Here is a 61,985-nt window from a genome sequence, read left to right on the forward strand (position 1 = left end):
ACATTCAGGTTAGAAACAGCAAACATTGTAACGGTGATGTGACTGTGTGTGGTTCTCTTACCCTGATCACAACAGGCCCACAGTACAGGGGGCTGAACCTAATCGGTATCAGCTGCCAATTACCAGTGGCCTCCTAAAGCAGACAACAAAGATTTTCAGAATGAATATGTGGGATATTTTTCAAACATAAAACCAAAAGCTTTCTGAAAAGTGTACCTCAAGGATAGTTGGCACATCCTCAAGGATGATAGCAGCATCCTGGACATGAAGGATAACTGGCAGCAGTGGCACATCCAACTGGACCTCATCCAGTACAGTTGATTCTAAAAGTAGGAAAAGGAAAACAAACAAACAATTATTAGGACGTAAAACGTAGCGCGCTAGCTAGTACTACTAGCAAAAGTGCATTGCTTAGCAACAATTACTCAAGTTAACGTTACCTTGAAAGTTTGGATTACAGAAATACACAACATTTAACAAATTACATTGTCAATGTTGAATGTGGTAAAATAAGAAGTTTAAAACTCCACGTACCCTCTTCGAAGTCGCTGTCGCTGTCCACCTCCCGACGATCGCGAACCCTGCAAAACGGAAAAAGACAACAAAAACAACCCATAAATGAATTTGAACAACCTGTCGACGCAGAAGGCTGCCGACGTCCTCGCACTCTCTCCGTCAATCTTGAAAAGCACCCAGGCATTTTCCAGTCGATGTTTCAATCTCAGGTCTCAAAAATCCGTCAAGTTTGTTGTTGTTGAACAGCAAATTGAAGTTGTTCTTGTTTTCGAACAGAAAACGTTCAATAGAACGCCGATATGTTCTAACGGTTAGATGTCTCATGGCAACACATATATTTGAAATTGTTGTTTACAAAATTGACAGCTGTGTTGCCATAGAAATGAGTTTGGAACGCTATGGTTACCATTAGAATCCTATACAATTCCTGGTCATCATTCTAATTCCATTGACCCTATTTTGTCACCAGAGGCTTTCCTATGTTGTGTGTGTATAATATAAAACTTAAAGACCAAATCTTTTTTTTAAAGTCACTAGCTAGGTCAATGGCCCATTGAAATGTTTTAGCTTGTTTCATGGAAGTTGTTGTTGAACTTCTGAAAGTCTAGGCTTTGGCTCAGTGGGCTATAAAGTCTTGTGGAGCACAGACAACCCGGGATAAAACATATATAAAACACATACACATTCAGACAAGGGGGGCGAAACCACATCCCACTGAGGTAGGAGAGCACTGAAGCATCTGCATAATAATAATCCATACCTCTTTTATAAACAGGATATTATCATTGATTATATCAAAGTGTATGTATGAATAAATCTGATTGACCTTTTTTCATGGCAGGTTCACCTTTTGAAGCCAGATGAGGTTCCCAAAGCGTTCTGCGCACCCACCAAGCTCAGTCCCATCTCTGTACTCTTCTACGAGGACAACAACAATGTGATCCTAAAGAAGCATCGCAACATGGTGGTCAAGACCTGTGGATGCCTGTAACATCTGTGGTGGCCCATCTATTCTACATCATTTTAATAAACCTCACTACCATTGTTCCAAAAGATACAAACAGGGTTGATAGCAATAGTATGTATCTACACTGAACATAAATATAAACTCAACATGCAACAATTTCAATGATTTTACTGAGTTATAGTTCATATAAGGACATCAGTCAATTAAAATATGTTCTTTAGGCCCTAATCTATGGATTTCACATGACTGGGAATACAGATGTGCATCTGTTGGTAACAGATACCTTTTTAAATGAAGATAGGAGCGTGGATCAGAAAACCAGTCAGTATCTGGTGTGACCACCATTTGCCTCATGCAGCGGGACACATTTAATGTAATATATATATATATATATTTTAATATAACATTTTTTAACTAGGCAAGTCAGTTAAGAACAGATTCTTATTTACAATGACGACCTACCCCGGATGACGCTGGGCCAATTGTGCCCCGCCCTATGGGACTCCCAATCACGGCCGGGTGTGATGCAATTAATCAATCAAATGTATTTATAAAAACCATTCTTACATCAGCTGATGTCACAAAGTGCTGTACAGAAACCAGCCTAAAACCTCAAACAGCAAGCAATGCAGGTGTAGAAGCACAGTGGCTAGGAAAAACTCCCTAGAAAGGCCAGAACCTAGGAAGAAACCTATAGAGGGTATGGGGGGTGGCCAGTCCTCTTCTGGCTGTGCCCGGTGGAGATTATAACAGAACATGGCCAAGATGTTCTAATGTTCATAGATTACCAGCAGGGTCAAATAACAATAATAATGCAGCTTGGATTTGAACCAGTGACACCTCTTGCACGACTGACACAGTACCTTAGACCGCTACGCTACTCGGGAGCCCACATCACCTTAGCATAGAGTTGATCAGGCTGTTGATTGACGCCTGTGGAATGTTGTCCTACTCCTTTTCAATATTTTTTTAAAGTTGCTGGATTTTGTCAGGAACTGGAACATGCTGTCCTGCACGTTGATCCAGAGCATGCCAAACATGCTTGTGAGTATGCAGGACATGGAAGAATGTTGATATTTTCAGCTTCCGGGAATTGTGTACAGATCCTTGCAACATGGGACCGCGCATTACCATCCTGAAATATGAGTTGTTGGCGGCGGATGAATGAAACAATGGGCCTCAGGATCTCGTCACGGTTTCTCTGTGCTTTCAATTCAAATTGCCATCGATAAAATGCAATTGTGTTCGTTGTCCATAGTTTATTTCCCCATACCATAACCCCACCGCCACCATGGGGCACTCTGTTCACAATGTTGACATCAGCAAACCGCTTGCCCACGCGATGCAGGATTCATCCATGAAGAGCACACTTCTTCAGTGTGCCAGTGGCCATCAAAGGTGAGCATTTGTCCACTGAAGTCAGGTCAAGACCCTGGTGAGTACGACGAGCACGCAGATGGGCTTCCCTGTGACGGTTTCTTCTGACAAATTCTTCAGTTTCATCAGCTATCGGGGTGTCTGATCTCAGATGATACTGCATGTTAAGGAGCTGGATGTGGAGGTCCTGAGCTGTCATGGTTAAAATTGGTCTGCACTTGGACATACTTCCAAATTCTCTACAACGACATTGGTAGAGAAATTACTACTCCAGCAACAGCTCTGGTGGACATTCCACCAGTCAGCATGCTCCATCAAAATTTGAGAAAAAACTGTGAGTATGTTGTGTGGAAAAACTGCACATTATAAGGTGGCCTGTTATTGTCCCCAGCACAAGGTGCACTTGTCTAATGAGCATGCTGTTTAATCAGTTTATTGAAATGCCCCACCTGTCAGGTGGATGGATTATTTTGGCAAAGAAGAAATGCTCACTAACATGGATGTAAACTTATGTAAAATTCATGAAAATTTGAGAAATAAACTTTTGTGTGGTGTTTACATTTTTGTTCAGTATAATATATTGATATTGAGTGTGAGAATGGTATATGAATAACACCCATTACCTCTTTCATAACGACGGATCTTCGCATTCGACTTATAACCATACTTCACTCTTAAACTATTCACATCTACAGTAATTCAGATAATTACATCACCCTTTGTCATATATTATATGTATCCAATCAAAGCTGTAAAGTACTGTGACATGTGCAACGCTACATTTCTACCCTTTTGATGACTGTTGTCTTGTTGAACCAAGAATTTCTCATTGTCTCTTTTAGATGTACTACACATGGTTCAATTAAAACTCAAAAAATATGGACCATAAGTGCGTGACAAATTACATTTTTTTTTTTACATTTCTTTAATTATACTTTGAACAAGTACAAGTTAGAAGCAATGGCAAATGTCATTCCTATTTGTTTGCAGATTTTCTATGTACAGAGGATCCAATACACAGGAATGTGTCATTGTCAATATATTTATGGAGGACTGTGTACTGCTATATTTGTAAGAAAATAAGTAAAATATATATTGTAGAGGTTGATTTGATGCAGAAGTGAGAGGAATTGCCAGTGAACACAGACCTCCAGAAACTCCAACCCCTCTTCAGCTACATAGCATTCCAGTATATTGGAAATACATTTGAAAATACTTGTAAGTATGCATTTGTCTGGTATCAGTATAGACGGAATGGCGTTTAACTTGCATTTGGAAGCAACACATTTTCTGCTAGATTTACAAGGCATACATATTCACTCTCACACACAAAACATATTCACTGCTTTCCTTCAGAATGGATCAAATAGGCAGAGGAATGATTTCATATATATTACTACATTTCTTGGAAATGGTCAAATGCAAAATACAACTGTTACAACGTGGACCAGGTGACTATCCACAGTGATTTTGGCACTATTTCAACCAGGCAAATAACAAATCCTTTCCACTATGACACCATTCTCAAAGAAAGCAGAAATGATTTGCACAAGAGTGTATGGGAGGAGGTATAGAAAAGAGTTGGTGGTTAAAGTAAGACAGTGTTACACAACTGAGAAAAAGTTGCAAAAACAGTAACACCCTGATACTTTTAGACGTGTAACAGTCTAGATGTTACTGAATGAGGTATTAATGAAGGAAGCACCATGGGGAAAAGGGATGTAGGTAGAGTGGGCTCATATAATTAAGATGGGCGCTTCAAAAGAGTCTGAAGTTCAGGGACGGTTGGACATATAATATGGGGTGCTGGTGTGCTTCTGCCCCCCTTTTTATGTCATTGTCACAAATATCCCCCACCCATGTCCAGGGGTCTCAGTATTTTGTCTCTTGACGCCATTAAGTTCCAGTTGCAGCGCTCTAATCGTGGTCATCGTGTGTCTGTGAATCACAACATGAAAGGCGATGAGTGACAAAATATCCACATATTGAGTCATACAAAATACAACTTTAGCATGGCGAAAGAGTTTGCTTCTAACATGTAAACTGGGAGTCTGAATGATGAGAGCATCTTAACCCAGCTGTAGGTCCATTGTGTGTGTTGGTCTTTTAAGCCTCAACATCATCCAGCTCTGGGGGCATTGGGGATTTGGGATGCTTGCTCTCAAAGTGCTGCTTGAACGTCTTCGGGTCCGGCATCTGCGTCTGTAAGGGTCAGGTAAGGGACAGAGGATATCAACAATTGTTGGCTGAGACTGAATTTTCAGGTGATAAACGATAAACAAAGCTATAAAATGCATCAAAGTCCTACACATCACACAGGCCAGTACAATGGACTAGACACAAAGAGAAACCTAAAAGGTAGGGATGTCAAACGTTCAGGCTGCTGTACAGACGATGGAGGCTCTAGTCTAGAGCACCTGGTTAAAATGTGGTTGAGAGCATTATTTTACTCTCTAAATGGTTAAATGAGTGAGAAAGAGATGTCATTGTTGCAATAGTTTGCGAGTGGGCAACAAACTACATTACCAAAAGTATGTGGACAGCTGCTCGTCGAACATCTCATTCCAGAATTATGGGCATATGGCATTGGCTCCCCCTTTGCTGCTATAATAGCCTCCACTCTTTTGGGAAGGCTTGCTGCGGGGACTCCCGTTCTGTGAGCTTGTGTGGCCTACCACTTAAAGGCTGAGCCGTTGTTGCTCCTAGACGTTTCCAATTCACAATAACAGCACTTATAGTTGATCGGGGCAGCTATAGCAGGGCAGAAATTTGACTAACTGACTTGTTGAAAAGGTGGTGCCATGTTGAAATTCACTGAGCTCTTCAGTAAGGCCAATGTCTGTCTATGGAGATTACATGGCTCTGTGCTCGATTTTATACACCTGTCAGCAACAGGTGTGGCTGAAATAGCCAAATCCACTCATTTGACGGGGTGTCCACATACTTTTGTATATATAGTGTATACTATCATCTTAAATAGACATGTTGAAATATTTTGCCATTGTAAATTGCATATTCTGCTAATTTCCATAATGTGGACAGTTACTGTTGATAACCTACACAAACCTTAATTTTCACCCCAGAAAATGTAGTGGAATTACACATCCATTTTACCTCAGATTGGTGATATTAGTATAAAAGTGTATAGTTTTCAAGATGACATATGATTGATTGCTTAAAACAGATCAATATCTTTGGTTTTGTAGCAATGGTTTTGTTATGGCCTTTACCATTACATTTATGAGTAAATTATGGATTTCATGATTCAACAAGAAGAGAGAAGTGGTAGTCATGTGACTAGCTTTTGGATTCATTCTTAGTTTTAAAAAAATTGGCTAAATCAAGAATTGATTGAGCAGAGAATTCCACCCACTTGCCCCACAACCACAGCTGAGTAGATTCTACTATGCAGAAATGTCCCAAATGGTGGCACACTATTCAGTAATACCTACAAGTATTACCTAAAAGATTTCAACATTAAATAGGCATGTGTTTTACATTTCTAGAATTTACTAAATTGGAATTAATATATCAAATGTACATTTCCAGGATACAAAATGGAACAAGAAATACACAGAAATCAATGGTTTTATAGGGTGAAATGTTAGGTTTAAGCTTTAGTCACTCCTTATTCCTATTTAGGCAGGTGAAATATATATGGATAGTAAATCAACATGTTTATATTCATAATGGCAGTCGTGAAAATGTCTCAGGTCAATATATGAATCTATGCTGTCAGTAACATGAAAGAGAGTAACATATGCTGTCAGTAACATGAAAGACAGTAACATTTTCCCTGTTCATATACTATGGTATATAATTACATAAATACTCTGTTTTTGGAATGGGACTGTAGACATATGATTGATGTGGGACACTGAATGGCATTAGGGTTATTTTTGTTCCTTTCCTCCACAGGGAATACCAGTCTATGTGCCAAAGGCTGGGAGCAACATGGGGGGGGGGGGGGGGGAAATGTGCTATTACTTCTCCACTGATTAACTGACCTGGAATCAGTCGGGATATGTGTATTTCCATGGGGGGACTCCTGGTCGTCATAGACAGCCAACAGTATTACTATTCAATGACGTTATGATAAAGTACATCTACAATCACCTTTTACTAAGGCCTTAGATGACTGTGTTAACCCAGAGCAGTACTCTAATATTAATTTTCTGTTCAACTTTCTGGTAAAGACCTTTTGAGATGAGAAAGTTCTTTAAAAAAATATCCTTAACAATGACATTGAGTTCTGGATCGGGCTAACGGATGCACAACAAGAGAAAACATGGTTGTGGGTGGACAACCCACCTCTAGACGAAAAGGTCAGATATTTTGTTATTCAAATAGTAATGCATTTGCTTCAAATCACAACTCACTATACGTAAAGCATGATCATTCAGTTAAATATTGCTGCCATGTACACTACCGTTCAAAAGTTTGGGGTCACTTAGAAATGTCCTTGTTTTCCATGAAAACATACATGAAATGAGTGGCAAAATGAATAGGACATATAGTCAAGACGTTGACAAGGTTATAAATAATGATTTTTCATTGAAATAATAATTGTGTCCGTCAAACTTTGCTTTCGGCAAAGAATCATCCATTTGCAGCAATTACAACCTTGCAGACTTTTGGCATTCTAGTTGTCAATTTGTTGAGGTAGTCTGAAGAGATTTCATCCCATGCTTCCTGAAGCACCTCCCACAAGTTGGATTGACTTGATGGGCACTTCTTACGTACTATACTGTCAAGCTGCTCCCACAACAGCTCAATAGGGTTGAGATCCAGTGACTGTGCTGGCCACTCCATTATAGACAGAATAGCAGCTGACTGCTTCTTCCCTAAATAGTTATTGCATAGTTTGGAGCTCTGCTTTGGGTCATTGTACTGTTGGAGGAAATTGGCTCCAGTTATGCGGTGTCCACATGGTATGGCATGGCGTTGCAAAATGGAGTGATAGCCTTCCTTCTTCAAGATCCCTTTTACCCTGTACAAATCTCCCACTTTACCACCACCAAAGCACCTCCAGACCATCACATTGCCTTCACCATGCTTGACAGATGGTGTCAAGTACTCCTCCAGCAATTTTTCTGTCTCACAAATGTCCTTCTTTGTGATCTGAACACCTCAAACTTAGATTTGTCTGTCCATAACACTTTTTCCCAATCTTTCTCTGTACAGTGTCTGTGTTATTTTGCCCATCTTAATCTTTTCTTTTTATTGGCCAGTCTGAGAAATTGCTTTTTCTTTGCAACTCTGCCTAGAAGGCCAGCATCCCAGAGTCGCCTCTTCACTGTTGACGTTGAGACTGGTGTTATGCGGGTACTATTTAATGAAGCTGCCAGTTGAGGACTTGTAAGGCGTCTGTTTCTCAAACTAGACACTAATGTACTTGTCCTCTTGCTCAGTTGTGCACCGGGGCCTCCCACTCCTCTTTCTATTCTGGTTAGAGACAGTTTGCGCTGTTCTGTGAAGGGAGTAGTACACAGCGTTGTACGAGATCTTCAGTATCTTGGCAATTTCTGGCATTGAGTAGCCTTCATTTCTCAGAACAAGAAATAGACTGATGAGTTTTAGAAGAAAGTTCTTTGTTTCTTGCCAATCTGAGCCTGTAATCGAACCACCAAATGCTGATGCTCCAGATACTCAACTAGTCTAAAGACTAGTTACCCTTTTAAAATTAGCTAACACAATGTGGAGTGGTGGTTGCTGTTAATGGGCCTCTGTACACCTATGTAGATATTCCATTAAAAATCAGCCGTTTCCAGCTACAATAGTCATTTACAACAGTAACAATGTCTACACTGTATTTCTGATCAATTTTAAGTTATTTTAAATGGACAATTAAAAAAAAACTCTTCGTTCAAAAACAAGGACATTTCTAAGTGACCCCAAACTTTTGAACGGTAGTGTATATTGTGATGTGTTTTCCATGACTGACACGACACACAAATACTGGGGAAATCGTGAGGGTTTGTTACCCCAAATTGTTATTTATGTATGTGTTACCATCTTTCTACCCTAGCTTCTGGTATTGCAATGAGCCTGATAACTGGCCAGGAGAAAATGTATAAAATCTCAATGCTGAAGACCGTGCCAGAATGGGGTAGTAAAGACCAAGTTTTGTTTTGTTGTCAACTGTGATAATATGAGACACTCTTAAGTGCATGAAACAGTATCTTGAATTTTGCTCTGAACACAACTATTTAAAAATATTTTTAACTAGCGTTGATGAGTAGAAACTGTATTGGTGAGTGGAGTACAGGAGATTACTGCTCATTTTCTACATACATTACAATTTTCATATATATTTGAAATATTATGGTGTAACACAAACCAAATCAAAAACTCGTTGGATATCTTCCGTTCACACAATGTCTCTTTTTAGCACACCATGTTGATTGTGTTTTGTACACATGTTTTTCTGCTTTTCAGTGTTTCTAGACCTAAGGTTTGAAAACAAGAAGGTTGTGTGCATCCAATATCTAAACATCTGGAATCCATTTTATTAATTAAGTTTGTTCAGCTTTTTTAAATATTACCTACATTAGTTCAGGGACAACAAACTAGAGATGACTGAACACCTATACAGTACGCTTCTGGTGATGTATCAAGAATATTGAAAAAGGTAGGAAATTCACTATGTTGAGAGTTGACTCACAGCTTCAAAGTTAACTCATTCACAGTAACGCCTAACATCTTGAAGAACCACTCTTTTCTACACCTATGGTGCCTTCAGAAGCTATTCTTACCCCTTGACTTGTTCCACATTTTGTATTACAGCCTGAATTCAAAATTGATTAAAAAAAAAATCTCACCCAATACCCCATAATGACAAAGTGAAAACATGTTTTTTAGAAATCTTAGCATATTTATAGAAAATTCAATTCAGAAATCTAATTTACATAACTATTCACAATCCTGAGTCTATACATACAATCACCTATGGCAGCGATTACAGTCTTTCTGGGTAAGCCGAAGATCGTTGCACACCTGGATTGCACAATATTTGCATATTCTTTTAACTCTGTCAAGTGGATCACTGCTAGACAACGGATGATCTCCACATGTGTGGTTCCCACCGTGAAGCATGGAGGTGTGATGGTGACACTGTCAGTGATTTATTTAGATCTCAAGGCACACTTAACCAGCATGGCTACAACAGCATTCTGCAGTGATACACCATCCCATCTGGTTTGCACTTAGTGGGACTATCATTCGTTTTTCAACAGGACAATGACTCAAAACATCTCCAGACTGTAAGGGCTATTTGACCAAGAAGGAGAGTGATGGAATGCTGTATCAGATGACCTGGTCTCCACAATCACCCAACCTCAACCCAATTGAGATGAGTTGGACCAGAGAGTAATGGAAAAGCAGCCAAAAAGTGCTCAGCATATGTGGGAACTCCTTCAAGACTGTTGGAAAAGCATTCCAGGTAACGACCTCACGAAGCTGGTTGAGAATGCCAAGAGTGTGCAAAGCTGTCAAAGCTGTGGCTACTTTGAAGTATCTAAAATATATATTTTAAACACTTTTTTGGTGACATGATTCCATGTGTTATTGCATAGTTTTGAGGTCTTTGCTATTATTCTACAATGTAGAAAATAATAAAAAGAAAAGAAAAACCCTTGAATGAGTAGCTGTGTCCAAACTTTTGACTGGAACTAAGTATTCACACCCCTGAGTCAATACTTCGTAGAATAACCGTTTGAAGGCGATTACTTCTGCGAGTCTTTTGGTAAATTGATAAATTGCCAACTCCATATTAATGCCCATAATTTTGAAATGAGATGTTCTACGAGCAGGTGTCCACATACTTTTGGTAATGTGTACCTTTCCCCATCTTCATAACTTTGTCAATATGACTTGACCATGATCTGACTATCCAATGTTACTCCTAGGAGTTCAACATCTTCAATGGTTACACCCTTTGTGAAGTTGAGGTTTAGGTCTAAGAGAATGCTTTGAACCAAATACAATGATTTAAGTGTTTAGATGTATTTCAAAACAGCTTTGTTAATTACCCATTCTGACAGACTTAACTCCTTGCTAAGAGTCTGTGAGCTTACTGGATGTAGGTGCTGATTTGTAAAGTGTGCAATCATCAGCATACAGTCATTTTGCTTCTTGTAAGACAATTGGCAAATTATTTGTAAAAATAGAGAAGAGTAACGACCCAAGGCAACTGCCGTGTGGAATATTGCACTGTACATATGATGTTAGGGAAGCTTCCATTGAAGAAAACTGAGTTCTATTGGATAAGTAATTCTCCAACCATGTGATGGCAGGTGATGTAAAGCCATAAGTGAGTTTTTTTCAGTAACAAATTATCAATAACATCAAGGCTGCACTGAAATCTAACAATACAGCTCCAACTATCATCTTATAGTTAGCTTACTCGAAAAATTGCATTGTATTTGTTCAAACCATTTTCTCCATCAGTTTACTAAGAACAGGCAGCAAACAGATTGGTTGGCTGTTTGAGCCAGGAAAGGGTTTGTGATGCACACAAAATGTATGGTCATGTGTTCATGTATTAGTTTATTTGTATTGGGGAAGAACGCTTTTACTGAAATATCAGTCCTCCAAAGGTCAGCCACTGCAATGCATTTATACTACTGTTGGCCAGTATATAAGGAACACAAAAATAACACATCCTAGATCAGAATGAATGAATGAAATATTCTTATTAAATACTTTTTTCTTTACATAGTTGAATGTGCGGACAACAAAATCACACAAATTATCAATGGAAAATCAAATTTATCAACTCATGGAGGTCTGGATTTGGAGTCACACTCAAAATTAAAGTGGAAAACCACACTACAGGCTGATCCAACTTTGATGTAATGTCCTTAAAACAAGTCAAAATGAGGCTCAGTAGTGTGTGTGTGGCTTCCACGTGCCTGTATGACCTCCCTACAACGCCTGGGCATGCTCCTGATTAGGTGGCGGATGGTCTCCTGAGGGATCTCCTCCCAGACCTGGACTAAAGCATTCGCCAACTCCTGGACAGTCTGTGGTGCAACGTGGCGTTGGTGGATGGAGCGAGACATGTCCTAGATGTGCTCAATTGGATTCAGGTCTGGGGAACGGGCGGGCCAGTCCATAGCATCAATGCCTTCCTCTTGCAGGAACTGCTGACACACTCCAGCCACATGAGGTCTAGCATTGTCTTGCATTAGGAGGAACCCAGGGCCAACCGCACCAGCCTATGGTCTCACAAGGGGTCTGAGGATCTCATCTCGGTACCTAATGGCAGTCAGGCTACCTCTGGCGAGCACATGGAGGGCTGTGCGGCCCCCCCAAAGAAATGCCACCCCACACCATGACTGACCCACCGCCAAACCGGTCATGCTGGAGGATGTTGCAGGCAGCAGAACGTTCTCCACGGCGTCTCCAGACTCTGTCATGTCTGTCACGTGCTCAGTGTGAACCTGCTTTCATCTGTGAAGAGCACAGGGCGCCAGTGGCGAATTTGCCAATCTTGGTGTTCTCTGGCAAATGCCAAACGTCCTGCACGGTGTTGGGCTGTAAGCACAACCCCCACTTGTGGACGTCGGGCCCTCATACCACCCTCAGGAAGTCTGTTTCTGACCGTTTGAGCAGACACATGCACATTTGTGGCCTGCTGGAGGTAATTTTGCAGGCCTCTGGCAGTGCTCCTCCTTGCACAAAGGCGGAGGTAGCGGTCCTGCTGCTGGGTTGTTTCCCTCCTACGGCCTCCTCCACGTCTCCTGATGTACTGGCTGGTCTCCTGGTAGCGCCTCCATGCTCTGGACACTACGCTGACAGACACAGCAAACCTTCTTGCCACAGCTCGCATTGATGTGCCATCCTGGATGAGCTGCACTACCTGAGCCACTTGTGTGTGTTGTAGACTCCGTCTCATGCTACCACTAGAGTGAAAGCACCGCCAGCATTCAAAAGTGACCAAAACATCCGCCAGGAAGCATAGGAACTGAGAAGTGGTCTGTGGTCACCACCTGCAGAACCACTCCTTTATTGGGGGTGTCTTGCTAATTGCCTATAATTTCCACCTGTTGTCTATTCCATTTGCACAACAGCATGTGAAATTTATTGTCAATCAGTGTTGCTTCCTAAGTGGACAGTTTGATTTCACAGAAGTGTGATTGACTTGGAGTTACATTGTGTTGTTTAAGTGTTCCCTTTCTTTTTTTGAGCAGTGTATTATCTGCTACACCAGCCCCAAACCTGGGACTTGTAACTGGTGCTTTACTATTTAGGTAGTGGAATTACTTCAGCTCCTTTAGGCTTTGGGTAAAGACATCCAAATAGGGGTGGTTAATACAGTCTGCTACCATTCTCAATAGTCTTCCATCTAGGTTGTCTATACCTGGTGGGTTATCATTATTGATGGATAACAATAGTTTCCCCACAAACTTGACCAAAATCCAAACAGCAATACTTCGGTCATTATTAGATCTTCAATACACAAATAAATGGCTCACTGTTCAATGTTTTAAAATTCTCTTCAGTTTGTCCACTTTACCAGTGAAATAGTCATTGAAATGATTGGCTATATCAAAAGGTTTGTTATAAATGGCCCATCAACTTCAATGAACAATGGAGATTAAATCGGCTTTTCTGACCATAATATAATTTAAGGTGCTCAAATCTCTTTTCATTGTTTGTCATTTATCTTATTTTGGTAATATTACTTTTGAAGTTTAGTCACAATTTCTCCATTTAGAGCATCACCCAATCAGCCCGACTTGTTTGCCACTTTTTTTTTGCACCATAAAAATGTTGTTTTAATTCATCATCGATCCGAGGGGCACTAACAGTTCCCAGTTTCTTAACAGGTGCATGCTTGTCGACAACCGGCAAGAATCATTTTACTGGATCCTCCTCCTCATACACACCAGACCAACAAATGTTTTACATCTTCAACAACATTTATATGATCTCATCACTTTAGGCCCTGCATTTGGAACTTTGGCTTTACTTGTTATCGCCCCAGTGTTCCGGTCACCACAGCCAATGGGAACGGACATTGCTTTGGAGAAAAGCTCTGCATCATTAGTAAAGGTTCTGTTCAATACAAGTTGATGTCACAGATACAACACTTTGCATACACTAATTGGTTGAGCGATAACCTGGGTCATGTCAGAGGCATTCGTCCCAGTAAGAAGCTTCCACTTGAGAGGGAAACTAGATAACCAGTCAATGTTCAGGTCACCAAGAAAATACATTTCTGTTAGTATCAGAGGCCTTCTCTAAAAATCACACATTCTCCAGATACGGAGTTTGCACTTTGTGGCCTACAGCAGCACGCATAAAAGAAGAGGCTTCAGATGAGGCACGGGAACCTGCAACCACAGGACTTCCACTTCACTGGTCATGTAGATCCTTTCTGAGCTTTACAGGAATATGACTGAATATATACAGCAACACCTTCCCCGTAGACATGCCTGTGTTTTCTATAGCTGTTATATTCTTGTATTCCTACTGCTGTCATTTAGGTTAGTATTGTGGAGTAACTGATGTTGATCCATTCTCAGTATAACCATTATGCTTTGTAATCCTTTTTTAAAAATCACCATTGGCCTCGTGGTGAAATCCCTGAGCAGTTTCCTTCCTCTCCGGCTACTGTTAGGAATCTCTCTGTAGTGACCAAAGCCTAATTAATAACTTCACCGTGCTCAAAGGGATATTCAACATCTGCTTTTTTACATTTTTTGGTTGTTGTTTTTAAACCAAATCGGTGCCCTTCTTTGCGAGGCATTGAAAAACCTCCCTGGTCTTTGTGGTTGAATCTGTGCTTGACATTCACTACTCAATTGAAAGACCTTACAGATAATTGTGTGTGGAGTACAGAGAGGAGGTAATTATTTCAAAATCATGTTAAACACTATTATTGAACACGGGATGAGTCCATGCAACTTAATGCGATTTGTTAAGCACATGTTTAGGCCTGCCATAACAAAGGGGTTGAATACTTGACTAAAGACATTTCAGCTTGACATTTTGTATTGTTCTACAAACAAAATCCCACTTTGACATTATGGAGTATTGCGTGTGGCACAATCTACATTTAATGCATTTGAAATTCAGGCTGTAACACAACATGTGGATAAAGTAAAGGGGTGTGAATACATTCTGAAGGCACTGCATTATGGGGGAAAGTATTGCTTATCTAGTAATACACTGACCTGGACTGAGAGTCGTCTCCATGGGGGAACACACCTGATCATTATAGACAGCCCAGAGGAGCAGGTAGCTTTGACTCTTAACTGACAATGTAATGAATTGCATCTAGAGCAATTCCATTCCTATTAAATTACCAAGTTGTAAGCAAAATTATAGATTTTCTACAATATTAATTTAAGGGTATTCTGTGTTTAACACCTCTAGGTCCAAATAAAAAGTCAGAATAATAGTTTAAATCCATTTCAAATAGTACATTTCAAGTATCACATTTGCTAGCATTGATGAATGAGTAGTTAAGGGGTTTGTGAGCTGATGACTGAAGTTCATCTGTAATACTGCTTCGCTATGTTGTCATTCTAATTGCTTTCTAAAACTGACTGACAAAATGTAATCAGAGATCTTCACTTTGAGCATGCTTCTTAGATTGTGTTCAGGACTAAATAATAACAATTTAAACCAAACAAAATCATCTGTAATTCTCTGCATTAATAAAGCTTCCAAAGTTAAACATGTGTTTTTCAGTATTTATTTAAAAATATTTGATTAAAAAAAAAAGTTTCTCAGAACAAAATCAATGCAATTTTGAACTAGTGTGGGGAGCACTTGCAAGGTAAATGCTTGTCTTTCCAAATGAACACACGATTCTACGTCCTCTTTCCTAACATCACAGGTGTTCTACATAAGGAAACACAGAATGACATTTTTTTCCTTCAACATTATACATGCGTGTAGGGGCACTGACGTGACATCAAGCATTTTAACAAGTTGAAATGACTCACTATAACAGCCAATTCAAGGAATGTCTGCCAGCCATCAATTTTAGTAGGCAATGGACAACACCACTGATAGCAAGTTATATCACTCGTTGTTCGTACAATATTATCTCATTCCCAAAACAACGAGGCTAATCCCTTTAACACACAAAATCTCAAACAACTTCGCTGACATCACTGGCATTTTTTTCAATCCATTGTAATTTCTGCAGTGACCCAATAAAGAAAAACAGGGAATATTGATTTCAGCAGTAAAGGACCTGGTCAGATATGGGATCCCAAATTCTTAAAAGCTTTTGACCATTTCCCCAATCGGAGTCCATGTTGAAGAGGGCTGGAGAGCATCGTCTCTCTCCTATGGTGACGTTAAAGAACTTGAAAATAGCTTGTTAACCGGACTTGTTTTTCTCTACGACCACAATAATGCTGACAAAGGCAGTATGGCAGTTCTTAAAGTGATTCCTCCTACTTTTTCCCGTCCATTTGCCTTGTAGTGACCAGACAGCATGAACAGTGTCTCCATTGAGCAGTTGAGCATCTGTTTATAATTTGCATGTACACACATCTCCTACACAACGTGTGTACATGACACCGTCTCAGTCTAGAACTGTGTGAACCCACTCCTCTTCACACACGGCTGAAGGTGGATCCTAGGAGTCCTTACGGATCAACGTGTAGTGTTTGTGTGTAAACAAAAGCTTATAACTGTACGTGTGTGTGTGTGTGTGTACCAGTCCTCATGGTCAATCCGAGTTGTCGTCGTGTTGGTCGGGGACCCACTCAGGGTCCTTGGACTGGGGCTTGTTCCTCTGGGGGTCTCCCAGATGAATCTCCCTGACGGTGAGGATGCGTGTCAGCATGGTGTCCAAGGTGTGGTCGTCCAGGCCCTGGGAGGAGAACCACATGGGGCTGTTGGGGACGCACGAGCGCTCCGGGAGCAGGAAGAACACGTTAGTGCGCTGCTTTACCGAGTCTGAGCTGGAGGAGAGAAGAGGGTGAGGAGGAGAGCTCTGTGTTAGAGAGGGCTCGTTTTCAGTAGAGCTCAGAAAAGCGGAGTTTTGAAAAGCAATGTCAAGAAGAATAATTTCCGGTTACACTACTAAATGTTAGATTGGCCTGCAACATGGCCTGCAGCATGGGGAGATGGTGTGTGTCACTCACCACTTGGAAAGGTAGAACTCGTACAATCGGACAGGACAGCGGAGGGGATTCTCACTGTTCTCCATCATCTCCAGCACCTCCTCTTTCTCCTCGTCATCCCTCTTCCTCTTTGCTGCCACACCATCTACATCCGCTACACACACACACACACACCGGTCCATGATTACATACAAATCAAATTTGATCTGTGTCATACTTTTTACAAATGCACTAGTTAAAAACAGCAACCCACACACAAATCCCCTGAACAGTTAGCCAAGGCAACAGTGGCAAGGGAAGAACTCCCTAATTAGGAAGAAACCTTGAAGGCAACACAGAGAGTGTTTAATAGTCATGTACAGGGTTGCAGGTGTGATTTCAGGTCACAATGAACATCTTAGGCTGGGAGCTCCAACATATGGAAGAAGTGAAAAAATTAAAATGAAAAAATAAAAAAACAAATTGTTATATTTTTTCACTTGGTCCTATATGTTGGAGCTCCCTGCCTAAGATGTTCATTGTATATATATATTTTTTTTTAAAGACAGAAATAGCACTATATACATTAACTGTAGCAGTAATGAAGACATAAATGTCCATTGGGGTGGAGGCAGAGTAAAGACTTTAGGAGGTGGGGAGGGAATTACCATAGGGGGAGCACCATGACCATTGAGGGGGCATGGGGACCAAGTGGAGAAAAAAAAAAAAAAAAAAACTGCATTCAGAAAGTATTCAGACCCCTTGACCATTTCCACATTGTTACATTACAGCCTTATTCTAAAATTGGTTATAGTTCCCCCCCCTCATCAATCTATACACAATAACCCCTAATGACAAAGCAAAAACAGTTAGCAATTTTAGCAAATATATTTAAAAAAAACTTTGAATATCACATTTACATAAGTATTCAGACCTTCTACTCAGTACTTTGTTGAAGCACCTTTGGCAGAGATTACAGTATTCAAGGGGTCTGAATACAGAAAGTATTCAGACCCCTTGACTTCTTCCACATTTTGTTACGTTACAGCCTTATTCTAAAATTGATGAAATAGTTTCCCCCCTCATCGATCTACACACAATACCCCATAAAGAAGGAAATATCACATTTACAGTTATGCAGACTCCTCAGTACTTTGTTGAAACACTTTTGGCAATTACAGTCTTGAGTCTTCTTGGGTATGACGCTTCAAGATTGGCACACCTGTATTTGGGGAGTTTCTCCCATTTTCTGCAGATCCTCCCAAGCTCTGTCAGGTTGGATGGGGAGCGTCGCTGCACAGCTATTTTCAGGCGTCTCCAGAGATGTTCGATCGGGTTCAAGACCGGGCTCTGGCTTCAGACATGTCCCAAAGCCACTCCTGCGTTGTCTTGGCTATGTGTTTGGAGTTGTTGTCCTATTGGAAGGTGAACATTCGCCCCAGTCCGAGGTCCTCAGCAGGTTTTCATCAAGGAACTCGATCCTGACTAGTCTCCAAGTCCATGCCGCTGAAAAACATCCCCACAGCATGACGCTGCCACCACCATGCTTCAGCATAGGGATGGTGCCAGGTTTCCTCCAGATGTGACGCTTGGCATTCAGAAGAGTTGAATCTTGGTTTCACCAGAGAATCTTGTTTCTCATGGTCTTAAGAGCCATTTAGGTGCCTTTTGGCAAACCGTCTCATGGTGACACCGTTGAGGATGGGGACGTGTCCAGTCTGGTTCCTAGTGAAGTCCACAATAAACTCCTTTGTTTTTCGCTGACGTTGAGGGAGAGATTGTTTACCTGGCACCACGCCGTCAGTGCCTACCTCCTCCCTGTAGGCTCTCGTCAACGTTGGTAATCAGGCCTACTACTGTTGTGTCGTCAGCGAACTTGATGATCGAGTTGAAACTGTGCGAGGCCACACAGTCGTGGGTATACCGCGAATACAGGAGGGGACTGAGCACACACCCTTGTGAGCCCAACGTCTTAATCTCACCATGTCACGTCCGGCGTCTTTGCTTCCTACTCTCCGGGAGGACTCCCAAGCAGCTTGAGGCCTCGCCGAAGAAGCTAGTCCATTATTTTCCAGTCTCATGGAAAAATAATTAAAATCCTGCAATGTTTTATCGGAGCAGAAACATATGCAAAACACAGTATCAGAAAGCACCAAAGACACATGAACAAGACAAGAGCAAAGGGTAGAGAGGTGAGTGAAGGAGACAACAAAAAGACAAAGCACCTGCTGTCTCAGTAGCTAGGTCTTTCTTGGGGATGGGCGGGTAGAAGCGCAGGAAGTTGGACTTGGTGTTGTCGTGGATGGACTTGGTGCAGCGCATAACGTGGGCGAAGGAGAGCTGGCGGTGCTGGGCCACCGTCTTGAACTGGAAGAACTTGGTGCAGAAGAAGAGCAGCGTGTTGAGCAGCACGATGGGAGAGTAGGCCCCCAGCTGTTTACAGTCCCACAGGTACTCCTCCTCCACCCGCGAGTGCAGGTAGCCTGGGAGGGAGGGAGGGGAGAGATTCAAACATGCTAACAACACAACCCCAACACCATCAACCTACCTACTATACCTGAACGGAAAGGAAGAGCATGGGAGTTAAGATGGAGGAGCGAGATATGGAATAAGAGGTCAAAGCAAAGGCCTTAATACCATTTTTTTTTGTTATAAACTTTATTTTCCCCACTGGGAGTACGAGTGTGTGTATGTGCCGTCTTACCACTGGCCGTTATGGTAGGTTTGAAGCCTTTAAGCAGCTTGGTGATCTCCAGGGTGAACTTGCCATAGAAGAGATCAGTGAATATGTTCTCCATGCGCCCATTCTGAAATAAGTACTGCAGAAAGAGGGGCCATTATACATGACATTTAACCGAATGATATCATCAGAAGTGAGTTTTTTGTGTGTATGTCTGTGTTAAATGTGTGCGTTCTACCTGCTGGATGCCGAGGCAGAGATAGAACAGACTGTCCTGGCTGTAGGACTCTCCGTTGGGTCGTTTGACTTCACAAATAAACCGACAGAGACCGTAGCCCAGCTCTGCTGTAGTGCACTTTAAAACATCCTCTTTAATCTCCATTGGTCGCGCTGTAACGGGGAAACAGAACGTCAAGGTTAACTTATTCAGTCTACTAAGTTAAACGAGTCCCACAGGCAATTAAGAGGTAGGTTGAATTCTATAAAGGAGGCAGTAAATGAGGAAGAAGCAAAGCAACAAAAATGTGTGATATCAGGATTTTCACAATAGGCAAGTGTATCAGTGAGCAGACCCACAGCCAAAACGAGGCTTCTCCAGGTCAGGCTGGGTCTTGCTCCACTGGACCCATCTCTTCCAGGCGTCCACCCCGTACATGTGCTGCAGTTTAGGGGGCTCGCCGGGCACCACGTCACTCTGCGCCTCACCCAGTGACGCCACCACTGACGCAGTCTCTGCTGCTTTCGACTTACGCCTCTGTGGGGTCAACAGGGTAGTCACAAACATACACTGAATTAGGTAACACTTAACTTGAAGCCCAGTGTCAAGTAAAGTGTTACCCATATTTACAAAGAACGAGGAAAATTAAAAAAGGCGCACTGCTGGGAGTCAAAATATGGAAATTATAATGGCACAAGGCGCTCTTTGAAAGGGGTCTCATTTAGATCTATTTTTTGGGCTCGTGCCTTTTTCTTCTGTGGCAAGCCATCCCGAGCTTTCCTTCTGGCTCTTCGTCGTGGAGGAGAAGGTGGAGGACTGGGACTTCGATCCCTCTCCTGATCCCTCCAATGGGCCATCAGCTCCAGGGTTTCTGGCAAAACGATAGAGATATTTGACTACAATGAGAATGAGGCCAGAAGAATTGCAGTGTGTAGTATCAAAGAAGGGTTGTTACATGGTTAAACTATAACAGGGCAGTTGAAAGATGGAGATATATAGAGCTAGAAGCCATTCACTATAAAGTCAATATGTTTTGACCATATAATTACCCTCATCAGAGATTGACAGTCTTCAACCAAGGTATAAGTAGTTTCAAGTTCCTTGGTGTCCACATTACCAACAAACTATCATGGTCTAAACACACCAAGACAGTCGTGAAGAGGGCACGGCAAGCGGTACTGGAGCGCCAAGTCTTGGACCAAAAGGCTCCTTAACAGCTTCTACCCCCAAGCCATAAGACTGCTGAACAATTAATCAAATGGCCACAGGACTATTTACATTGACCCCCCCTCCATTTGTTTTGTACACTACTGCTAATTATGTAGTGACTTCACCTCTACCTACATGTACAAATGACCTCGACTAACCTGTACCCCCGCACACTGACTTGGTACCGGTACCCCCGGTATATAGCCTCCACATTGACTGTGTACTTAGCCTCGTTATTTTATTGTGTTACTTTAGTTTAGTAGGTAAATCTTTTCTGAACTATTCTTGACCTGCACTGTTGGTTAAGGGCTTGTAAGTAAGCATTTCACGGTAAGGTCTACCTACACCTGTTGTATTCGGTGCATGTGACAAATAAAGTTTGATTTGAAGTGCTATACAAGTTACACTGGGAAACTTCAGAAACAAAAAGTCTCAGACTGAGTCCATGTAAACAATGATCAAAATCAGGAATCCCTGAGAAGGTGGGAAAATTCCAGCATCACTCACGGACAGGGAAGTCAGCCTCTATGTCCATGATTGGGGGTGGGGGTGTGATGGGGGTGTGGATGTCCATGATGGGTCGGAGCGTCTCGTTGGCATAGGGTCGACTGTGGCGTGAGGAGACGCCGGGGGTGGGAGGTGGCTCGTCGTGCCAAGAGGTGAGGAAGTTACTCAATTCTTCTGTGTCCAGGTCTCCACTGTAGGTGCTTCCCTGGTCTGGTCCCCGAAGAGAAAACACAAAAGCATTCAAGTTATGGGACAGCTCAACATATTCATTGGTAACCCCTGTTATTTACTTGACAGTTTAGTAAGAACTACTTGTTAAAATAGTATTAACAAACTATGTTACAGTGCCTTCAGAAAGTATTCACACCCCTTGACTTTTTCCACGTTGTTACAAAGTGGGATTATAATGGATTTAATTGTTTTAAAAAAAACGATCTACACAAAAACTAATGTCGAAGTGGAAGACAAATTAACATTAGAAAAAATAAACATGAAAAAATGAAACACTATATCTTGATTAGATACTGTAAGTATTCAACCCCTTGAGTCAATGCATGTTAGAAACACCATTGGCAGAGATTACAGTCTTTCTGGGTAATTCTATGCCCATTGTTACTTTCAACATTTTTCAAGCTCAGTCAAATTGGTTGTACTGAGAACTACAATCTTGTTGATCAATCCTCAGGTTTCTCCTATCACAGACTTTAAACTCTGGCCTGATGGTGAAATCCTTGAGTGGTTTCCTTCCTCTCCGGCAACTGAGTTAGGAAGGACGCCTGTATCTTTGTAGTGACTTGGTGTATTGATACCCTATCCAAAGTGTAATTAATAACTTCACCATGCACAAAGGGATATTCAAATGTTGTTGTTTTTTGTACCAATAGGTGCCTATCAATAGGTGCCATTCTTTGCTAGGCATTGGAAAACCTCCCTGGTCTTTGTGGTTGAATGTGTGTTAGAAATTAACTGTTCGACTAAGGGACCCTAAAGATAAATGTGTGGGGTACAGAGATTAAGTAATCATCCAAAAATCATGTTAAACACTATTATTTATTATGTGACTTGTTATGCAGATATTTACTCCTGAACTTATTTAGGCTTACCATAACAAAGGGGTTGAATACATACTAACGCAAGACATTTCAGCTTTTCATTTAATTAATTTGTTTTTAAAAAATCGAAAAGCATAGAGTGCATTCGGAAAGTATTCAGACCCCTTCACCTTTTACAGCCTTATTCTGAAATTGATTAAATACATTTTTTTCCTTCGTGAATCTACACACAATACCCCACAATGACAAAGCAAAAATGTGCCAATGTATGAACATTTTTTAAATAACTTATTTACATAAGTATTCAGACCCTTTGCTATGAGACTTGAAATTGAGCTCAGGTTTCCATTGATCATCCTTGAGATGTTTCCACAACTTGGAGTTCACCTGTGGTAAATTCAATTGATTGGACATGATTTGGAAAGGCACACACCTGTCTATATAAGGTCCCACAGTTGACAGAGCATGTCAGAGCCAAAAGGTACAGATCTGGCACAGCCACTCCTCAGTAAAAGGCACGACAGTCCGCTTGGAGTTTGCTAAAAGCAACCTAAAGGACTCTCAGACCATGAGAAACTAGATTATCTTGTCTGATGAAACCACGATTGAACTCTTTGGCCTGAAAGCCAAGCGTCATGTCTGGAGGAAAACAGGCACTGCTCATAACCTGGCCAATACCATCCCTACGATGAAGCATGGTGGTGGCAGCAGCAGGCTGTGGGGATGTTTTTCAGCGGCAATGACTGGGAAACTAGTCAGAATCGAGTGAGACCTGAAAATAGCTGCGCAGTGATACTCCCCACCCAACCTGAAAGAGCTTGAGAGGCTCTTCAGAGAAGAATGGGGGAAAACTCCCCAAACACAGGTGTGCCAAGCTTGTAGCATCATACCCAAGAAGAGGCTGTCATAGCTGCCAAAGGTGCTTCAACAAAGTACTGAGTAAAGGGTCAGAATACTTACAAGTGATATTTCAGTTTTAATTTTTTATAAAATTAGCAAAAAATTCTAAACACCCATTTTTGCTTTGTCATTACGGAATATTGTGTGTAGATTGAGGGGAGGGGGGCAATTTAATATATTTTAGAATAAGGCTGTAACATAACAAAATGTGGAAAAAGTGAAGGTGTCTGAATACTTTCCGAATGCACTGTAAACACAAGGTAAGTCCGATCTTAAACTGGGCTGTAAAATAAAGCGTTCCCTATCATCTCCCACGTCCCTCAGAGTTTGGTTGTTCTAGACAGTCCTTAAAGTCCCAGCCTGGACCACCCCTGGCTGTCCAATTGGCTCATTCATCCCCTCACCTCTCCCCTAGGTGGTTGCTGCAAAGGAGAATATATCCTCAGTCAACTTACCTACAATAAGGGTTAAAAAAGAAGAATCTATAGTAGAGAGGCGAGGCAAACTTCTCATATCTGAAAAGGGGGAAAATAAGCTCAATGAACCAATACATTACCTGAAAAAAAAACGCGGAATTCATACCAATAGCTTTTTACACTCTCGTTCAACTGTGAATTGCTTTTAAAAGAGAGACTTGGTGGAAGCGCCAAGAAACCCCAGTTATAACACACATTCACCGCTGTAGCTTGGCCTATGAAGCCATAGAGGTCTCACAAGTTCCAACTGGCTCATGTTCATTAGGCCACGCAACAGACAGAAAATGTTGTGCAAGTCCATGTAATCGTTCCATGTCGCAGTCCGTTTTCTTTCATTTGGTGCATAATGAACATGACCCAGGTCTCATCCCAATCCCTGACTCCCACCCCTGGTTACCATCTTGTACTGCTGGGGCTGGCCTTTCAGGGGGTCGCTGCGGGGACTTCTCCCTCCCCTCCTCGGCTACCATCTCGGCCATGAGGATGAGGTCTGCCTCAAACGGGTCAGAGGGGATCTTCTCCTTGATGTCCTGGATGGTCTCCACAATGCGCTCAGCGTTGTCCAGAGTCACCGGCAGGAACATGGGAACGGGCAGCTGGAAATGGGGCGGATAAAGGGTTAGATGTGGAGGCTATGAGGGCTGCAATTCTTTACTCATGTTGCGCTTCTGTTCTGCAAGAGCATGTATCAGCCAACCTCCAACTGCTATTCAATGTTAGTTGGTTTCAAATGAGTACAGAGCACACAGCTCTTGTTTGAGAGAATTTGAGGAGAAATCTGTGTACCAGACTGAGGTGAAGTCTAGGCAGTGTTTGGTGTTAACATACCGGTATGGGGAGTCCAACAGGCTGGGGGGCGTACTGGGTGTACAGGTTCATGGGGACTGGAACATACACCGGTACTGGGACAGGCACTACGATCACCTTGGGGAAATGATCATCTGTGGACCAACAATGTCAAGGTAAATAGAAACACAAAATGTAGATGTGTGCGCCTTTTGAATATGTACACTACATGACCAAAAGCTATGTGGACACCTGCTCGTCAAACATCTCATTCCTAAATCATGGGCATTAACATGGAGTTGGTCCCCCCTTAGCTGCTACAACAGCCTCCACTCCTCTGGGAAGGCTTTCCACGAGATGTAAAATTGCTGCGGGGACTTGTATTAGTGGGGGTCGGGTACTGTTGGGCGATTAGTCCTGGCTCGCATTCAGCGTTCCAATTAATCCCAAAAGGTGTTCGATGGGGTTGAGGTCAGAGCTCTGTGCAGGCCAGTGAAGTTCTTCCACGCCGATCGACAAACCATTTCTGTATGGACCTCGCTTTGTGCACTGGGGCATTGTCATGCTGAAACAAGCCTTCCCCAAATTGTTGCCACAAAGACCGGAAGCACAGAATCGTCAAGAATGTCATTGTATGCTGTAGTGTTAAGATTTAGCCAGAAACCATGAAAAACAACCCCAGACCATTATTCCTCTTCCACCATACCTTACAGTTGGCAATATGCATTCAGGCAGGTAGCTCTCTCCTGGCATCTCCCAAACCCACATTCGTTCCCGGACTGCCAGATGGTGAAGTGTGATTCATCACTCCAGAGAACGCGTTTCCACTGCTCCAGAGTCCATTGGCGGCGAGCTTTACACCACTCCGGCTGACACTCGGCATTGCAGTCATCTGCTCGGCCATGGAAACCCATTTCATGAAGCTCCCGACGAACAGTTCTTGTGCTAACGTCGCATCCAGAGGCAGTTTGGAACTCGGTTGTGAGTGTTGCAAGCGAGGACAGACCATTTTTACACGCTTCAGCACTCCCGTTCTGTGAGCTGGTGGCCTACCACTTCGCGGCTGAGCCGTTGATGCTCTTAGATGTTTCAACTTCACAACAGCACTTACAGTTGACCAGCGCAGCTCTAGCAGGGCAGAAATTTTACGATCTGACTTGTTGGAAAGGTGCCACGTTGAAAGTCACCGAGCTCTTCAGTAAGGCCATTTTACTACCAATGTTTCTCTATGGAGATTACATCGATGTTATACACCTGTCAGCAATGAGTTTGGCTGAAATTGCTCCTTTGAAGGGGTGACCACATACAAAAGTATGTATTCAATGGCCTATCATAGCCATTTTGTTTTGGTTATGCATTTTACTTGAATTATGTGTTTTATCCCCTAATTCACCATGTTTTCATTTTAAAGGGGGAGGGGCCTTAAAAGCCTTGTTTTTTGTTTTTTACCTCTCCTGCACATGTTATTTTTGATACCTTTTAAACCTTCATTTTGTTTTGTATTTTCTTGAGTGCAAATAAATAAAAAAATAGTGCATGTGGTATATATGCTGTGTGTGTGTGGTGTTGTACCTGTCTGGCACCCTGAGGTGGTGAAGTTGGGTTTACACATGATGCCCTTGTTCTGGACCATAGGTTTACAGAGTAGTGCCTTGTTCTTCTGAACCTTGGGTGGAGGGGCCCGAGGGGCCTGAGTCTGTGTGCTGGCCTGCCACACAATGAAGAGACTGTAAGTAACCATGGGACAAACCTAATACCACTTGAAATTCACTTAGTTTCCAATTGACATAAACGCAGGACTTCCAATTTGCCACCATGTGCATAACACAAACATACACTGGGTATACCAAACATTAGGAACACCTTCCTAATATTGAGTGGCAGCCCCCCACCCCACTTTTGCCCTCTGAACAGCCTCAATTCGTCGGGGCATGGACTCAAGGTATCGAAAGCCTTCCACAGGGATACTGGCCCATGTTGAGTCCAATGCTTCCCAAGAGTGTGTCAAGTTTTCTGGATGTCCTTTGGGTGGTGGGCAGGTAGCCTAGAGGTTAGAGCGTTGGACTAATAACCGAAAAGTTGCAAGATCGAATCCCAGAGCTGCCATGGTAAAAAAAAAAAATGTTGTTCTGCCCCTGAACAAAGCAGTTGACCCACTATTCCTAGGTTGTCATTGAAAATAAGAATTTGTTCTTAACGAACTTACCTAGTTACATAAAAGGTAAAATAAAAATTTGAATAAAAAAATTATTGATACACACAGGAAACTGTGGAGCGTGAAGACCCCAGCAGTGTTGCAATTCTTGATGCAAAAAGAACACCTATGCACAACTCACATTTCCAACATACTTCACATGTCTTCTTGGAACAGTCCCTGTAATGACGCAACAGAACAGGAGTTAGTTTTAAAACACCACAGTCAGTCAGGCAGGCCTGCTAATGAGATCATTTATCAACCTAATTTCATCTGTAATTAACCTGCACCTTAATGGGTGTCAAAAGGCTTTGCTATTAGCAACAACCCAACCCTATTCAAAGACATTTACTGATGAATGAACACACTGGTTGAACACTCTCCAGTTAGACTTAATAGTGTACAACACCTTGTGTGTATACCCGTGTGTATACAGTAAATTGTATTTAACTGGTAACCGACTTTAACCGAGTCTGCGTGTGTATGTTTGAGTTTATTTTGATTTTTACAGGGACAGTGCACATTAATCAACGTTTCAGTAAAAGTGCCGGTTTTAGCCAGCCGGGCTAATTTTCAACCGCAGTCCCTGGGCAGGTTATTAAAAACAATTACAATATAGACAATCATTGAGCAGTGAGCACACGCAGAGCAACATAGGACAAGCAAGACGTAGCATACAGACAGAGCAACATAGGACAAAAAGCAGCAAGACAAAATTCATAAAAGCAACAAAGTGTTTCCACACCTCACAAGCTACAGACAACAGACAACATGGAAAGCGGAAATACACAGCTAGGGATTATGATCACAAATCTGATTGCTCTTTAGCCATGTATTCATAAATTTTGTGAAAATGTGATAGGTGGTGCAGTTGTGTGTGTCTGATGGCAGTGTGCTCCAGACATGGGAAGCTCTCACAGAGAAAGCAGATTTACGGTGCTTATTTATTTAAGGTGCTTATCCTTAAGGGAACTATACAGTCACCTCTCATGGCAGACCTTGTGGATCTGCTGCCATATGTTTGGGTTTTCTGTTTAACAAACATACTGAGTGGAGGGGGAGCCAGGCCATTTAGGATCTTGAATACAAGACATGCGTCGGTGTATTGCACAAGATTTTCCCAACTCAGGAGTTCATGCTTTCTGAGGATGTAACAGTGATGATGGCTATTGGGCTTCCTATCAAGCACTTTGAGAGCCTGTTTGTAGACAGACTGAATAGGTTTTAATGTTGTACAGCAAGCTTGGGCCCAACTAGTCAAGCAGTATGTTAAGTGGGGGAGTATCATAGATTTGAAGTACAGTTTTGCTACCGCAGTAGTCAAACAATTTCGTATAAATCAGAAATTAGCTAGGTTGAATTTGGTGATCTGAATGACCTTTTTCACATGCTTTTTAAAAGAGAGGTTGGAATCAAGTATGTTGCCATGGTACTTAAAATCAGAAGCCACCTGGAGCTTCTCCCCTGACACAGACATCTGGTATACCTTGCAGAGCAGTGGTGTAGTTGGGCTGGCCAATGGGGGAGCTGGCTAGTGAGACTACGTTGGCGATGACGGGATCAGACACGCTCGTAGCAGTGGTAGTATTGGAGGGGGATTGAGCGATTGAGATGGCCACTGGAAGGATGAGTGGAAGAGAAAGAATGAGAGCGTAAGAAAAAAATGTTATTACACAGTGCTTATGGAACGTGATTAAAATGGACTGTTTTTTTTTTGTCAACGAGCTACACAAAAATACTAATTTCAAAATGGGAAGAAAAATATATATTTTTTTCAATAATGAAAAACAAAAGTAACACTAATAAACCTTGATAGAAAAGGTATTCACCTCCCCGAGTCAATACGTGGTAGAAACACCTTCGGCAGCGATTACAGCTGTGATTCTTCTTGGGTAAGTCTCATAAGAGTCTTGCACACTTGTATTGTGGAATATTTGACCATTATTCTTTTCAAAATTCTTCAAGCTTCTATCAAGCTTGGGGATCATGGCTATACGGCAATTGTCAAGTCTTTCCATACATTTTCAAGCAGATTTAAGTCAAAACTTTAACTTGGCCACTCAGGAACATTCACTGTCTTCTTGGTAAGCAACTCCAGTATATATTTGGCTTTGTGTTGTAAGTTATTGTCCTGCTGGAAGGTTAATTAATCTCCCAGTGTCTGGTGTAAAGCAGATTATCCTCTAGGATTTTGCCTGTGCTTAGCTCCACCCTTTTTATTTTCATTCTGTCAAGCAAACCCATAACATGATGCAGCCACCACCATCCTTGAAAATAAGGAGGCAGTTACTCAGTGATGTGTTGGATTTGCCCCAAACGATGCTTTGCATTTAGACTCGAAATTGAGCTGAGGTGTATCCTGTTCCATTGATCATCCTTGAGATGTTTCTACAACTTGACTGGAGTTCACCTGTGGTAAATTCAAAATGATTGGACATGATTTGGAAAGGCACACACCTATCTATATAAAGTTCCCACAGTTGACAGCGCATGTCAGAATAAAAACCAAGCCATGAGGTTGAAGAAATTGTCAGTAGAGCTCCGAGACAGGATTGTGTCGAGGGACAGATCTGGGGCAGGGTATCAAAAAAAAGGTCCCCAAGACCACAGTGGTCTCCATCATTCTTAAATGGAAGAATTTTGGAACCATCAAGACTCTTCCTAGAGCTGGCTGCCCAGCCAAACTGAACAATCGGGGGAGAAGGGCCTTGATCAGGGAGGTGACCAGGAACCCGATGGTCACTGACAGAGTTCCAGAGTTCCTCTGTGGATATGGGAGAACCTTCCAGAAGGACAACCATCTCTGCAGCCCTCCACCAATCAGGCCTTTATAGTAGAGTGGCCAGATGGAAGCCACTCCTCAGTAAAAAGGCACATGACAGCCCACTTGGAGTTAGCCAAAAGGCACCTAAAGGACTCAGACCATGAGAAACAAGATTATCTGGTCTGATGAAACCAAGATTTAACTCTTTGGTCTGAATGCAAAGCGTCACGTCTGGAGGAAACCTGTCACCATCCCTAAGGTGAAGCGTGGTGGCAGCATCATGCAGTGGGGATGTTTTTCAGCGGCAGGGACTGGGAGACTAGTCAGGATCGAGGGAAAGATGAACGGAGCAAAAAGTAGAGAGATCCTTGATGAAAACCTGCTCCAGAGCGCTCAAGACCTCAGACGGGGGCGAAGGTTCACCTTCCCAACAGGACAACGACCTTAAGCACACAGCCAAGACTTAGGGACAAGTCCATGAATGTCCTTGAGTGGCCCAGCCAGAGCCCGGATTTGAACATCTCTGGAGAGACCAGAAAATAGCTGTGCAGCGACGCTCCCCATCCAACCTGACAGAACTTGAGGATCTGCAGAGAAGAATGGTACACACTCCCCAAATACAAGTGTGCAAAGCTTGTAGCGTCATACCCAAGAAGACTCGAGGTTGTAATTGCTGCCAAAGGTGCTTCAACAAAATACTGAGTAAAGTCTGAATACTTACGTAAATGTGATATTTCATTTTTCTTCCATTACAATTGTTAACATTTCTAAAAACCTGTTTTTGCTTTGTCATTATGGGGTATTGTGTTGATTGATTAAATTATTATTTTTCCCTCATCAATTTTAAAATAAGGCTGTAACGAAACAAAAAAATGTGGAAAAGGTCAAGGGGTCTGAATACTTTCCGAATGCACTGTATGTATGTTTTGGGATATTTTAATTATTTTCACTGTCATTTAGGTCATTATTGTGGAGTCACTACAATGTTGTTGATTCATCCTCAGTTCACTCCCATCACAGCCATTGAACTCTGTAGCTGTTTAAAAAAAATCCCCAATGGCCTCATCTAAGGAGTTTTATTTCCTGTCCAGCAGCTCAGAAGGACAGCTGCATCTTTGATGTGTCTAGGTGGTTTAATACATCATCAAACAGCATAATTATTAACTCGACCATGCTTAAAGATATATTCAATATCTGATGTTATTGTTACCCATATACCAATCACTGCCCTATTTTATGAGGCTTTCGAAAAGCTCCCTGGTCTTTGTAGTTGTGCTTGAAATTCAATAGTTCACTGAAGGACCTTACGTATGTATGGGGGACAGAGGAAGTGGTAGTCACATTCAAAAATCATGTCAACCCCTATTATTTCACACAGAGTGAATCCATATAGCTTATGTGAGTTGTTAAGCCAAATTTTTACTTCTGGCCAAATCTTACTTTACTTCTAATTTTACACTTGCAATAACAAAGGGGGTGAATACTTATACAATGACAATTTTAGTTATTACATTTTTATTAATTTGTAAAATAATCTCATTTTATTATCCACTTTGACATTAGGGAGTATTTTGTGTAGATCAATGACAAAAAAAAAAGACAATTATAACTATTTCAACCGCACTTTGTAAAGCAACAAAATGTGAAAAAGATTCAAGGACGTGTAGACATTCTATAGGCAAGGAGTGTACCAAACATTCAGAACACGTTCCTAATGTTGACCTCAGAACAACCTCAATTCCTCAGGGCATGGACTCGTCAAGATATCGAAAGTGTTCCACAGGGATTCTGGCCCATATTGACTCCCAATGCTTCCCACAGTTGTGTCAAGTTGGCTGGATGTCCTTTGGGTGGTGGACCATTCTTGATACACACGGGAAACTGTTGAGTGTGAAAACCCAGCTCTTGACACCTACCATACCCCAATCTTTTGTCTTGCACATTCACCCTCTGAATGGCACACATACACAAGGTCCCAATTGTTGCAATGCTTAAAACATCCTCCTTCAACCCATCTCCTCCATTTCATCTACACTGGGGGACTCCGAGACTGTGTGTACCTCTCTTTTCAAATCACGAGCTGTGACAGGCCACACAAGGACATGTAGTACCCTATAATGAAACAGTACAATTGTGCTATATCCTAAATCCTACCCTTTTGGCCCTGGGGCTTGCCCTGGGTCTGGGTCTGCAGGCTGCAGAAGTCGAGCAGACACTGGAGGTTGCAGAAGTGCTTCACCTCGCCCAGCATCGGCAGGGTCTCAATCAGCTTCCCCTGGCGCTCGCACGCGTCACACTTGGCCACCTGAGGCAAAAATCAAGATGTAGAAAAGGCAGTTAGAGAGTACCGCAGAGTAAGAATTTCTTAAGAGTTAGCCAGGTGGGACATGCACATACCAGTACATAAATGTTACCTCAAAGTATCAGCAAAGTCAGAGCTGGTCATTTAGGGGGATAACTTGAAGAGTCCAGAGGACTAGGGGGTTGGGATTATTTAAGATAATCTGAAGAGGTTTTAGGGGTTTGATGGCACAAGCGGGGAGCCCAGCCAACAGAGAGTTGCAGTAGTCCAGACGGGAGATGGCCTAGGACCTGCGCTACTTCCTGTGTGAGGTAGGGTCGTACTCTATGGATGTTGTAGAGCATGAACGAGTCACTGCTTTGATGTTTGCAGGTAAAGACACGAGGTGTTTTTCCTCAATAGGCATACTGCTGTGATCCACACTCGTGCTCTGAGTGAATTCTCTTGAGTACCTTCTTGTGAGGACGAGAGTGTGGAGAATGCATAAAACAATACATTTGAGAAGCACTCTCACTCCCCCTACTGTATTACCTCACTCTTCACCTCCCCATTCAGTGAACCTTCTTCCAAGATATACACAAAACAAACGTTTTACTTAATTATCAGCTAGATATATGAATCGTAATAATCAAGCTAACCAGCTAGTCAAACAGGCAAAAATGACCTAAAACTAATTTTATGCAAGGTAGATGTACCTTTTTCGTGGGTAGCTACCAATTCTAGCCCTATTGACTAACCCATTCACTGAACCATCTCTCAGCCAGGACAACAATGGCAGTAGAAACTAAACAAGAAACACAAAGCAACTGTTTTACTTCATAATTATCTGCTAGCTACATGTGAATCGTAATAATGCCTTTTTCGTGGGTAAAAGGAGCGGTCTGCCAGGTAGGATGCAATCCAAGAGTGTGCAGAGCCTGAGACGCCCAGCCCTAAGAGGGTGGAGAAGATCTGATAGAGCCTAAGACGCACAGCCCTAAGAGGGTGGAGAAGATCTGATAGAGCCCGAGACGCCCAGCCCTGAGAGGGTGGAGAAGATCTGATAGAGCCTGAGATGCCCAAACCCTGAGAGGGTGGAGAGGAGGATCTGATGGTTCATGGTGTTGAAGGCATTGGATAGATCTAGGAGGATGAGAACAGAGGAGAGAGAGTCAGCTTTGGCAGTGCAGAGAGCCTCCGTGACACAGGGAAGAGCAGTCTCGGTTAAGTGACCAGTCTTGAAGCCTGACTGGTTAGGGTCTGAGATAGTATGAGATAGTTGGTCAGAGAGAGCACGCTCAAGTGTTTTGGAAAGAAAAGGAGGGATACCGGTCTGCAGTTCTTGACGTCAGAGTCAACGAGCGTTTGCTTTTTGAGGAGGGGAGTGAATTGGGCCATTCTGATGGGACGCAGCCAATGATCAGGAATGAGTTCATAAGGGAAGAGAGCAATGGGAAGTCTCCAGAGATGGTCTGGAGAAGGGTATGTGGTCGAGCAGGCAGGCAGGTCAGGCGGCCGGACCTCAATATTTGCAGGGCTTATAGGCTGAGTGAATGAAGAGCAGATGTCTTCAGCTTTCGTTTCAAAGATGTTGACAAAGTCGTCCGCAGAGAGGGACGAGGGAGGGGGTGGAGGATTAAGGAGGGAGAAGGAGGAAAATAGTTTCCTACGGGTAAGAGACAGAAACGTGACATTGAAAGGATGATAGGCCGTCCACAAGTGTAGTTTTCCGCCATTTTCGCTCAGCTGCCCCGCAGCCCTGTTCTGTAAGATCGCAATGAGTCACTCAGCCACGGAGGCCCGTGCCGGCCGGGAGGAAAGGTGAGGGAGAAGAGAAAATCTACCCCCAGGAGACATTAGCAGCCCTGTGCCACCACCGCAACGAACAGATGCTCTCGGGCTGTGAGGGGAAAGCTGGAGTAGCAGTCTTCTCTGGGGTGTTCCATGTCTCCGTCAGGGACAAAAAGTCAAAGGACTTAAGGGTAGCATAGGCTGAGATGAACTCTGCATTGGTCCAAACAAGGCCAGAGACCAGGAATTCCACATAAGTTGTGCGCGTACTGTAAACTAAATTAGAAGGGTTGCATCCAAGGGGTGGGGAGCATCTGTAAAGCCTACAAGCGAGAGGAGCAAATGGGTACAGAAATCACACACACAGATGCCAAAGAGCAAAATGAGATCTGAAAATAACTAGGTAAGATATTTAAGTGAGAGAGTGGTGTGGAGCCTTCCTCTCTTTCCATCCTGGAATAACTCGGCAGAACAAAGAACCGTCTTTGTTTCGGCGGCAGTCTTAAGTTCTGCGACGAGACTGCTGCTGACATGGATGCCGTTTACAGCCGCCGCTGAGAAAACGGGGGAGACCGAAGCACTTACACTAATTGCCCTGCCAACAGCGATTCCAACTGCCACGTTGGATATACCATTTGGAAAGTTAAATTCATTCACTCATGTGGTTTCTTATCCCCCACTTCTTCCTTCCACCTGCACAAATATGAGAGAACAAGTCTCCAAGTTTTCAGACAAGTCTACAAAAGTCTGTAGTGGAGTCATTTCAGATCCATTCAAACTGAAAGAAAAAGGGGATACACACCAACAGAAGACTGCTCCTCAGTATTGAGCCTCATTGAACCCTAGGTGTTTTGTTCAGTTCTTTAGCGTGGTTCCTTTCTATACCTGACAGAAGAGCAGGGTGTAGTGGGACTTGCACTCATCCGAGCAGAACTCCTCCACCTTGCCTCCGTACTGGCCCGTGACGGCCTCCTGCGCGGTAGAGGCGCAGTAGGCACAGGTTCTGCAGTGTTTCCCCCAGCGCTTGGTCAGGTCGTGCTTGTAGAGCAGCTTACAGCCTGGATATGGCGGAGAGAAGAGGGCGAGAGACAGGGAAATGTGTCTTTAAACACAAAGGCGCGAACTCCTGGAAGTAGCAGGCCTATTAAAACATGTCCGATTCCATCCTCACCTTCACTGCAGAAGGTGTAGTCCCTATTGTTGATTCTCTTGACCTCCTTGGCTGGCTTCTCAATCTTGCAGTACTCGCAGCGCGCCATCTCATAGTTGATCTTTCTGTATTCCTCGGAGCAATTTACTGAACAGAGGAATACCATCTTATCCTGTAGGGTTGCAGACATACATTCAATCAACTCTACAGCAGCATTAACAGAGGCTGTCGACATAGTGTTTGTGAGAGGGCGAGAGAGTTCCACAAAATGGAGGAAGATGGAAAAGCAAAGAGAAGAGAAATGAGGGGGATAGAGAGAGATATTAAATACAGTATAGGTACCTTGAACTGAATGAGCTCGGGCTTGGAGGAGAAGAGGCGGTGGCACTGGAAGCAGGGCAGTCTGGTCCCTTGGGATCCCCTGTCCCTGGTCTGGCCCGGGGCCGCGGGGGGAGCTGTGGTCCCTGTGCCTGGGGTCACGTTCATCTGGCTCTGGGAGTTGCTCTTATTGAACTGATCCTACAGGCCACAGAAATGTTATAACACTGTAGTGTCAGTGCAGGACAGCAAACAGTACTTTGTACAGCGTACATGGCGTACATTTATAAACAAAGCGTAAAATATCAAAAGCAAGCGCTATTAGAGCCTCAATTAAGATCATTGAAGATCATTAAGTTGCCGTCCTTGAAATGTTTCTACTCTAATTAACGTTTCAAATGAGCTAATTCATCAACCCAGAGGAGGTGTTACCTGAAAGGTGACGACACAGTTCATGGTGCAGAAGTTCCGGATGGAGCCGTCCGACATGGCCAGATGGAAGGAGGGCACCGTCTTCTGACCACAGGTGTTGCACTCAACCTGAGCACCTAGGTCGACACGAAAGGAGGAGAGTGTTATGAATGTATATGCATACGGGTGAGCGAGCGAGAGCAAGGTGTACATGTTGCCGAGGTGGTTAGCCTAGCTATACCTGAGGAGCTGACGGTCTGTACTTTGTGGGCTGTAACACAGCCAGTAGAGCAGAACATCTCCAGCTTGCCATCAGAGTCGGCGCTGTCGACCATCTCCACCGGTGCGCGGAAGTTGCGGCACATAGTACATGCCACAGACTTCTTAGCTTTCTGAAAAACCAGACCGACGACAGAGGAAGAGAGAGTGAGTGCTTTTGCTAGCATTAACTTAGAAGGAGAAGGTTTTTATGTACTGGAGAAGATCCAAGGTCCCTCCGTGGGACCTCCACCTCCGAAGAGCTTTGAGAGGAATTGAGAAAACAAGGGTGGTCGGAAGCAAGGATTTGACAAATCGTAACGTTTTTAGAAAACAGCCCTAGTTACAGTCCACAGGCTTCTTCTGACTGCGTGACCTGCATCTCAGGGATCAGATTCTTACCTGTTTGAAGGTGGTGACACAGCCGGCGCTGCAGAAGGTCTTATTGACCCCCTGCATGACCAGCACGGTGACCTTGCCATAGCAGTAGTTGTTGCAGCTCTGACAGCTGTTCATGGACAGCTTGTTGGTGGAGCGGAAGCGCGTGAAGCACACCTCGCTGCACAGCCTGTGCATGCTGCCCTGGAAGATCACCTCGTGTTTACTCTGTGTGGGAGAGAACAAGGAGATCATGTTGAGACAAGACAATAGAGGGGCAGAAATAAATATTTAAGGCAAAAGGAGTCCAGTTTTATACTTTAACACACTAAAACCCACTATAAAAAAAGTCTGTCAATCCAAAAATTCTCACTTCCCTGTCAACTCTGACATTACCAGTTTTATATGGCCAATTTTGTTACTCCTAGCAACTACCACACCGACACGCGCAGAGACCATAAGTCCCTTACAATGCAGGCCTTTTTACACATGCTGCACTTGACGGCCCCAGTCATGGTGGAGAGGGAGGAGGAGAGGGTGGAGACGGCAGAGTTCCTCTTGAAGTTGAAGGAGGAGAGGCAGGTCTGGCTACAGAAGTCCTTCACCGTGCCCATTGTGTCCACAGGAGCTGTGATCACGTCCTTGGGGTTTGCAATCTCCCTGAGGGGGGGGGTGATAAGTTCATAATTGATCTACGAACATATTTTTGTTTACATTCAGGTAGCTCACAGTGCCTTACATTAAAATGCATGTGGAAAAAGGTAGCACAACGGAAGTCAAATGTGAATCATAGAGTAAGGCTTAAGTACAAAAGGTAAATCAAAGGATTTTTATTGGTCGTCACCTTTGGAGTTTGGTCCATTCATTTATCTTCCTTAAATAATTATCTACATAGCTACTCCATTGGCATGACAACAGCAAGACTCACTTGAGGCAGTAGTGGCAGGGTTTCTTGGCTGGGCATGGGGCAGTCGTCTTGACGACAGACGGTGGACTATAGGAGGTGAGGCAGGACGTGGAGCAGAAGAGGTCCGAAGAGCCCTTCCTCTGGTAGGCTGTTTGGCCCTTCAGTAACACCCTGTTACAGGCCGAGCAGGCCACCCGCATAGCCATGGGCATCAGCGGAGGGATGGAGGAGGCGGCCGGGGTCAAGGGAGGCATTACAGTCTTGGAGAGGGAGGTATCTGGTATGGATGTGGCTGTGAATAATAGAGAGGATGGGTGGAGATTGAGGGAAGAGAGAAATATATTTTGCTCCTTGAGAGCTTGCGGTAGACTATAACGATCCACTCACAGCCCAGGGATGTTTCTGCCATGAAAATATATATTTTTCAGGTTGGGATGTCAATCACATTTTTGGGATGTTAAAAAAAAAAAACTATTTCCGGCCTCTCGAGTGGCGTAGCGGTCTAGCGGCGTCACTACAGATCCGCGTTTGGTCCCGGGCTGTGTCGCAGGCGGCCGCGATCAGGAGACAGCGCACAATTGGCCCAACGTCGTCCATGTTAGGGGAGGGTTTGGCCAGCCGGGAAGTCCTTGTCCCATTGCGATCTAGTGACTCCATGGCGGGGTCATGTTTCGGAGGGCGCATGGCTCTCAACCTTCGTTGCAGCGATGGGACAAAACAAACTACAAATATGATATTACGAAATTGGGGAGAAAAGTAGACTTACATTTTTTTTATTTTTTTTTACGCTTTCCGTGTAAACTTTAACACCTGAAACCAGATATAAAGTATGTAGAAAAGATAACGTACCACCAGTGTCTTCAGAAAGCATTCAGAGCATTCAAAAAATCCTCAGCAACTTACACACAATACCCCATAATGACAAAGTGAAAACAGTTTTTTTGAAATTGCAAATTTATTAACAATACTAAACAGAAAATCCTTTATTTACATAAGTATTCAGACCCCCATCCTGTTTCCATTGATCATCCTGGAGATGTTTCTACAACGTGATTGGAGTCCACCTGTAGTAAATTCAATTGATTGGACATGATTTGGAAAGGCCCACCTATCTATATAAAGACCCACAGTTGACAATGCATGGTAGAGCAAAAAGGCACCGATCTGAGGAAGGGTACCAAAAAACATCCGCCGCATTGAAGGTCCCCAAGAACACAGTGCCCTCCATCATTCTTAAATGGAACTACCAAGACACTTCCTAGAGCTGGCCGCCCGGCCAAACTGAGCAATCGGGGGAGAAGGGCCTTGGTCAGAGAGGTGACCAAGAACCCGATGCTCACTCTGACAGCGCTCCTCTGTGGAGATGGGCAAATCTGCCAGACGGACAATCATCTCTGCAGCACTCCACCAATCAGACCTTTATGGTAGAGTGGCCAGACGGAAACCACTCAGTAAAAAGGCACATGGCAGCCTGCTTGGAGTTTGCCAAAAGGCACCTCAAGGACTCTGACCACGAAAAACAAGATTCTCTGATCTGATGAAACTAAGATTGAACTATTTGGCCTGTACAGTCGTGGCCAAAAGTTTTGAGAATGACACAAAAATACATTTTCAACGTTTGTTGCTTCAGTGTCTTTAGATATTTTTTCAGAAGTTACTATGGAATACTGAAGTATAATCACAAGCATTTCATAAGTGTCAAAGGGTTTTGACAATTACATGAAGTTGATGCAGAGTCAATATTTGCAGTGTTGACCCTTCTTTTTCAAGACCTCTGCAATCCGCCCTGACATGCTGTCAATTAACTTCTGGGCCACATCCCGACTGATGGCACCATTCTTGCATAATCGTTGCTTGGAGTTTGTCAGAATGTGGGTTTTTGTTTGTTCACCCGTCTCTTGAGGATTGACCACAGTTCTCAATGGGATTAAAGTCTGGGGAGTTTCCTGGCCATGGACCCAAAATATCAATGTTTTGTTCCCTGAGCCACTTAGTTATTGCTTATGCCTTATGGCAAGGTGCTCCATCATACTGGAAAATGCATTGTTCGTCACCAAACTGTTCCTGGATGGTTGGGAAAAGTTGCTCTCGGAGGATGTGTTGGTACCATTCTTTATTCATGGCTGTGTTCTTAGGCAAAATTGTGAGTGAGCCCACTCCCTTGGCTGAGAAGCAACCCCACACATGAATGGTCTCAGGATGCTTTACTGTTGGCATGACACAGGACTGAAGGTAGCGCTCAACTGGTCTTCTCCGGACAAGCTTTATTCCGGATTCCCCAAACAATCGGAAAGGGGATTCATCAGAGAAAATGACTTCCCCCCAGTCCTCAGCAGTCTGTACCTTTTGCAGAATATTAGTCTGTCCCTTATGTTTTTCCTGGAGAGAAGTGGCTTCTTTGCTGCCCTTCTTGACACCAGGCCATCCTCCAAAAGTCTTTGCCTCACTGTGTGTGCAGGTGCACTCACACCTGCCTGCTGCCATTCCTGAGTAAGCTCTGTACTGGTGGTGCCCTGATCCCGCAGCTGAATCAACTTTAGGAGACGGTCCTGGCGCTTGCTGGACTTTCTTGGGCGCCCTGAAGCCTTCTTCACAACAATTGAACCGCTCTCCTTGAAGTTCTTGATGATCCGATAAATGGTTGATTTAGGTGCACTCTTACTGGCAGCAATATCCTTAAGCCCTTTTTGTGCAAAGCAATGATGACAGCACGTGTTTCCTTGCAGGAAACCATGGTTGACAGAGGAAGAACAATGATTCCAAGCACCACCCTCCTTTTGAAGCTTCCAGTCTGTTATTCGAACTCAATCAGCATGACAGAGTGATCTCCAGCCTTGTCAACACTCATAACTGTGTTAACGAGAGACTCACTGACATGATGTCAGCTGGTCCTTTCGTGGCAGGGCTGAAATGCAGTGGAAATGTTTTTGGGGGATTCAGTTCATTTGATTGGAAAAAGGGACTTTGCAAATAATTCCAATTAATCGGATCACTCTTCATAACATTCTGGAGTATATGCAAATTGCAATCATAGAAATTGAGGCAGCAGACTTTGAAAATTAATATTTGTGTCATTCTCAAAACGTTTGACCACGACTGTATACTAAGCTTCACGTCTGGAGGAAACCTGGCACTATGTATACGGTGAAGCATGGTGGTGGCAGTATCATGCCGTGGGGGTGTTTTTCCAGCGGCAGGGACTTTGAGGCTAGTCAGAATCGAGGCAAAGATGAACGGAGCAAAGTACAAAGAGATCCTTGATGAAAACCTGCTCCAGAGCGCTCAGGACCTCAGATGGGGATGAAGGTTCACCTTCCAATAGGACAACGACCCTAAGCACACAGCCAATACTACGCAGGAGTGGCTTTGGGACAAGTCTCTGAACATCCTTGAGTGGCACAGCCAGAGCCCAGACTAGAAACCGATCCAACATCTCTGGAGAGACCTGAAAATAGCTGTACAGCAATCCGCCCCATCCCTCCTGACAGAGCTTGAGAGGCTCTACAGAGTAGAATGGGAGAAACTCCCCAAATACAGGTGTGCCAAGCTTGAAGCGTCATACCCAAGAAGACCCGAGGCTGTAATTGCTGCCAATGGTGCTTTAAAGTATTGAGTAAAGGGTCTGAAAACTTATGTAAATGTGACATTTTTATTTTTTATAAATTAGAAAAAGTCTAAAAACCTGTTTATTTTACATTTGGGGGTATTGTGTGTAGATTGATGACGAAAAAAAAAACAATTACATTTTTTTTAGAATAAGGCTGTAAGGTAACAAAATGTGGAAAAAGGCAAGGGGTCTGAATACTTCGAAGGCACTGTATATTTTTTTAATAACACAATCTTTGAGAACTATCAATTACCAAAACAAAAGCTAGACATCAGTGAGAATTGACAATTCCAAAAACAATTGATTTAGCAGTATTAATTTTGTTAGTATGTTTGAGCAAAAGAACCCAGCATAAACCAAGGCAAAATGCATAGAATAACAGGAAATTAGCTTTAAAACTGCAAAAGTTTCTCAGCTCCATGGCAGAATATGAATAATCAAAAGAAACTTGCATTAAAACTGCACAAATGTATCTCAGCTCTATCTAGAACATTTTAGAATTGCAGGAAATTGGCTTAAAAACGGAACACTATCTCTACCCCGCCAAAATAAGGGTTGTTAAAGTTCTGTTCAATTCGAAAATTGTTAAATGTTAAATTGCCCCCTGCCCCCTGATCTAGAAAAAAACCTGCAGCCAAGTTTCGACATTAAGGCAGTTCTTCTCAAACCTGGGGACACATTTTTGTTGTTGCCCTAGCACTACACTGATTCCACTAATCAGGTTTGCTGAGGATTTGATTAGTGGAATCAGGTGTGTAGTGCTAGGGCAACAACCCAAAAAATATGCACCCATTTGGGTCCCCAGGACCACGATTAAGAAACACTGCCTCAGGGCTTTGACCGTTGAGCAACCACTAACGTGTCCTGATGTGTACAAATATCAAAGTGCCCTGCTCACCGATTGGGGTAGGGGCGCCGCCCACAGAGAAGACGTTACTGATTTTCAACTCCTGTAAATAACAAAAAGGTGACATACATTTAACATGCACACAGGATTTGGGATAAAATACACACACAGCTTGAACTATATGCATTGACGTCAATATACAACGTTAATGTAACTCAGACAACTGAATGGTCCCGTTAGAACAAGGCCAGTGAGTTTAGAGATGTCGTACCTCCGCTGCGTCTGGTTCATCCTTGATGCCTTCTGTGAGGACGACTGGAGCCAGGGCCTGGTCATACTCCTCATCTACTGGCTCATCCTTCACATTCACCATGGAGAGGGTGTCAACGCTGGTGGACACAGGCTCTGCTGTCGGCTGGGCAGACTGCAGAGAACATTCAACAGCAGCATGCAACATTCAGTAAGAATTGTAGATGGAATCATGCAAGTTAATGATGAATGTTTACCGGCCATCTATTACACAGGTATTCTGACAGAGCCTTTGCAACACCTCGAAATCTTTAATACACATAAGCAGTGGCCACATTTCTGCCAAGCTTAAGCTTGTGTAGTCACTCGGGAGGAAATTAATTCACTCTATTCTTTCGGTTGTGCTGGAGAGAGGATACTCACATCCACAACTTTGACTGGCTGTCCTGTCACTCCATTCTCCAGCCCTGCAGGACTGTCAGAGCCTGCAGAAAAACAAGCAACCGGTCTTTCAGCTTGAGATTTGATTATTTATTTTTTAACAGTAAAACCATTACTGAGAAACAGAAGTGTACTCATTAGCATCTGAATATTGTGAGGGACCACACTAACATTCAAGTAGTCGGGTCATGTCTGAACATCATGCAGCCAAAGACTGTATATTCCAAAGACTGACTCTTGTGGACTCTCACCTTTACTGTTCTGTGGGAGAAAAGCTTCGCTAGAGGTGGGACTGGGGTGAAATGGTTTGACATCTTCAGAATGGTCCCCCTCCATAGGTGGAGACGAGCCGCCAGCCTCCTCAAAGCTGGTCTGCTCAGCAGGTTGCTCGGTGTCCTCTGTCGTGGAGACAATGTTTGAGAGATGGGACAGTGTGAGTAAGGTGACGTGTTTGAGGTCTGAGGACTTTCGACACTGGGGCATTCCATCACCAATTGAGTGACAAGCAAGATAGCGAAGTGTTTAGGGTAGCATCTCATCCGTAAAAACAAACACAACCTGAAGAAATGAATGAAGCAAACTACGGAAACAATTGATAATCCCGATCCTAAACTTGTATAGCCAACAAAAAGCTGCAGGCAGCAGTCTTATTACCTGTATCCACAATAGAAGGCATGGAATCAGTGTTGTCCACTTGCCCGGTCTTACTGGGCTTCTCTCGCTGCTTCTCTGTCAGTGCATCTGTCTCGGTGTCCATCTTCTCCACTTCATCCCCATGATCCAGGGAGTTGCTGCTAAAAGCGTCCATGTCGCTTCCCTCTTCCACAGCAGTTATCACGGGCATCCCCTCCAAGTTGTGTTCCTCCTGCATCTGTTCCTCCTCCACTTTGATATCATTGACCTCCATCTCATCATCAGCATCCACTACTCCCATGTCCAGAGGTATGTCTGTGCTGTCTGTTCCACCATTAGTTTGTGAAGCATTTGTATTGCCTGTTTCTTCCACAGTCTGGGGTGCATCTGAGCCAACGGTTTCTCCGACTGCCTGCGAAGCATCAGCACTGGCTGTTTCTCTTTCCGTCTGTGAAGCATCCACGCTGGCCGTTTCTCTTTCCGTCTGTGAAGCGTCTGCACTGTCTGTTTCTGAAGCATCTACGCTGGCTGTTTTTCTTTCCTTCTGTGAACCATCTGCACTTGCTGTTTCAGTCTGTGAAGCATCCACGCTGGCCGTTGCTGTTTCAGTCTGTGAAGCGTCCACGCTGGCCGTTTCTCTTTCCGTCTGTGAAGCGTCCACGCTGGCCGTTTCTCTTTCCGTCTGTGAAGCGTCCACGCTGGCCGTTTCTCTTTCCGTCTGTGAAGCGTCCACGCTGGCCGTTTCTCTTTCCGTCTGTGAAGCGTCCACGCTGGCCGTTTCTCTTTCCGTCTGTGAAGCGTCCACGCTGGCCGTTTCTCTTTCCGTCTGTGAAGCGTCCACGCTGGCCGTTTCTCTTTCCGTCTGTGAAGCGTCCACGCTGGCCGTTTCTCTTTCCGTCTGTGAAGCGTCCACGCTGGCCGATTCTCTTTCCGTCTGTGAAGCGTCCACGCTGGCCGTTTCTCTTTCCGTCTGTGAAGCGTCCACGCTGGCCGTTTCTCTTTCCGTCTGTGAAGCATCCACGCTGGCCGCTTCTCTTTCCGTCTGTGAAGCATCCACGGTGGCCGTTTCTCCTTCCGCCTGTGAAGGATCCACGCTGGCCGTTTCTCCTTCCGCCTGTGAAGCATCCACGCTGGCCGTTTCTCCTTCCGCCTGTGAAGCATCCACGCTGGCCGTTTCTCCTTCCGCCTGTGAAGCATCCACGCTGGCCGTTTCTCCTTCAGCCTGTGAAGCATCCACACTGGCCGTTTCTCCTTCCGTCTGTGAAGCATCCACACGGTCTGTTTCTCCTTCCGTCTGTGAAGCATCCACACGGTCCGTTTCTCCTTCCGTCTGTGAAGCATCCACACGGTCCGTTTCTCCTTCCGTCTGTGAAGCATCTACACTGCCTGGTTCTCTTTCCGTCTGTGAACCATCTACACTGGCTGTTTCTCTTTCCTTCTGTGAACCATCTACACTGGCTGTTTTTCTTTCTCTCTGTGAATCCTCTTCACTGGCCATTTCTCCCACAGTCAGCAAGGCATCTGTTATCATTTCTTCCACTGTCTTTGAATTCTCTACATAGGATTCCTTCACAGTTTCTGAATTACCAGCATCCCCTGCCCCGTCTATAGTTGAGGTACTTGCACTGACTGCATTGGTAGCATCATCCCCACTGTTTCCATCTGCCGAGGCTGTTGGTGCATTGTTGCGTGATGCTCCTGGGCCCACAGAATCCACTGATGCTCCTGCCTGAGATGGCTGCTCCATCTCCCTGTTTGGCTCGCCTGTATGCTGAGTTAAGACAATATTCTATTAATAATGGTCCTATAAGTAGGGCCCTGAGTTTTTCATTACCACGTGACCTGACCAGGACAAAGTCAAGAACACAGTTAACAGACAGATCAAGTGTCATGGCTACTGGGGGTAATGTCAAACTCATGCTTACAATCAAATACCAACGTAGTGAGAACCAAATAGAACCAAGTTTGAGAGTGCAGTGTTTAAGTTTGTTGATTTTCTTGGGCGGGAAATGAAGTGGAGGGTCGATATAACTAACTACCTCACTTGCAGAAGACATAACTAATTAGCTAGCATTAATTCAAAAACGTTAATTACCTCTGACTGGTCCGCTTTCTGTGATTCAGCCATGACTTGCTTCCAAAGGCAAAAAACGACTAGCTCTTATTGTCACTCACTCACAATATAGGTCCACCAAAATATACTAAAAACGGATCAGAGGCTTGCTAGCCAACATGCATTAGCTACTTCTGCCGCCTCCTTGTTGTGGGGAAAGCTAGCTAGGTAACGTTAGCCAGCTAGTAGCAACGATATGTCGCCAGCTAAAACGAGTCTTAATTTGAATTACCGAACAAGGTTCTTAAGCTTTGCCATGCATATGAGGTTAACTTCGGATATATCAATGCCGGTGAGTTATAACTTTACATAAGTCAAGTCCTTTGCATTTTCACTCTGCACAGCTCCTCGAAGAAACTAGCGAAACATACATCTGCGTAAACATGGAAGACCTGGCTATGTCATTTCCTGATTCACATCTACATTGCAACACCTCAGTTCCGCCAACAAGAATAATGAAAGCCAATTTATGATTGATCTGGCAATGCGATTCCGGAGGGTGTGGCATAATTGCGAAGCCTCGGGAGGTTTCAATATCAAGCTCCCCACCACATCTCTGTGCTTCTCCTAAATGTTGTAACAATGTAAAGGGCTGTTCATGCCTGTAAAGCTCCGCGTTGGCATGATTGGTTGATGGTAGGTGGGGACGGGAGGTCATATAAACCTACTTCATTTTGACAACAGCTTCGCTATGTGAAGCTCAAGAGGTATGAAATACCTGACTTCTGCAGAGGCCATATCACAGTAAATGCTGTATTTATCGGATTATCCATTTATAACCTTTAAAAGGCTGTACATGGTCAAGCCAATGTCTGAACGTGACTTTTATTCTGAAAGATTTCAAAATCGGTGACCCAAAAGTACTTAGTTATTCTTGCTTGCTTCACAGGTGTGCCAAGCGGTCAAGATTAACTACGGTAACTACTTCTGGGTCACGGATTTTTGGAATTCTTCAGAATAAAAATCCAATCCTGTATACTTTGCTAATTTTGGCACAATTATCAATATTCTATACTAATTATCATACAAAGAATAATTAAAAGTATTTCTATAAGATATTGTCATTTTATTTTTTTCAGACCTAAATGGTCAACAATGTTTTTTTGTGTGTGTACTCCTCTATCATTTAATGCGCCGTACAACATTATCTGTACATTGTGTCGCAGTAAAAGGGGAACTCATGAGCACTTGTAGTTTCCAAATCCAGAGTTAACACCCAGATGAGTGTCACTGCTCATTTGGCAGCCCTTATAAAGTGGCACGTAAACTTAAATCCAGTATTTTTTTTCTTCATATTGGACATACATAAAACTATTACGATCCTCTGGGTGTAAACTCTGTAGATTTGGAAACTATTGTAGAAGTGCTCCTGAGTAGAATGGACCCACCCTTTTACTGCGACACAATGTACAGATCATTTTTTATGCTGCAATATGTATGTCCAATATGAAAAAAAGATTGGATTTAAATTGATGGGCCACTCTTTAAGGGCTGTCAAATTAGTAGCAACTAAAAGTGTTCCTGAGTAGAATGGACACCTTTTTACTGTGACACAATGTACAGAGGCCAAATGATAATGACTATTATGTAGTTAGAGGTGAAGGTACCAGCTGAAGGATTGGAAATTTGACTCTAGTATACCAAAAGAATGCCATGCAAAATGAATATGCACAGAACTGTTCTGTCTAATTTAGCATGCCATCATACAGGGCAAGCTAGTGATTTGAAATCAGTATTCTATATGGCAGGGTTCCCCAGCTGTCGGCCCGCGAGGCACGTTGGTGATTTGATTTTGCCCTCCAGGTTTTTTGAGCAAAAAACAACACCAGGAAATCAGCTCCAAGTGATTTTTATTTAAGAAATCCGTTCCCAAGTATTCCCACGCATACTAGAGACATGACCGTATACAAAGCAAGGTTTGAAATTATTATATTTTAGTCAAACATATCTGTTTGGGCTTCTTGCGGTCAATTTGCAATCTACAAATTATTTGTAATTACGTTCCAGCCCCCCAACCATCTGCTCAAGAAAAAAATTGGCCAGCGGGCAGAATCTAGTTTTGAACCCTGCTAAATGGGAACATGTTGCTAGAGATGAATGTGACAGAAGAATATAAACAAACTAGATTAATTGTTGTAATGCGCCCTTGCGTGCAGCCTATGAAACGAGTAGGTCATAAGAGAATAACTTGAATCTAGTCAAATGATTAACTTTGGTCGAACCAGGCTGCAAACTGTTCTGCAGCCTTGTGAAGCAGATGTGCATCAAGTTTGGAAAATGCGGACTAGATATCCGGCAAAAAATGAGTTAACCTTGTATCCCCATTTACCTTTTTATGTTTATTTATGTCTCTATACACACACACACACACACCATCCTCTGCTCACTCACACATAACATGCATACATTTATATTGACTCTACGCACACGCACACCCACTCACATACAAGCTGCTGCTACTCTGTTTCTTATATCCTGATGCCTAGTCACTTACCCCTATACATATCTACCTCCATTACTCCAGTATCCCTGCACATTATAAATATGGTATTGGAACTGACCCTGTATATAGTATGCTTACTTACTTATCGTGTTCTTCATATTTCTTCTTATTTCTTGTTTTTTTTCTTCTAGTTATTGTTATTGATTATTGCTGTGTTTTGAGTTTGCAAGAAAGGCATTTCACTGTACTTGTGCATGTGATGTTAAAACTTGTAACTTGAAAAACAACATATAGCAAAACGCACATGCACCTGGTGGACTGCGGCATCCCCAACTAGTGTTGTGTACTGCTCCATTGACAATGAATGACTTCCACCAGAACGTAAAGAGTTTGATACATTTGGTGAACATAAGGCTTAAAGCAATTTATGCTTAATCTAATGGTGTGACGCAATTGCAGAGCCTCCGGAGGCATGTAGAGACCAATTTGAGCTCTGTACTACCCTGCCCATTTTTTTTTTAACAACGTGGAGGGCTCCATATAGCTCTGCATTGACATGATGGGTTGAGGATATGTGGAGGCAGGAGGTCCAGTATAAACACAAACTCACTTCCTTGACAACTTCCTTCTTCTTAGCTAAGCACAATAAATATAAATGCCCTGACTTTTGCATAGGCCCTATGCAGTAAATTATGTACAGCCACTGCTGACATTGGATTGACCATGTACAGCCTTTTAAAGGTTATAAATGGTCAATCCGATAAGAAGTCAGGGATTTCATACTTCTTGAGCTTCACATAGCAGAGCTGTTGTCAAGGAAGTAAGTGTTTTTATATGACCTCCCACCCCCTATTTACATGTTTTATTGTTCAAACATTATATGGGAATAATAGGCATTTTATCTAAGAAAATGTAGTCTATTTCTGAACAAAGTACAGAGTTTGGGAAACCCTGCTATTGGATGATCGAAATAGAGTACCACAGTATGAGTCATAACACCCATAAAACCTAGTGGTCAAACAGGGTTCCAATCGTTTTTCCAATAGGGGATTTTATAAACACTTAAAATAAGTGCTGTGTTTCATGTAAGCTTACCTTGGTGTGAAGTTTTGATAAGCATGTAAATCTCTCTAGGACAAGGTGACTTATCAATATATTCCCCTATATTTAGCCCACCCCCCCAAAAAAACATGAAACGCTAAACAGCTGCTAATCTGCCGAATCGAGACAAAGGTAAACATTTCTGGATTAACTATCTAATGTTAGCTACCGTAATTTCTGGACTATTAAACGCACCTGAATATAAAACGCACCCACTGAATTAAAAAAAATATATATGTATTTTGTACATAAATAAGCCGCACATGTCTATAAGCCGCAGGTGCCTACCGGTACATTGAAACAAATTAACTTTACACGGCTTTTAAACGAAACACGGCTTGTAACAAAAATAAATAGGCTGAAACCACTGAAGTCATCTCCTTCGGTGTGGGAGTTGAATAGCTTCAGAGCTGCTGACCCAGACTCGTCCGTACCCTGATGGACAGGCCTTTACGTCTCATAAATCTTAGACACCACGATGGTCCACCTCTAAAATCCTCAAACTTCATTGCGGTGGCGATTGTTTTGGCTTTCAGTCGGATCTGCACAGTTGAAACACCTCGGCCGTCTGCTCTCTGTGTGTTGACCCAGTCTTCAAGCTCATTTTCTAGTTCGGGCCATCTGCTTTTCTTCCCTCTGAAAGCTTTTGTTGTCTTCTTGCACGGAGTCAGTTCCTCACGCTGCTGTTTCCAACGTCTTATCATCGACTCATTAAGGCCAAGCTCCCGTGCAGCAGCTCTATTTCCTTTTCCAACAGCCAGATCGATCGCCTTCAACTTGAAAGCTGCATCATATGCATTTCTTCGTGCCTTTGCCATGATGTGGGTGACAAAATGACTACCGTAATCAGAATGATGGGAAGTTTGAGCGCGCTCCATTTACGTCACATTATGTGACGGGCTCAGTTTTTTGGCGGCATGAATCTTGCGAAAGCGGGGAAAATCCATAAATTAGCAGCGTCATTGTATAAACCGCGAGGTTCAAAGCGTGGGGAAAAAGTAGCGGCTTATAGTCCGGAAATTACGGGTAAATGTAGTAATTAATAAATTGGCTACATTTCTTTAAATGGTCAAGTCTGTGAACTTTTTTGTGCAAGTTTTTAAATTGACACAATACCTGTTAGCAAAGTTGTCAGCTCGAGATGACGTGCAGGAGCTTGCATGAATTTGTAGTCTTGCATGATGTTTACTTTAATGCTAATTAGCATTTTCGAATCTGAGAGTAAGTAGAGCCAAATATATTAATAAAAGTCACCTTGTCCCTAGAGATTTACATGGTTATCAAAATATCACGCTAGTGTAAGCCAACACGAAGCACAGCCCTTATTTGAAGTGTTTCTAAAATCCCCTATGAGAAAAATGAATGGTGGAAAACCATCTGGAACCATTTCCCTGTTTGACAGCGAGGTTTTATGGGTATTATAACACCTCCATTCTGCACTAACTGTGATTTTTATTTAGACATTTGGAACAACACAAATAAATAATCTTAACATTTAAAACTATATAAATATTAAAACACATACAAAAATACACATAAATATCAAAAAGAAGTAACAAAGACAAATAGAAACAAACTGTAGTATATAAATACAAATAAAAAAGAGAATTATTACACTATTAACCTATTGCTAACAGAAAAACACACAGTACAGTGTTTCTGTGTGTCCCCTTAGTGCCAGATTTCTAATTGCCAGAGACTGCACAATAGCAGTCAGACATGTCAACACCTCTCTCCATCTTATCCTCTCAGCCTCCATAAGGGCCATCTCATGCTTATCAATTGTTTCCCCTTTTTTGATCCTCAGTGTTTTTTCCATGTTTTCATGCAGTTTTGGTGTTCTGGACTGCTGTCGCATGAAGTCAGCAAAGAACTTGCATGTTTCCAGTCTGTCAGTCCTGAGTTTTCTAAATACATTTTCTTCTTAGAAAAGAGTTTGCAGCATAAGCAGAAGAGGCTGTTGTTTCTTTCAGAATGCACCAACCAACTTCTAGGGATTTTTTTCACCACTCACCAAGGTCTTCCTGAAATACTGGTGGCGGCAACTTCTTCCATCACTCTCATTCCTTGGGAAAACAGAGTGAGGTGGTCCTCTGCAAACTAGTTGTGTCTGAATTATGTCAGTCAGAACTGAAGGCCAGTCAGTAGGGTCATCAGACAGTGGTTCATCCTCAGCAGCAGGGTCTGTAGACAGTGGTTCATCCTCAGCAGCAGGGTCTGTAGACACTGGTTCATTCTCAGTAGCAGGGTCTGTAGACAGTGGTTGATCCTCAGCAGCAGGGTCTGTAGACAGTGGTTCATCCTCAGCAGCAGGGTCTGTAGACAGTGGTTCATCCTCAGCAGCAGGGTCTGTAGACACTGGTTCATCCTCAGCAGCAGGGTCTGTAGACAGTGGTTCATCCTCAGCAACAGGATCTGTAGACAGTGGTTCATCCTCAGCAGCAGGGTCTGTAGACAGTGGTTCATCCTCAGCAGCAGGGCCTGTAGACAATGGTTCATCCTCAGCAGCAGGGCCTGTAGACAATGGTTCATCCTCAGCAGCAGGGTCTGTAGACAGTGATTCATCCTCAGGCAGTAGGGTCTGTAGACAGTGGTTCATCCTCAGCAGCAGGGTCTGTAGACAGTGATTCATCCTCAGCAGCAGGGTCTGTAGACAGTGATTCATCCTCAGCAGCAGGGTCTGTAGACACTGGTTCATCCTCAGCAGCAGGGTCTGTAGACAGTGGTTCATCCTCAGCAACAGGATCTGTAGACAGTGGTTCATCCTCAGCAGCAGGGTCTGTAGACAGTGGTTCATCCTCAGCAACAGGATCTGTAGACAGTGGTTCATCCTCAGCAGCAGGGTCTGTAGACACTGGTTCATCCTCAGTAGCAGGGTCTGTAGACACTGGTTCATCCTCAGCAGCAGGGTCTGTAGACAGTGGTTCATCCTCAGCAGCAGGGTCTGTAGACAGTGGTTCATCCTCAACAGCAGGGTCTGTAGACAGTGGTTCATCCTCAGCAGTAGGGTCTGTAGACAGTGATTCATCCTCAGCAGTAGGGTCTGTAGACAGTGGTTCATCCTCAGGCAGCAGGGTCTGTAGACAGTGATTCATCCTCAGGCAGCAGGGTCTGTAGACAGTGATTCATCCTCAGGCAGCAGGGTCTGTAGACAGTGGTTCATCCTCGGCAGCAGGGTTTGGTGGGAATGCTGCTACAGGCATTTCTAATGGAGAGCACATGGGCATTATTTTACACATGTTATTCACAGCATTTATAGTGGTGGAACATCCCACATACATACCCAGTAATAATTAAATCATCATTGTTACCTACAATATGGAAACTTAAAACTTTGCAGAAAGGAAATTATTTATTTTGTTTATGTTATGCAGGGATGTACACACATAAACACATGCGTGTACCCACACACACACCAGTGTGCATAAACACACCTGAAGGATCCTGCTGGGGAGAAGTGGAAGCAAATGGGTCTTCATCCTCAAGACTCAGACAACATTTGAGGAGTTGGATGGCTCCTCATCCTGAGGCTCCGAGATCATTTCTGAAGACACCTGCGTGGCTGAGGAGGTGGATGGCTACTCATCCTGATGCTCTGAGATAATTTCTGAATAGGCCTGTGTGGCTGAGGAGGTAGATGGCTCCTCCTCTTGAGGCTCCGAGATCATTTCTGAAGAGGCCTGTATGGCTGAGGAGGTAGATGCCTCCTCATCCTGGCCAGTGCCAGAGGGTGCTCCAAAATATTTCAGAAGTGCCCCTGAATTTGAATTGAATTACAGTATATGAATCTGACACCCTAAATACATGTGTTGCACAATTAAATATACATGTCATTATGCACAATTTATCAAACTTTCAGAATAGGAACCAAATGAACCATACAACCTCCTTGGCTAATTCTAGGCATAAAACACACCAAAAGACTCAATATATCACAAAAGATACAAAATATTGTGTTTTAAGTTATCCTACAGCATTGGAAATTCCTTACTGAGCTTAGGACCTAGTCAAAACAATCACAGAAAACCTTTACGATGTTACCTCAATGAAAGTTAACCAAATCAATAATGTCCTAGTTAGGTTGTAATCGTTTTGCTGCACATTATCATGGTGAAATTGTGTGAAATTATATCCAAGCTAGTTGGACAGAAAACAGAATATTGTCGCCCTATGTGTAATAGCATAGCAAGCAACATAAGCAAGCAACATAGGATAACAAACATTAAGTGTTACGCTAGCCTATTTCATAACATGCATAATATTATACTCATAAAGAGATGATCTTTATATTTTGCACATTTCTCCTCTTCTTTTTTCCTCTTTGTCCTAAACTGGGCGCCTGATGCCTTAGACCTTTTCTTATTCTTTTGTGTTGATTTGGCACTCGAGCATCAATACATTACCCATCCCCCAACACTGTCAACCAAGAGTCAAGACTAAACCAATTCACCTCAGTGGTGTACAGAGTGGTTTTATATTATTCTTGATGATTTCGCACAAACCAGAAAAAAAAATGCAAAAATATGTCTGTGAAACTATATACTCATAGAATTATGAATGAATTGTGGTTTATTTGGTAACATTTCATAGTGTGACTGATTTGACTAATTGCATTAGTACTGTACAAAGTTAGAGGTGCGCTATTTTATAGATTCCCCCACTCTCCCTCCCTCGGGCTTCCAGTGGGGAGGCCTGAGTTCAACCTGCCCCCTTCCCATCTCGTACTTCTGAGTGGGAGACCTTCCCAGGCAGTAGCCTGCCTCACTCACAAACTAGAATCAGAGCGCCCACTCCGACAAGGTTAATTGACCCACAGTGACATGATGTCATTGACGTGACGTGCAAATGAGCGATAGAAAATCGCACAAATGCTAACGTTCCAAATATTTTTGTGCAGGCACCCTGTGCCGCCCCCGGCAAGATGCTGCCCTGGGCGGGTGCCCATATACCTATATCCGCCACTGGGTGGGGGTCTTGTGGTGGGTAGAAGGATATCACCACAGCTGGCCTGGGACATGATGAAGGCTGTTCCAGCCAGGTATCCATCCACGCCTGTATGCATTCCCCTCTTCTCCACCCTGATGTGCCTTGTGGTTAGGTGTACTCGCCCTGAGCGGACCCATATTACTGGCCTTACCTCTGCTGGTGATTGACTGGGTACGATGAGAGGAGTAAGGTCGTATCTCGCAATACGTATTCTCCCTGGTCCAACGATCCTACAGCGTTTAAAATATATTGTCCTCCTTAAATCGGCCCATTCTCTCTGCTGACAGTGACAGAATACAAAATAAGATAGTGTAGGCCTATTCAAACATGTCCTAACAGGGGCAGATCACACCAGGCGGCGGAGCTTCCGGCTATGCTTGAATCTTACAATCTCAGCAGCAGCATCAAAACTCTGTAGCAGCATTGAATGGGTTGAATTTTACAATCTCAGCGACCTGGATTGTTGGGCTGGACCAACCTGGTCCATTTGAATAGAAGCATGAGGAAAATGTTGTTCAACATGTGAATGAATGTGGTTCATTGAATGGGTTTAGTTCAGCGGTTCCCAAACTAGGGGTCGCGACCCCATGTGGAGTCACCTGATATGAAAATGGGGTTGAGGGAGAATTTCCCAAATCCTGCAAAAATAACAATAAAAACACATACACATACAAAGTATTTAGTCAGCCACCAATTGTGCAAGTTCTCCCACTTAAAAAGATGAGAGGCCTGTAATTTTCATCATAGGTACACTTCAACTTTGACAGACAAAATGAGAAGAAAAAAATCCAGAAAATCACATTGTAAGATTTTTTATGAATTTATTTGCAAATTATGGTGGAAAATAAGTATTTGGTCACCTACAAACAAGCAAGATTTCTGGCTCTCACAGACCTGTAACTTCTTCTTTAAGAGGCTCCTCTGTCCTCCACTCGTTACCTGTATTAATGGCACCTGTTTGAACTTGTTATCAGTATAAAAGACACCTGTCCACAACCTCAAACAGTCACACTCCAAACTCCACTATGGCCGAGACCAAAGAGCTGTCAAAGGACACCAGAAACAAAATTGTAGACCTGCACCAGGCTGGGAAGACTGTATCTGCAATAGGTAAGCAGCTTGGTTTGAAGAAATCAACTGTGGGAGCAATTATTAGGAAATGGAAGACATACAAGACCACTGATAATCTTCCTCGATCTGGGGCTCCACGCAAGATCTCACCCCGTGGGGACAAAATGATCACAAGAACGGTGAGCAAAAATCCCAGAACCACACGGGGGGACCGAGTGAATGACCTGCAGAAAGCTGGGACCAAAGTACCAAAGCCTACCATCAGTAACACACTATGCCGCCAGGGACTCAAATCCTGCAGTGCCAGAAGTGTCCCCCTGCTTAAGCCAGTGCATGTCCAGGCCCGTCTGAAGTTTGCTAGAGAGCATTTGGATGATCCAGAAGAAGATTGGGAAAATGTCATATGGTCAGATGAAACCAAGATACAACTTTTTGGTAAAAACGCAACTTGTCGTGTTTGGAGGACAAAGAATGCTGAGTTGCATCCAAAGAACACCATACCTACTGTGAAGCATGGGGGTGGAAACATCATGCTTTGGGGCTGTTTTTCTGCAAAGGGACCAGGATGACTGATCCGTGTAAAGGAAAGAATGAATGGGGCCATGTATCGTGAGATTTTGAGTGAAAACCTCCTTCCATCAGCAAGGGCATTGAAGATGAAACGTGGCTGGGTCTTTCAGCATGACAATGATCCCAAACACACCGCCCGGGCAACGAAGGAGTGGCTTCGTAAGAAGCATTTCAAGGTCCCGGAGTGGCCTAGCCAGTCTCCAGATCTCAACCCCATAGAAAATCTTTGGAGGGAGTTGAAAGTCCGTGTTGTCCAGCAACAGCCCCAAAACATCATTGCTCTAGAGGAGATCTGCATGGAGGAATTGGCCAAAATACCAGCAACAGTGTGTGAAAACCTTGTGAAGACTTACAGAAAACGTTTGCCAACAAAGGGTATATAACAAAGTATTGAGATAAACTTTTGTTATTGACCAAATACTTATTTTCAACCATAATTTGCAAATAAATAAATAAAACATCCTACAATGGGATTTTCTGGATTTTTTTTTCTCATTTTGTCTGTCATAGTTGAAGTGTACCTATGATGAAAATTACAGGCCTCTCTCATCTTTTAAGTGGGAGAACTTGCACAATTGGTGGCTGACTAAATACTGTTTTGCCCCACTGTATATATATAGCACCAGTCAAAATTTTGGACACACCTACTCATTCAAGGATTTGTCTTTATTTGTACTATTTTCTACATTGTAAAATAATAGTGAAAACATCAAAACTATGAAATAACACATATGGAATCATGTAGTAACCAAAAAAATATTTTTTATATTTGAGATACTTCAAAGTAGCTACCCTTTGCATTGATGACAGCTTTGCACACTCTTGGCATTCTCTCAACCAGCTTCACCTGGAATGCTTTTCCAACAGTCTTAAAGGAGTTCCCACATATGCTGAGCCCTTGTTGGCTGCTTTTCCTTCACTCTGCGGTCCAACTCATCCCAAACCATCTCAATTGGGTTGAGGTCAGGTGATTGTGCAAGCCAGGTCATCTGATGCAGCACTCCATCACTCTCCTTCTTTGTCAAATAGCCCTTACACAGCCCAGAGGTGTGTTGGGTCATTGTCCTGTTGAAAAATAAATGATAGTCCCACTAAGCGCAAACCAGATGGGATGGTGTATCGCTGCAGAATGCTGTGGTAGCCATGCTGGTTAAGTGTGCCTTGAATTCTAAATAAATCACAGACACCCCCACACCATCAGACCTCCTCCTCCATTCTTCATGGTGGGAACCACACATGCAGAGATCATCCGTTCACCTACTCCAGCAAAGCACCCCCACACCATCACACCTCCTCCTCCATGGGAACCACAACATGCGGAGATAATCCATTCACCTACTCTGTGTCTCACAAAGACAGAGTTTGGAACCAAAAATCTAAAATTTGGACTCATTAAACTAAAGGACAGATTTCCATCGGTCTAATGTCCATTGCTCGTGTTTCTTGGCCCAACCAAGTCTCTTCTTCTTATTTGTGTCCTTTAGTAGTGGTTTCTTCACAGCAATTCAACCATGAAGGTCTGATTTGGCTGAGAATCATTGGTGGATAGCAATATTCAAACTGTGTCTCTGATTTTCAAGCAAAGTACCCATAAGGGCCACTAGATGTCATAATATTAGATAGAAATACAAATTCTAGATAGAACAGAAGGATGTCCTGTATTCATGACAGCCCTAGTGGCCTGATACTTCCCCAACAGGTTACCTTAACCTTTATCTAGTTTTTTTTTAGATTTCTCCTGGTTCTACATACTTGTGTATTTGGACACCCCCTCAAGTTAGTAGATTTAGCTATTTCAGCCACACCCTTTGCTGACGGGTGTATAAAATCGAGCACACCACCATGCAATCTCCATAGACGAACATTGGCTGTAGAATGGCCTTACGGAAGAGCTCTGTGACTTTCAAGGTGACACCGTCATAGGATGCCACCTTTCCAACAAGTCAGTTAGTGAAATTCCTGCCCTGCTAGATCAGTCAACTGTAAGTACTGTTATTGTGAAGTGGAAATGTTTAGGAGCAACTCTGCATAGTGCCAACTGTAAAGTTTGGTGTAGGAGGAATAATGGTCTGGGGCTGTTTTTCATGGTTTAGGATAAGCCCCTTTGTTCCAGTAAAGGGAAATCCTAATGCTACAGCATACAATGACATTCTAGATGATTCTGTGCTTCCAACTTTGTGGCAACAGTCTGGGGAAGGCCCTTTCCTGTTTCAGCATGACAATGCTCCCGTGCACAAAGCGAGGTCCATACATAAATGGTTTGTTGAGATCGGTGTGGAAGAACTTGACTGGCCTGCACAAAGCCCTGACCTCAACCCCATCGAACACCTTTGGGAAGAATTGGAACCCCGACTGCGAGCCAGGCCTAATCACCCAACATCAGTGCCCAACCTCACGAATGCACTTTTTTAAACTTTTCTACAATTTTTTAGAACCTTTAACGTTCTTATAAAGTTGTTTAATTGAAGGAACTTGTATTTACAGGTACTGCACATTAAAAAGCTCATCAGTGGTTGGATTTATTTATTATTCTGTGACAAATTGCCAGTCCATACTCTATTCTATTCTGAGCCTACACATACACCTTGCCAAAAAAATAACTAGTGATCTAATTTCGAGCCTTTCCAACTTACAGTATTTTCCGGGTAAGAAGATTTGTAACACACTTTGAAAATGTAGTACCATCCAAGGCTCTTTTCAGGCTAAATGCCAGGGATCAACTGAAAGACCAGCATACAAAGTGGCTTGCATAACTGAGCAGTCCTCAATTAAGACCTGTTGTTCCGAAACATGAAACCCAGAACCCTTCCTTAGTGGGTCGTGGGAAGTCACTTTATTTTTCCAGGGGCCTAATCAGGGTGTTTGTGAATCTTGGCCTTCCCCTACTGGAGTTTTAGGGAAGTGATCTTACTATCTAGCTCGTCCATAAACCCTTCATCCACAGATTCACTGTCCCCCTCCTCCCCCTTTCCAAATCCTTCCGTGGGCAAGAATATGTGAAGCTGTGTGCGTGCTGGCATAGGAGCGGCGGGAGGCCACGGTTGGCTGGGGAGGCTCAGGCAGGGCGTTCCTCTCACTGTTAGACCCTCCCCTTGTGACGACTGGCGGTACTGTATCACCAGAGGACGGAGCTCGCCTTGCTCCGTGGCCAGGCTTTGTGATCTGGGCTTCACCAGCTTTGGGTTGGGTCTGATGGGGTAGGAGAAGTGGGTGTACACTGGTCTGCTGCTCTGGCTTAGGTTATTTCCTACTACTGTGTCACAGGACATGCAGAGAGGCAGAGGTCGTTTTCGCAGAGGGTGACGGCGGTTGCGGGAAAACCCCTCGAACAAGGCTCGTTCTCCCGGGGTGAAGAGGGAGGGCTTGCTGATGCTGTGAGAAGAGAAAGTCAGACAGATAAAGATGGGACAGAGGCAAAGAGAAACACTGATCAGCAACTACGGGAAAATAACATAAAACATACTGTAAAACTAGACATGACGCCGTAAAAGGTGAAATGTTGACACACTTTAAACATCCTTTAATCATTTGTGTATCAGGAGCCTGAACAGAAACAAACCAATTACATTCAAACAAGCATTTAAGTCCTACTCTGCCAAAGGAACCGGTTGACCAGTGAAACATTCATATTGTACATTTGTCTTCATTGAGGAAATACAGTATCGAGTCTTGTTGAGATAGACTGTGTGAATTAAGTTAATTAGTTATTCAAAACCTGAGATGAGGACATTAACTGACTGCAGCAGAACATGTGGTGTCAGGGGATGTCCTGCTGGGGAGTGTTTCCATTCGTGAGGTATTTAAGTGCCTCACTCAGGTTTCACCTCCTATCCCCCAAGACACACAAACACAGCAATGTGTCCCAAACAGAGACATATCCTCTTACACCTGAGATTTATGGAGGAAGGCGTCTGTTGTCAAAGCAAAGCGAAGTGTGTAAAGTACCTAATTTGATTCTTAATTGCTGGGAACTGCACAACTTGCTTTGCTTCTTTCCAACAGAAGTTGGGGCAATTAAACACAATTTCCAGACAAATCAGGAAATAATCCCCATCCTTCCTCTCCTCATTATCCACTCAATTCACTGTATGATAACGTATTATGAATCAATATCACAATATTTTTCAGATACAAAGAGAACAGTTTGGATAGGCAATTGCGAAGGATTCTTACACAATGTATCTTTTGAACGTTGCACCAATGAGAATACAGCACAAAACCCACGTATAAAAAGTTCCTCCATTATATCTGGTCCGCAATTAAGTCCTCCAATAAGAACAATGCATTCAGCATCCAAGGCTATAGTGGTTGCATGGGCCCCAATCTGGTACCTAGAAGTACGGGTATCAGCTTACCTGAGCGGAGTCATGGTGGGCTGTCTTTGCGGGGCTTTAACGGCAGCTAGGGAAGGCAGTCGGACAGTGTCACTTTGCCGGGTCCCATTGGGCCGAGGCAGAGGGGGCACAGAGTTGGACTGGAGGTAGGTTCGAACTAGAGCTCTGCTCCTCTGCATGGCTCTCTGGTTCCATAGCCCACCGGCATCCAGGCTAAGGCCAGGACGGGCTCCGGTGGTGCTCATGTCTCCAGCGGACTGCACAGGCCCGTCTCGGTGTGTGCACTGGCGCCCCTGGGGGTGCATGCAGCCAGGTGAGGCTGATCAATGATTCATGCCCATTAAAGATGCATCGACAAGGCAGGCCAGGTGGATGCCAACTACTTTATTCCCTCTACCCTTCTTCCAGGGGTCAACTTACACAGGTAGGTGCAAGTGGCTATTGTGGGCCATGATTCACCTATTTATTTTACAAACTTCAGAAGTAGTCAAATATTGCAGGGCAGATGTTTGGAGTTGAGACATTTGGAAGCATTCAAGTCAGAGCATGGACTACTTAAGTCTGCTTCATGTTGAATATGAACAAGTCAAAACCACTGCTTTCAGGTTCTTTAAAATGGTCATATACAGTGCCTTGCGAAAGTATTCGGCCCCCTTGAACTTTGCGACCTTTTGCCACATTTCAGGCTTCAAACATAGATATAAAACTGTATTTTTTTGTGAAGAATCAACAACAAGTGGGACACAATCATGAAGTGGAACGACATTCTAACTTTAACAAATCAAAAACTGAAAAATTGGGCGTGCAAAATTATTCAGCCCCTTTACTTTCAGTGCAGCAAACTCTCTCCAGAAGTTCAGTGAGGATCTCTGAATGATCCAATGTTGACCTAAATGACTAATGATGATAAATACAATCCACCTGTGTGTAATCAAGTCTCCGTATAAATGCACCTGCACTGTGATAGTCTCAGAGGTCCGTTAAAAGCGCAGAGAGCATCATGAAGAACAAGGAACACACCAGGCAGGTCCGAGATACTGTTGTGAAGAAGTTTAAAGCCGGATTTGGATACAAAAAGATTTCCCAAGCTTTAAACATCCCAAGGAGCACAGTGCAAGCGATAATATTGAAATGGAAGGAGTATCAGACCACTGCAAATCTACCAAGACCTGGCCGTCCCTCTAAACTTTCAGCTCATACAAGGAGAAGACTGATCAGAGATGCAGCCAAGAGGCCCATGATCACTCTGGATGAACTGCAGAGATCTGCAGCTGAGGTGGGAGACTCTGCCCATAGGACAACAATCAGTCGTATATTGCACAAATCTGGCCTTTATGGAAGAGTGGCAAGAAGAAAGCCATTTCTTAAAGATATCCATAAAAAGTGTTTAAAGTTTGCCACAAGCCACCTGGGAGACACACCAAACATGTGGAAGAAGGTGCTCTGGTCAGATGAAACCAGAGCAACAATGCAAAACGTTATGTTTGGCGTAAAAGCAACACACCATCCCCACTGTCAAACATGGTGGTGGCAGCATCATGGTTTGGGCCTGCTTTTCTTCAGCAGGGACAGGGAAGATGGTTAAAATTGATGGGAAGATGGATGGAGCAAAATACAGGACCATTATGGAAAACCTGATGGAGTCTGCAAAATACCTGAGACTGGGACGGAGATTTGTCTTCCAACAAGACAATGATCCAAAACATAAAGCAAAATCTACAATGGAATGGTTCAAAAATAAACATATCCAGGTGTTAGAATGGCCAAGTCAAAGTCCAGACCTGAATCCAATCGAGAATCTGTGGAAAGAACTGAAAACTGCGGTTCACAAATGCTCTCCATCCAACCTCACTGAGCTCGAGCTGTTTTGCAAGGAGGAATGGGAAAAAATTTCAGTCTCTCGATGTGCAAAACTGATAGACATACCCCAAGCGACTTACAGCTGTAATCGCAGCAAAAGGTGGCGCTACAAAGTATTAACTTAAGGGGGCTGAATAATTTTGCACACCCAATTTTTCAGTTTTTGATTTGTTAAAAAAGTTTGAAATATCCAATAAATGTCGTTCCACTTCATGATTGTGTCCCACTTGTTGTTGATTCTTCAAAAAAATACAGTTTTCTATCTTTATGTTTGAAGCCTGAAATGTGGCAAAAGGTCGCAAAGTTCAAGGGGGCCGAATACTTTCGCAAGGCACTGTATACACCAAGTTACCATTAGTATTTCCAGCTTAGTCTTCGGCTGCCCTGTGTGAACACAATGATTACATCAGGACAGTAATACAATAAAATATATGGATTTTTAAAAAATAGTCATGAAATGTCTACTAAGTGACTAAAGCAAGGGCATTGGGGGCAGTGTTTCTGCCCAAATAACTATTG

General features: G+C 43.3%; 1 protein-coding gene across 3 annotated transcripts; it reads right to left on the reverse strand.

Moving 5' to 3' along the window:
• Positions 1-14,902: 14,902 nt before the first annotated feature.
• Positions 14,903-45,491, reverse strand: LOC139391646 (zinc finger MYM-type protein 4-like). Of its 3 annotated transcripts, XM_071139035.1 has the most exons (29): positions 45,084-45,491; positions 43,010-44,759; positions 42,607-42,753; positions 42,338-42,399; positions 41,937-42,089; positions 41,717-41,768; positions 37,233-37,503; positions 36,775-36,964; positions 36,329-36,532; positions 35,910-36,060; positions 35,690-35,805; positions 35,282-35,458; positions 34,961-35,111; positions 34,675-34,847; positions 31,872-32,022; positions 28,440-28,571; positions 27,096-27,133; positions 26,332-26,467; positions 24,802-24,914; positions 24,371-24,569; positions 23,953-24,012; positions 21,546-21,755; positions 20,576-20,700; positions 20,189-20,366; positions 19,851-20,002; positions 19,637-19,751; positions 19,158-19,415; positions 16,975-17,107; positions 15,544-16,791 (listed from the first exon to the last, which is right to left on the reverse strand). In XM_071139035.1, the coding sequence occupies exons 1-29, from the start codon at positions 45,114-45,116 to the stop codon at positions 16,557-16,559; spliced, it is 5,865 nt and encodes a 1,954-aa protein (XP_070995136.1). In that variant the 5' UTR covers positions 45,117-45,491; the 3' UTR covers positions 15,544-16,556. The 3 variants fall into 3 exon arrangements, with proteins under 3 accessions (XP_070995137.1, XP_070995136.1, XP_070995138.1); XM_071139036.1 differs by lacking the exon at positions 23,953-24,012 and having other exon boundaries at positions 14,903-16,791; XM_071139037.1 differs by lacking the exon at positions 28,440-28,571 and having other exon boundaries at positions 15,551-16,791.
• Between the last annotated feature and the right edge of the window lie 16,494 nt (positions 45,492-61,985).

The sequence above is a fragment of the Oncorhynchus clarkii genome, chromosome 32 (genome assembly GCF_045791955.1).
Source record: "Oncorhynchus clarkii lewisi isolate Uvic-CL-2024 chromosome 32, UVic_Ocla_1.0, whole genome shotgun sequence".
NCBI lineage: Eukaryota > Metazoa > Chordata > Actinopteri > Salmoniformes > Salmonidae > Oncorhynchus > Oncorhynchus clarkii.

Excerpts from the sequence above, each read along its gene's own strand:
- LOC139391646 (XM_071139035.1), bottom strand. The coding sequence starts at position 45,116 with ATGGCTGAATCACAGAAAGCGGACCAGTCAGAG. Across the intron at positions 35,459-35,689 it reads ACTGTGTCGTCACCTTTCAG|GATCAGTTCAATAAGAGCAA; the intron begins GTAACACCTCCT and ends TGTGGCCTGTAG. Across the intron at positions 28,572-31,871 it reads CAAGCCCCAGGGCCAAAAGG|TGGCCATCTCAATCGCTCAA; the intron begins GTAGGATTTAGG and ends TCATCCTTCCAG.